Source organism: Coregonus clupeaformis, unplaced genomic scaffold, assembly GCF_020615455.1.
Source record: "Coregonus clupeaformis isolate EN_2021a unplaced genomic scaffold, ASM2061545v1 scaf0274, whole genome shotgun sequence".
Taxonomy (NCBI): Eukaryota; Metazoa; Chordata; class Actinopteri; order Salmoniformes; family Salmonidae; genus Coregonus; species Coregonus clupeaformis.
Genome location: NW_025533729.1, coordinates 388,361 through 460,449, shown reverse-complemented (window position 1 = coordinate 460,449; position 72,089 = coordinate 388,361). Strand labels below are relative to the sequence as shown.

General features: G+C 41.1%; 1 long non-coding RNA gene across 1 annotated transcript; it reads left to right on the top strand.

The window, feature by feature from the left end:
- The first annotated feature begins 13,023 nt into the window (after nucleotides 1-13,023).
- On the top strand, nucleotides 13,024-17,300 carry LOC123484326. Its single transcript, XR_006658492.1, has 3 exons — nucleotides 13,024-13,060; nucleotides 16,337-16,421; nucleotides 17,260-17,300. It is a non-coding gene; the product is annotated as an uncharacterized LOC123484326 (long non-coding RNA).
- The last annotated feature ends 54,789 nt before the right edge of the window (nucleotides 17,301-72,089 follow it).

Below are 72,089 nucleotides of genomic sequence, written 5' to 3'. Positions count from 1 at the left end.
ATTTGACTTCGTCAAATGGGGGGACTAGATACATAAAGTAATTTCATTTCTAAATGTTGAAACAGATATGTATGAAAATACCCTCAAATAAAAGGTGACATTATATACTGTCACCTCATATGAAACATTTGATCTCAAATCCAAAATGCTGGAGTACAGAGCCACATATAAAATGTTAGCTTCACTGTCAAACTAGATATGGTGTGGACTGTATACTCAATATAATATAAATCTGATACCTCACTGTCTGTCTTTTGACTGATACTGCTTGTTAAACTGCTCTGGTCAGTCTACTCAAATATTTGTACTATACATGTTTCTCTCTACAAGCAATATTGTGATAATTTCTAATAATGATACATTAATATATGAATAGATATGGCAGGTTTCAGGACACTGATATATCTGAATATGTTGAAAAAAATGTAATGCCACTATTTTCACCACCAAAGAATAGCAGTGTGGTTTTAATATGATTTGACTCTTTGCAGGCTGTCAGGCTGTCTATTCACAGAGGAAGGCTGTGCTTCTCTGGTCTCAGCTCTGAAGTCAAACCCCTCACACCTGAGAGAGTTGAACCTGAGCTACAATGAACTGAAGGATTCAGGAGTGAAGCTGCTCTCTGCTGGACTGGGGAATCCCCACTGTAAACTGGAGACTCTGAGGTCAGTATTCCTGTAGATGGTCAACAAGTGATAACTGTTCACCAGATCCACATGTGTTTACCAGGCACACAGTCCACACCATATGTGTTTGGACAGTGAAGCTTACAGTTTTACATTTGGTGCTATGCTCCAGCATTTTGGATTTGAGATAGAATGTTTCATATTAGGCAACAGTATATAATGTCACCTTTTATTTGAGGATATTTCCATACATATCTGTGTTACTGTTTAGAAATGAAAGCACTTCATGTGTCTAGTTCTCCCATTTGAAAAAGTCGTAATAATTTGGACATATTCACTTATATTGTATTAAATAAGTCTTAAGTTTAGTATTTGTTCCCATATTCCTTACCTGCAGTGATTACATCAAGCTTGTGATTCTACAAACTTGTTGAATGCATTTGCAGTTAGTCTTGGTTGTGTTTTGGATGATGTTTTTCCCAATAGAAACTGAATGGTGAATAATGTCCTGTCATTTTGGGAGTCACTTCACTTGTATTGTCAGTAAGAATAGAAGATGTTTCTGAACTCTTCTACATTCATATGGATGCTACTATGATTATGAATAATCATGGATGAATCGTGAATGATGATGAATGAGAAAGTTACAGAGGAACAAGGATCATACCCACTCTGTTATTGGTAATGGTGAGAGGTTAGCATGTTTTGTTGTAGCCTCTGTAACTTTCTCATTCATTATTATTCATGATTCATTCATGATTTTTTAAATGTTATCTACTCACTTAGACAGAGGATTACTCCAGTCATCATCCACCATTCAGTTACTATTGGACAAAACATAACCCAAAAACACAACCAAAACAAACTGCAAATGCAACCAACGAGTTTACAACCAAATACTCAACTTTTGACTACTTTAATACACTATAAGTGAAATGGTCAGAATACGTTTGACTTCTTCAAATGGGGGGACTAGATACATAAAGTTGTTTCATTTCTAAACGGTGAAACAGATATGTATTAAAATACCCTCAAATAAAAGGTTACATTATATACTGTCACCTCATATGAAACATTTGATCTCAAATCCAAAATGCTGGAGTACAGAGCCACATTGAAAATGTTATCTTTGTCAAAATAGATATGGTGTGGACTGTACACTCAATACGATCTAAATCTGATACCACACTGTCTGTCTTTTTGACTGATACTGCTTTTTAAACTGCTCTGGTCAGTCTACTCAAATATTTGTACTATACATGTTTCTCTCTACAAGCAATATTATGATAATTTATAATAATGAAAAATTAATTTATGAATAGATATGGCAGATTTCAGGACACTGATGTATCTGAACATTTTGAAAAAAATATACTGCCACTATTTTGACCACCAAAGAATAGCAGTGTGGTTTTAATATGATTTGACTCTTTGCAGGCTGTCAGGCTGTCTAGTCACAGAGGAAGGCTGTGCTTCTCTGGTCTCAGCTCTGAAGTCAAACCCCTCACACCTGAGAGGCTGGATCTGAGCTACAATCACCCAGGAGACTCAGGAGTCAGACTGCTCTCTGCTGGACTGGAGGATCCACAATGCAGACTGGAGAAACTCCAAGTATGTGGAGGGTTTATGTCAATGTTCATATCAGACATGTTGGAGTTATCAGGCTAGTTAAGACAAACATTCTGACCACCACTTGGACTATGTTATATAAAGACTGTGTGTGTGTGTGTGTGTGTGTGTGTGTGTGTGTGTGTGTGTGTGTGTGTGTGTGTGTGTGTGTGTGTGTAGTGTGTGTGTGTGTGTGTGTGTGTGTGTGTGTGTGTGTGTGTGTGTGTGTGTGTGTGTGTGTGAGTTCAGGTGTATCCCTCAATGACTGTCTGTTCTTCTGCTTACCGCTACAGTGTGGAACATGGTGGAGAGAACACATTGAAACCTGGACTTAGAAAATGTGAGTGTTGACTGCTGTGATGAATATGATTAAGAATAAGTCTTAATTCAAGTGAAGTCAAAGTCAAAGACCACCATCATTACTTACTTGGTCATATTAAATATCAGCTGTAGTTCTACAGAAGCACAAATCAGGGACACCAAAGTTTACAAAGAGTTGCTTTGACAATGTGTGTGTGTGTGTGTGTACGTGTGTGTGTGTGTGTGTGTTTGTGTGTGTGTGTGTGACGTGTTCCTGTTACATTAGAAATGTGTGTGTGTGTGTGTATTCAGTGTGTGTGTGTGTGTGTGTGTGTGTGTGTGTTCAGGATGTGTGTGTGTGTTCAGGATATGTGTGTGTTCAGGATGTGTGTGTGTGTGTGTTCAGGATGTGTGTGTGTGTGTGTAATTAATGTGAATAAGTGTGTTTTATATTACCATACAGTATAACATATGATCATTGAACAAATCTCAAGTTACCTTAACTTCTCATTTTGATACCTAGTAACATCTACATTAAATGAATTAGTGAAAAGTGAGTTAACATTCTAATGTGAATGATGATGATTTCTAATATTGTGTCTGGTTTCATCCATCAGATGTCTGTGATCTCACACTGGACCTAAACACAGTAAACAGACGTCTCTCTCTGTCTGAGGAGAACAGAAAGGTGACGTGTAGGAGAGAGGAGCAGCCGTATCCTGATCACCCAGAGAGATTTGAGGACTGTAGTCAGGTGCTGTGTAGAGAGGGTCTGACTGGGCGCTGTTACTGGGAGGTAGAGTGGAGTGGGGGAGGGGCTGGTATAGGAGTGGCATATCATGGAATCAGCAGGAGAGGAGGGGTTGATGACTGTTGGATTGGATGTAATGACAAGTCCTGGAGTCTGATCTGCTCTAACAACCGTTACTCTGCCAGGCACAATAATAAGTCCACTACCATAGACGTCCCCTCCTCCAGATCCCACAGAGTAGGAGTGTATCTGGACTGGCCAGCCGGCGCTCTGTCCTTCTACAAAGTCTCCTCTGACACACTGACCCACCTGAACACATTCCACTCCACATTCACTGAGCCCCTCTATCCAGGGTTTTGGGTTTGTGGTGTTGACTCCTCAGTGTCCCTGTAAATAATAACCATGGTAACACTGACACACACACAATCACACAAACTGGACAAACACAGGACACAAACACACACACTGGACACACACACACACACACACACTGGACACATACACACACACACACTAGACACACACACACACACACACTAGATTCACACACACACACACACACTGGACACACACACTGGACACACACACACACTGGACACACACACACACTGGACACACACAAACACTGGACACACACACACAAACACACGCACACACTGGACACACACACACACATACTGAACACACACACACACTGGACACACAATGACACACACTGGACACACAAACACACTTGATACACACACACACACACACACACACACACACACACACACACTGAACAAACACACTGAACACACACACACACCGGAAAAAGACACACTGGACACACACACACACACACACACACAAGGACACACACACACTGATCACACACACACTGGACAAACACACCCACACACTGGACAAACACACACAATGGAAACACACACACTCTGGACACACACACACACTGGACACACACACACAAACTGAACACACACACACAGGACACACACACACACACACTGGACACACAAACACACAGAGGACACACACACACTGGAAACAAACACACAGGACACACACTCATACACACTGGACACACACACATACACACTGGAAGCAAACACACAGGACACACACATATACACTGGACACACACACATCTGACACACACACACACAGGACACACACACTGAACACACACACACACTGGACACACACACACACACACACACACAAACACACTGGACACACACACACACAGAGATGACACACACACAATGGACACACACACACACACATTGGACAAACACACACACACACACAAACAGGACACGAACTCATACACACTGGACACACACACATACACACTGGAAACACACACACAGAACACACACATACACACAGGACACACACACAGGACACACACACTCACACACTGGACACACACACACACACACACCTGACACACACACACACAAACAGGACACACACATGACACACACACACACACCCTGACACACACACACAAACACAGGACACACACACAGGACACACACACACACACTGGACACACACACTCACACTCACTGGACACAAATACTGGACACACACACTGGACACACACACATACGCTGGGCACACACACACTGGACACACACACACACACACTCACACTGGACCCACACACACACACCTGACACACACACACACAGGACACAAACACACACTGGACACACACTCACACACACACACTGGACACACACACTCACACACACTGGACACACACACATACACACTTACACACACACTCACACACACTGGACACACACACAAATATTGGACACACACACTGGACACACACACACTGGACACACACACACACACACAATGGACACACACACATACGCTGGACACACACACACTGGACACACACACACACTCACACTGGACCCACACACATACACACTGGACACACACACACACGACACACACACATACACACTGGACACACACACCTGACACACACACACACACACACAGGACACACACACACCTGGACACACACAAACACACACACTGGACACACACACTCACACACACTGGACACACACACACACACACACACTGGACACATTTCCATGTGTTGGATTTTGATGAAAGGAAATCCCATATAGCCTACTGGACAGGACTTTGCTATGGCATCTTCTGTTTGTGTGTCTCAGGTCAGGTCTGAGCCATGATCAGAATGTGTCTTTGTGTCTATTTCCAGCCCTGCCATTTCAATCAATCAATCAATTTTATTTTTATATAGCCCTTCTTACATCAGCTAATATCTCGAAGTGCTGTACAGAAACCCAGCCTAAAACCCCAAACAGCTAATAATGCAGGTGTAGAAGCACGGTGCTAGGAAAAACTCCTAGAAAGGCAAAACCTAGGAAGAAACCTAGAGAGGAACCAGGCTATGAGGGGTGGCCAGTCCTCTTCTGGCTGTGCCGGTGGAGATTATAACAGAACCATGCCAAGATGTTCAAAAATGTTCATAAGTGACAAGCATGGTCAAATAATAATCAGGAATAAATCTCAGTTGGCTTTTCATAGCCGATCATTAGAGTTTAAAACAGCAGGTCTGGGACAGGTAGGGGGTTCCATAACCGCAGGCAGAACAGTTTAAACTGGAATAGCAGCAAGGCCAGGCGGACTGGGGACAGCAAGGGAGTCACCACGGCCGGTAGTCCCGACGTATGGTCCTAGGGCTCAGGTCTCTCAGTTGGCTTTTCATAGCCGATCATTTAGAGTTGAAAACAGCAGGTCTGGGACAGGTAGGGGGTTTCGTGCCGCAGGCAGAACAGTTGAAACTGGAATAGCAGCAAGGCCAGGCGGACTGGGGACAGCAAGGTGTCATCATGCAAGGTGTCACCATTTCTACCTGTCCTGATCTAGTGTTTCACCCTGACCTCCTCACACCGTCTCACTGTCCATGTCTGCTTTTAGCTCCCAGCAAGGTGTCACCATTTCTACCTGTCCTGATCTAGTGTTTCACCCCTGACCTCCTCACACCGTCTCACTGTCCATGTCTGCTTTTAGCTCCCACCTCTACTTCACTGTGTTATAATGGACCTTATGCTTGTTATGTCACCTCTGTAACCAGTTATCAAACATACTGACCTTTCTGACCCTATCCCATGGCCCTACTTTCTACAACTGAACATTTAAATTCATCTATGAGTTTTGTTTAGTGTCCATTTACTTATCTATGTATTTATTGTATATTGGTATTGTGCTGCAAAGCATCATGGGGGTTTGTATGTGTTGAGATGATCACATTCCAGATAAATGGTTGAACTGATTCCTGTCTCCCGTCTCATCATTATTGAATTGTTATACAGACGTGGTTATGAATATAACGAGACATAACAAAAGATTGGCGATGAGTAAGTCTGAATCTACAGGAACTATTCTGTCTGGAAAGAGTGGGTTTTTACAACTGTTTAAAGCTGTTATTTTCTGTGGTCCAGAATAGGCTAATGTTAGCACAGTGTATTGCTAGCAGAGGCAAGTGCATAGTCTAGCTAGCTAAGAAAGAGCGTTAAACAGTGGTGTAAAGTACTTAAGTAAAAATACTTTAAAGTACTACTTAAGTAGTTTTTTGGGGTATCTTTACTTGACTTTACTATTTATATTTTTGACTACTTTTACTTTTACTTCACTACATTCCTAAATAAAATAATGTACTTTTTACTCCATACATTTTCCCTGACACCCAAAAGTACTCGTTACATTTCGAATGCTTAGCAGGACAGAAAATGGTCAAATTCACACCCTTATCAAGAGAACATCCCTACTACCTCTGATCTGGGGGACTCACTAAACACAAATGCTTTGTTTGTAAATTGTCTGAGTGTTGGAGTGTGCCTCTGGCTGAACGTACATTTTAAAAACAATAAAATCGTCTGGTTTGCTTTATGTAAGGAATATGAAATTATTTATACTTGTACTTTTACTTTTCATACTTAAGTATATTTTAGCAATTACATTTACGTTTGATACTTAAGTATATTTAAAACCAAATACTTTTAGACTTTTACTCAAGTAGTATTTTACTGTGTGACTTTCACTTTTAGTTGAGTCATTTTCTATTAAGGGATTTTTACTTTTACTCAAGTATGACAATCGGGTACTTTTTCCACCACTGGAGTTAACATCGTCATGGACATGTTAACACCAGACAAACCTTTTATTTAAAACTGCTAAATTAGCGAACTTAGGAGGAAACGTCAGTGAGTGAAGTGAATGAAGATCACGTCACAGAGGAAAATATTGCTTTAGTTGAGGACAATATTGAAGTGAGTGACAATCAGGTGCTTATTGAGAAACGAAAAATTATTGGAATTGTTGGAAACATTGGACAGTTTGATGAAAGTATTGAGCAGTGGAGCTCATATACAGAACGGATTGAATATTTTGTTCTTGTAAATTACATGGATGAGGACAACATTGTGCCTCCATGTTTTAGTGTAATGGGGCCAAAGACATTTAATTTACTAGGTAGCCTGCTACAGCCAGACAGAACAGGTAATAAGACGTATGGGGATTTTGTTGAGATACTTAAAGGACTTTTTTTTTACCAGAACCACTAGTTAATGCTGAAAGGTTCAGGTTCCACAGGAGACATCAGGAAGAGGGAGAATCAGTAACAATGTTAGCTGCTGCATTAAAGAAACTACCAGAACACTGTGAGTTTAATGCTGTTCTAAATGACATCATTAGAGACAGACTAGTATGTGGGCTACGGAGTGAAGCTACACAAAAGAGACTGTTGACTGAAAGTCATCTGACCTTGGCAAAGGACTTTGAAATCAGTGTGTCCATGGAACTAGCTGCTAAAGAGGCTCACCAGTTGAGTTCATCAGGAACTTTGTGGGTTCATCTAACAATCCTAATCATCAGCTGATACATTTTAATCTCATACACAGGGTATACCTTCCACCTAGAAAAAATCATTTAATAGAAATCACAACCGCTCCTCTGTGTGATCTATGTAATCAAGGTGCCTTGGGCTCCTTTAATCATATGTACTGGGAGTGACCAGGGGACATGTTTTGGAAAGAGGTATCCTCATACCTTGTTTCCCCAAACTGTTATTACTGAATTATAATTCACCACTGTCATTACAGCAAAGACGTATAATGTTGTCAAGTTGGACGGGTTGGGGTGGTCCCAGGAAGGGTTGGAGGGTGGGTTGGGGTGGTCCCAGGAAGGGTTGGAGGGTGGGTTGGGGTGGTCCCAGGAGGGGTTGGAGGGTGGGTTGGGGTGGTCCCAGGAGGAGTTGGAGGTGGGTTGGGGTGGTCCCAGGAGGGGTTGGAGGGTGGGTTGGGGTGGTCCCAGGAGGGTTGTAGGGTGGGTTGGGGTGGTCCCAGGAGGGGTTGGAGGGTGGGTTGGGGTGGTCCCAGGAGGGGTTGGAGGGTGGGTTGGGGTGGTCCCAGGAGGGGTTGGAGGGTGGGTTGGGGTGGTCCCAGGAGGGGTTGTAGGGTGGGTTGGGGTGGTCCCAGGAGGGGTTGGAGGGTGGGTTGGGGTGGTCCCAGGAGGGGTTGGAGGGTGGGCTGATGCAGCTGAGGTGGGTGATTGTATGTGGTTTATTATAATTGTATTTATCTGCAATAACTAGTTTCCATAATATACTGATATATATTTTAACAGTATTGTGTTTCTAGCTGTATAACCATTCCTGCTGCTATTTGTTCTGATATATATTTTAACAGTATTGTGTTTCTAGCTGTATAACCATTCCTGCTGCTATTTATTCTGATATATATTTTAACAGTATTGTGTCTCTAGTTGTATAACCATTCCTGATGCTATTTGTTCTGATATATATTTTTACTGTATTGTGTCTCCAGCTGTATAACCATTCCTGCTGCTATTTATTCGGATATATATTTTAACAGTATTGTGTTTCTAGCTGTATAACCATTCCTGCTGCTAATTGTTCTGATATATATTTTAACAGTATTGTGTCTCTAGCTGTATAACCATTCCTGCTACTATTTGTTCTGATATATATTTTAACAGCATTGTGTCTCTAGCTGTAGAACCATTCCTGCTGCTATTTGTTCTGATATATATTTTAACAGTATTGTGTTTCTAGCTGTAGAACCATTCCTGATGCTATTTGTTCTGATATATATTTAAACAGTATTGTGTCTCCAGCTGTATAACCATTCCTGCTGCTATTTGTTCTTGTCTGTGTTCCTTTCAAATAAATAAAAAGTTGATCACAGAGTTTCAACTGAAAATCAGAGACCGGGAAATCAAGTCACATGCTTCCACTGTGGCAATGTCATGGTTTCAGCCGAGGCTCCTCCTCCTCCTTGCTCGGGCAGGCTTTGGCGTTCATCTGCTACCGATCTAAGTTTCTGTGTTCTACTTGTTTTGTCTTTATTGTTCACACCTGGTTCCCATTATGTATTGATTTCTTCCCTATTTAACCCTCTGCCTCCCACTGGGTTTTGTGCATGTTTGTTCATGTTTGGTTGTCGTCTGGTGAGCGGGTTTGTTTCCTCCCTGCGTGGAGGTTATGTTATGTACGTTACCTACGAGTAAAGTACGTTTTTTCGATTAGCTATGTGTCCTGCGCCTGACTTCGTCCTACCGCATCACACTGACCTCCTGACAGGCAAGGTGGGACATGCTGGTGGAAGGACATGGATTGTCCAGCCTGTGGTAAAAAGGGACATCAGGCTTCTACATGCTGGTGGAAGGACATGGATTGTCCAGCCTGTGGTAAAAAGGGACATCAGGCTTCTACATGCTGGTGGAAGGACATGGATTGTCCAGCCTGTGGTAAAAAGGGACATCAGGCTTCTACATGCTGGTGGAAGGACATGGATTGTCCAGCCTGTGGTAAAAAGGGACATCAGGCTTCTACATGCTGGTGGAAGGACATGGATTGTCCAGTCTGTGGTAAAAAAGGGACATCAGGCTTCTACATGCTGGTGGAAGGACATGGATTGTCCAGCCTGTGGTAAAAAGGGACATCAGGCTTCTACATGCTGGTGGAAGGACATGGATTGTCCAGCCTGTGGTAAAAAGGGACATCAGGCTTCTACATGCTGGTGGAAGGACATGGATTGTCCAGCCTGTGGTAAAAAGGGACATCAGGCTTCTACATGCTGGTGTAAGGACATGGATTGTCCAGCCTGTGGTAAAAAGGGACATCAGGCTTCTACATGCTGGTGTAAGGACATGGATTGTCCAGCCTGTGGTAAAAGGGACATCAGGCTTCTACATGCTGGTGGAAGGACATGGATTGTCCAGCCTGTGGTAAAAGGGCAACATCGGACAAGTCTCCAGAAACAAAAAGAGAGCAGAGAAATCCCAAAAACGGGAAACAAGAAACAGGCATTCCAACGAAAGACACATAGACATGTTCACACTGTTGAGTAAGAGAACACTGAGGTGAGTGACTCATCAGACCAGGAAGTCACACTGAAAATCCTGACTTTTTCCTGGCGGGCAGCACGGCTACTATGTCTCCCCTTGCTAGAGGGACAGCCGGTGGGTATGGAGATTGACACAGGGGCAGCTGTATCTCTTGTGTCAGAAAAAAGACACTGAAACACCTTCCACTTCAAACAGCGCACCTCGTGTTAAAGACTTACAAAGGTGAATCTGTCGCTGTGAGAGGCATCACTGATGTCACAGTTCAGGTAAACAGACAAACTGAAAAGCTGCCACTCTATGTTGTGAAAGGAGACTATGCATCACTACTGGGATGTTCATAGATGGAGAAAATCACACTGGACTGGCCATCAGTGCATACAATGACACATGGAGACACAGACCTACCTGCCATCTTAAAGAAACATGGAGAAGTCTTTAATGGACAGCTGGGTAGTATGAACGACATTACAGGGAAGCTTAGCATTAAGCCAGACAGCAAACCAACGTTTCTGAAAGCAGGACCTGTACCTTATGCTATCAGACCAAAAGTCAAGTCTGCCTTGGAGGCTTTAGTCAAGAACAAAGTACTGGATCCGGTCAGCATGAGTGAATGCATGAGCAACACCCATCTACCAGTCCTTAACACTAGAACCGTCTGGCCTTTCAGCTAGTAGGGATGGGTAACTCCAATCCTCGGGGTGTCACACTTTTCCCCCATCCCTAGCAAACACAGCTGATTAAACTAATCACATTCTAAATTTAAGATTATGATTAGTTAATTATTGGAGTCAAGTGTGTTAGCTGCGGCTAGGGCAAAAGTGTGACACCAATCAGGCCCCGAGGACTGGAGTTGCCCATCCCTGCACTATAGCAAGGTGTAACACCAATCAGGCCCAGAGGACTGGAGTTGCCCATCCCTGCACTAGAGCAAGGTGTGACACCAATCAGGCCCAGAGGACTGGAGTTGCCCATCCCTGCACTAGAGCAAGGTGTGACACCAATCAGGCCCCGAGGACTGGAGTTGCCCATCCCTGCACTAGAGCAAGGTGTGACACCAATCAGGCCCCGAGGACTGGAGTTGCCCATCCCTGCGCTAGAGCAAGGTGTGCAAACATGGTTGATAAATAAACGCTTGATACATAGTGCATAAACTATTGTAAAGGATTAATTGCGTGAAGAAATATTAATGGAAATATATATATTTTGTAACTTAAAAAAAAGTTTATTCTACAAAGTAATATAAAAAAAGGCCTATAGCCTATTTCTGTTTCCCTTACAATAAAAACTTTACAGTGTAATCCATCTGATCAACTTTATTTGTAGATTCAATTAGTAATAGAGTTATATTACTTAATAAAGTCCATTTACAGTTGATTTTGACAAAGTAGAATGAAAAATATAATAATAATAATAATAATAATAATAATAATAATAATAATAATAATAATAATATAACCAGCCAGGTGCTCAGGTGAAATTATTTGCTGTATTCCTAAACAAAAGCACCAGTGCATGAACATTTATAAAGGATTAATTCCATGAATAAATATTTGTGTTAATATATTAATGACAAGATATACAAACAATAATGTGTTGATTGTATCAGACACTGTACCGAGCCTTTACACATGAACCAATCAAGTCTTCTCTTTATGCTTCAGGTCCACAGTCAGCACACAGCTTCAGGGCTTTGTGTGAGCAAGCCCCACAAACAAATCGGTTGCCCTGCACACAGTTTTTATGGGACTTGTTCCGTCCGCTCTTACTTACTTGACATTGTGTCTTTTCCTGAATTCTTGACATTGTGTCTCTTTTTCCCCAGTGGGAGCTGTGGTTCTTGGGGAAGAGGAGCCTTTATTGTGATTTTTCCCCAGTGGGAGCTGTGGTTCTTGGGGAAGAGGGAGAACAGGACCTGCTGTCTTGACATTGTGTATTTTTCCCCAGTGGGAGCTGTGGTGCTTGGGGAAGAGGGAGAGCAGGACCTGCTGATTTGACATTGTGTCTTTTCTTTTGGCTCCACGTGTCTCAAAACCACAGTCTCAGACAGTCGCTCACTCGGCTGATCTGGTTTCATCTTTCCCCAGATATGAAAAGACACTGAGTAAATTGGTTTCAACATCGGCTGCTAACCAAAACTGAAGTCACATGCACCATTATCAGTTTCTATCTGGTTTCTATTGGCCATTCATCCATTGACGACAGAATATTATGTTACTCGTTGTTGCTTAGTAGCCAGAGCAATGCTCTGGTCATGTGCTAAATGAATGAACAGCAGGGATGTTGGTGAAAATAGTGATATTTGGAAATAGAGCTTCACCTCTTGAATGTTGAGAGTTATTTGATAAAGGTAAGTGTCATAGAAACTGCAGAATATGCTCTTTCAGATACAGCACTATATAGAAATCACAATGTTTTACCTGCATGGGACTCTGAAGGAGGATTTGATAAAGAGATGCTCCTTTCCCTGCATCTGTCAATTACAAGATGCGCCCATCTCTTCATGTACAATTTGACAACTGATAATATTGTCACTCATCAGATTATTGTCAATGTAATCTGGTCTATAGGCTAACTCTTATCATGTGTGAAATGAGTTGAGGTATAGTTCAGGTGTAGTTTTGATGGGCCGGCTGTGAGGCTGACTGGCATCAGTTTGTTTCCCGCTCATCAACTTGGATAGATTCAAGGATATTATTCTAAAGGCCTTCTGCAACATGTAACATGTTTTCATTTCCCACAATACATTTCATTAGTAACAGAGTTATAGTAAATAAAACAGTCCCATAACAGTTTATTTTTACAAAGTAAAACATAAAAGAGAAATGTATCAACCCACAAGGCATGTGGTCAAGTGATTTGCTGCTGATAAACAGGCATAACACAAACTCATCATTACACTATTGTTCTAAATGAATTCAACATCTGCACCCTCCTTATCATTCAGTTAAGCCTCATTTAAAATCAGTTGTGAAGTAAGGTGCACAACTATCGCCCATTCATCCATTTGTCATTTATTCAGTGAGGAAAGAGAGACTCATTAGTGGCACATTGTCTTGGCAGGTTAAGTTGGGAATAGGTGTGAAAACAACGGGTAACAAGGCATAGAATACTTTTCTGTTCGTGATGTAAAAATTCGAACAAATGAGCAGTGTAAAATACAAACATTTAGGAAGAGTCAGGGAGCAGGACATAGGTTTTTTTAGGGTCTGATTCTAGTGTTAAAAGGCAATTCCTCCACTTTTCAACCTCATATTCATCCTCTCCAGCACCACAACAGTGTCTATATTTGTGAAAACAGCACGTTTCTATGATCTGTAGTTAAAAAGACAAGAAGAAAAGTCTTTACAAAATGTGACATAAAAGTAAACCCAGTGATTTTCACCTGCAGTGAGTTTCTAGTTTCCAGCCCAATGGAGTAAACCCAGTGATTTCCACCTGCAGTGAGTTTCTAGTTTCCAGTCCAATGGAGTAAACCCAGTGATTTCCACCTGCAGTGAGTTTCTAGTTTCCAGTCCAGTGGAGTAAACCCAGTGATTTCCAACTGCAGTGAGTTTCTAGTTTCCAGCCCAATGGAGTAAACCCAGTGATTTCCACCTGCAGTGAGTTTCTAGTTTCCAGTCCAATGGAGTAAACCCAGTGATTTCCACCTGCAGTGAGTTTCTAGTTTCTAGCCCAATGGAGTAAACCCAGTGATTTCCACCTGCAGTGAGTTTCTAGTTTCCAGTCCAATGGAGTAAACCCAGTGATTTCCACCTGCAGTGAGTTTCTAGTTTCCAGCCCAATGGAGTAAACCCAGTGATTTCCACCTGCAGTGAGTTTCTAGTTTCCAGTCCAATGGAGTAAACCCAGTGATTTCCACCTGCAGTGAGTTTCTAGTTTCCAGTCCAATGGAGTAAACCCAGTGATTTCCACCTGCAGTGAGTTTCTAGTTTCCAGCCCAATGGAGTAAACCCAGTGATTTCCACCTGCAGTGAGTTTCTAGTTTCCAGCCCAATGGAGTAAACCCAGTGATTTCCACCTGCAGTGAGTTTCTAGTTTCCAGCCCAATGGAGTAAACCCAGTGATTTCCACCTGCAGTGAGTTTCTAGTTTCCAGCCCAATGGAGTAAACCCAGTGATTTCCACCTGCAGTGAGTTTCTAGTTTCCAGCCCAATGGAGTAAACCCAGTGATTTCCACCTGCAGTGAGTTTCTAGTTTCCAGCCCAATGGAGTAAACCCAGTGATTTCCACCTGCAGTGAGTTTCTAGTTTCCAGTCCAATGGAGTAAACCCAGTGATTTCCACCTGCAGTGAGTTTCTAGTTTCCAGCCCAATGGAGTAAACCCAGTGATTTCCACCTGCAGTGAGTTTCTAGTTTCCAGCCCAATGGAGTAAACCCAGTGATTTCCACCTGCAGTGAGTTTCTAGTTTCCAGTCCAGTGGAGGGGATTTTATTGCTCCCCACACCACTGTTAATCTAATTGGGTTTGAAAATCACTGGTTTTAAAATGTTTAAACTTTTAAATTAGGTCTTTTTAACTTTATATATTTTTCTACAAAACACAATTTTCACATATGATCTTCTTTTATTTTTACGGCTGCATTGGACATTTAAAGGTAGTTGTTTTATATATATATAGTTTGCCTCCACAGCAACATGGACACCTGCATACTATAGGAGGACAGGCTCATTGTAAAGACTGGAATGGAATTAATGGAGCGGTATCAAACACTTCATTTATTTATTTAATTTCAGCCATAAAAATGAACCCGTCCTCCTATAGCTCTTCCCACCAGCCTCCTCTCTGTTCTGGTAAAAGAGAAGTTGATAGTATCACATCTTGTTTCTGTTGTATCTACATGTATCTTCATTAAACCACAGGTTTTGTTCTTGAGACGGATGGGGAAGAGTGGGGTGCAAAGGCTTTTGCAACAGTACTTCAGTTAGCACACCCTTGTGACTAATTTTACTTCCTGTTTGAGATACTTGGGAGAAATTCAATGTTATCTTACTACCTTCCCAATACCTTCCCAATGTCTCATATTCACAGTTATCTTTCAACCTTCCCAATACCTTCCCCCATGTCTTATATTCACTGCTATCTTTCGACCTTCCCAATACTTTCCCATAGAGTGCATTGTCCTTTAGTCTCTATGGGCCAGATGGCCAGTTGGTGAGGGCCACAGCATGGGGAAAGAAACTGTTCAGATGGGGGTCTATAACATCCAATCACATAGGTTTACAGCAGCTGACAGTTGCAACATCATTGCTAATAATGCAAACTGCCTTGGTTTAGATAAAGACAAGCTCTGTACAGATGTAGGATCTTAATTTAATCAGCCTGTTGCAGGAGAACTAAAACTTGTTGTGTATTTGAGGGTTAAAAAGGCTTCTGAAGTTTGTAGTTTCCACTTTTCCACCTTTCCCTTTTGAAAAATGTCAATTCATTATAATCCACATGATAATTCAAAAAGTCGTGTTGCTTCAGGATTATTTTCCTGCTGTAGCAAACGGGCTCAAATTAAGATCCTACATCTGTAGCAATATACCTGTCTTTAATGTACATGGCTATATCAGGAGGACAGGATTCTCTTTAGACCATTGTTTTTTGACCATTTTACATATTTTATTTACTGTTGTTTAGGCTGGTTGAATGAGTTCCCTATGAGAGGCTACTTCATCTGCAAGAAAACAGGCGGCCGCACCAGTTTCCTCATATGAAATTAAAAGTAAGTGTGTAGCCTACGCACTTACAAAATGGCTGTTGAAACTGTGGGACACATTTCTAGGCAACATTAAAATTAGGATAAATGTGTTGATTTGAAGGAAAGACGAGCAGACTCTGGTAAGTCTAGGCTACATACAATTACTATATTAGAAAGTTAGGTCGTTTACGGACATTCAATAGTGAGAGTAGGTTTGATATATGATCACTTATCATGCTGACCAACCTGATGGTCTCTGTTGGAAATGTGAAACATATCAGTCCTAGGCTACATGCTCTGTCCTGCTACTGGTAGGCCTGTAACGTTATGGGAACTGATCTGAACAGGTTTAGGCTGGTCATCTAGGATATGTAGGCTATAGCTGAGGTATAGACCTCCATCTGCATATCACTAACAAACCTCTGTTATATATTATAACCTAGCCTACTTTACATAATATACATCTCCTACTTGTTGCAAAAATACTTTCTGAAAGGATCAATGATTTTCCCTCAGATCAATCATGCCCGTTTTAGCCCTTCTGTCTACATTCTCAGATTGAAAGACAACAAATAGCCGACTTTTAATGAATACAAATACGTGTGAGACATGGCCTTGTGTTGCTGCACTGTCTATAACTACCTTAACAAACAGTGACTTATTATTATTATTGACAGTTAACATTGAGAAGAGATGTCACAACCAGATGTTCATCTGATTGCATTAAATAGCCTGACTGTTTCGATATGTCTGTTAGTAAATGTTTTATTTCTAAAAGATCATGAGTAAAAGAGAACAATGGACATTCTAGAATTAGTTGTCACTGTGTTCACCACAACCAACATGCTGCATCTCTGTTTAGGGGTCAGTGGTCTAAAATGAGTCTCTCTGGGGAGAGAGAGGAGGGGGGCCCTGCCTCTAAAACGCGTCTCTCTGGGGAACATGACACCAAAGCTAAGAGGTGAGATAACAATTTTATGAAGAATTTGTTAAGTTTATTTCTAAAATAAATAGCTATCTTAAGAGCTATCATAAATCGCTCTGGATAAGACCATCTGCTAAATCAGGAGTTCTCAATCCGGGGTCAGTGGAGGTACTGCAGGGGTTCTGCAGCACCCTGACTGGACTCGTTGCAATGTAAGACATATGATAGAATTTTCACACGACACGAACACTTTGCCTACTCTTCATTATTGCTTAATATAATGGAATGCATTTTTTTTAACCAATTCTGATAGTTGTTACAAGCGGAATGTTGACAATATTACCGTTATACCAACACACTCTTCACACCCGTTTAACAACTCTAAATAGCTTTGACATCGTAGGCATCAAGTCCCTTGCCAATAATGTTGCCTACTACGTTGCATACAATGTTCATTTTCATCGAAAACATATTTCGCCCTAGATGCCTTCAATTGCCCAATTTATAGCCATGGCCAATTTAGGATTCTTTTTTAACAACGAGATGTTGCGCTCCAAAGGGATAACTTGAAATAACATGATGTAGGTAATTAAATAATCAAAAGAAAAGCGTGTTTATTATACACTTAGAAAAGAAGGTTCCTTATAGAACCAAAAATGCTTCTATCACTTCCTTAATATATGGAATGTTGAGACGCCGAAGTTTATTGTTCAATTAGCTTTTTTGCGTAATGGTCAGGGACAGTATGAGTGTAGCCAGATCCTTTTCACTCGCTATCCTTAATTCATCTTGTGGTTCACCGGATTCATCATCATCGTCGAGGGACAGACGAACGACCTGCTAGCTAAGCTAGCTACTAACCAGCAGCATCCTAGTTATCCTAGCTACCACTACATCAACACCGGATGCCTGTGTCGTATATGATGAATGGTGGCAATTACTGCTGCCAACAAAGAGTCCGTTATGCTGCATCATGTTAGAAGTTTTATTCATACCACGAGGTTACAGCATAAATTACAGACACGCGTTGTCCGGAGAACGACTCGCCAGATTGTTATGCTCGTTCTAACGTCTCATCGTTTAACCCCTATTTATAAACCCTGATGACCCCTCTTCTGGCCAATCACCAGTCTCCCCTGTCTACAACCCACCCCCTGTCTGTGATATGTGGTATTACACCTAAAACATTCCCCCTTGATACTACCATAAACAACATTCCTTCAGTTCCATTTAAAACATTTAACACCATCGTATTGTCAATACACTACATTCCCCCCTTTCGAGACAACCCAAACGTCTCGAAACCAAACAGAATAGGATTATGACTAGTAACAACTTATCTTATTGAATATCTTTAACCTTAAACCAAACCATTCTCCTCTAGAGTGTAAATACCTTTCTTATAAAATATGAATAACTGTTGATGAAATGTTAACACATTACTATGAATCATGAATAAATCTCTATGGAGTGTGAACACATTACTATGAATTATGAATTATGAATAAATCTTTATGGAGTGTGAGAGCGAAAAACCTGTCAGGCAACCTTTGTTCCAAATCCATCCATCCATCAATCAAGACAGTAAAATTCTCTCACGGTTCCTCTGCCCCAGGCAACCACCGCGGTACTCCAGATAAACTCATAAATCATGTAAAGACATTTGAAACTATGATGCCCTTAAATACACCTGTTTCCCCTGTAAACAAAATCCTATCCAGAAATATCCATTGTACGGCTGGTCAACCCATCGAATCGTACAATGAATCTCTCCCTTCCTAGACCTTCTGTCCCTAAACCCCATCGAAATAAACAAAAGCATCTAAAATCCTCATCTGCATTCAATAACATCAAACATCATTCTACTAAAATCAATACCTAAGAATATGACACAATTATGTATTACACATCAAATATGTCTATATTTCATTGCTGACACTGGAATATAGTCCACTACACTTCATCTCCTCCGTAGTTTCCTCCTCCAATGGACTTGTTGATGATGGAATCAGCCACACCCTCCTTGTTTCATCTCCTCCAGTCATATTGTCCCTTCATATTGTCTTTGTTTGAGTATTCCAATCTCCACATGTTCTCCCAAATGCTTCTGGAATGACAAGAAAATAAACGACCAAACAGTATCTTTTGCAAAACCACATTTTCAAATTAAACCTCAACATCAATTTAAGACCTATAAATGATGTATGAATCACATTAACCTATCCCCCCCTTTGATTCATAAATCATACCAAAAATCATACTAATATTGAAAAAAAAAAAAAAACAACTTGAAAAATCATCAAATAATCCAAAATGATATTTATCCATCAGTAGGCCACTTGTCCCTCTTCGTCCAGATCCGGAACAGTCAACAATGGCATCTGAGTGTTGCCTCCAGGCACCACTCCTCCAACCTATCTCAATATCATAACTTTCTCAACGGTCAGTAACATATTACACAGTGCCTTAAAATGTACCCCATCACTGCCCCCTACTGGCCTAACTGATTTTGCATCCAAATGCATCCCTGATATTTTCCAAATGTAACACCATACCATGAATGAAGTACCCCTTCTCCCTTAAACCTACCCTTCAATGATAGGCTTGAAGACTATAACATGTAGCCGTGTCACCCTTTTAACCCTAGATTTAGCTGTGTCCGGTGCTAGCTCTCTTTTAATAGTAAAAGCCTCATATGGAAGCTTAAACGTTGACCTGTAACAACATCCTATCCCCCATAGGGTAAGAATATACTCTATCATCACAAACCCACCAAATATCTCTAAAATTCCCATAGTCACATTGTCAGTCAAAAGCTAATCTTTTAACCATCAAAGTCCTGCTCTTCTTACTACCTGATATATAAAAAATAACCTATTATTTCCATAAACATACCCCTACCTCATATGTTTTATTAGACCAAAAACAACTTTTATCCTCACTGGTTCACCTGAATACTTCAGGTTTCCACTGTTACCTGACTTTACTTTCCATCTAACAATTCCCATAGGGTAATCCATTTACCCAAGGACACTTAAACCCTACTGTTCTGACAACTACATTATTTTATCGGTCAATGACTGTTGCCGACACCACAGTCATGACAAAGCATAACCCTGACCCAGACCCGCTAGAGGCTGCGCAACCGTCCAACACGTCTTGGGCTGGCATCCCCAACAGACATCAACCCTCAAGATTCCTCACTGATTCTTACAGAATGAGTTAATCTATCTCTAATTTCCACAACAGAGGAACAAGCGGCACTGCAGATACCTCTCCCCGTCTGTCATCAAAATCAAAGACCTCATCCTATAACTCCATGATGAATCTATCTTCTCCATTTCAGATTAATCTATATTGTTTCTATCTGCCCTCCTATTTTCCATAACCTCCTGAGTCCCTCTTGCTACCTCTAATTTCAGAAAAGTTGTCATCATCCTTCCTACATTTGCTATTACCATCGTATCATTAATCCCTTCCCAAAGTTACCATTAACGTTGTTGATTTAGTTGATTAATTAAAACCCTTAATTCCCTCTAGTGGGAAACTACCAACATCCTATTCGATTATTCCCTGTTGGAGTGACTACTGTAATAAACTTATCCTTAACTCCCTCTGTGACTGTGGACAGTTTTACAAACTTCAAATCTTCCATTATAAGCATTACTTTATGAATTACATAGCCCTTTAACCAATAATTCCTAACCGGAACAGATTCTAATGCTTGCCCTAAATAAGTACACATATATTCTCCCTGACCTTTCTCTGTAACATTACGCAACATAAGTGAACAGTCCCTCCTAACCCTCTTCTCAACTATACCTCCTTTTACTCCTGGTCCTGATAACAATACTTATTCTCCATAATGATCTCTCCATATGGGAGGAACGTCCCCATCCTAAACCCTAATAAGTGTTTTCCCCCTAAAATTGGTGCTGTATTGGTTCCCTTATAATCAAATGCAATATATTTATGACTTTAATACCTATCAATGTTGAAAGAGTTAAATTACTTCTCACTGTTGTTTTAATAGACTCACGTGGTGATGTCATTATTGTTACTACTTCATCCCAAAGCTCTGAACTCTTTACTTGTACTTCCATCCATCACCACTAGTGTCACTTTTTCCCCCTTTCAGTTCTACCTCTAAACTTTAAACCTTTTGATTATAACAAAAAGTACCCACAATTACCTTGATCTTCCTATTCTAAAGTGTCATTCATTACTGTTCTCTCTCTCCCTTACTACTAACTTTGAACTTAGCTCACTGTCTCAGAGTTCCTTCACCCCTAGTTCTCCTAACTTATTTTAATCTAATCTTTTCTCTCATAACATTTAAAACCTTTTCCCACTGATGTATTGACAAAATTCCTTCCCCACCAATTTTAGAATACGTGATTGGGAATTCCCCACCTGCTCCTGACTCATTACACACAGACTTGGCAAAACCGACTAAACACCTTTTAGCATAACCTCAAATCTCTTGGTGTAAGGATGTAACCCAGAATAACAGTCACCCCTATTAAGTTTATTTTCCCAGACAGATTGTCTAACAGGCAATCTAATACATTATCATCCTTCCTATGATATTATCTTTTAAGCAAATGATTCCCAAAAACCCCACTTCTTAAAATATTCCACCAGACAGTCAGTCGTCCAGTGTGCCTCTGATCGAACACTTCAATTTAAACCATGCATCTCTTCCCACAATATCCTTGATATATTGTCCTAATATTAGTATGTCTATTGTAATTCCTATTTGACTTCTATAGCAGAGCTCAATTGATTCCCGAAGAGTAAACTGTTTTACTACTTCAAATCCCTATCCTAACCTAATTAGTTTATTTTACAGAGTGATATGTTTAACCTCTTTAGGCTGAACCCAGATACGTTTTTCCCCTATTCACTATCACTTCTAATAGTCGGTTGTTTTTACTTTTAGCTATTTTCTCTTCTTCTCTAATCGATGCTATCAGCTGATACCCCCCTTCTGGATATTCTAAACACTCTAGAATATTTAATGTTCACCTGGAGAACAGGTGATCTTGAATTGCCCCTGTATCTTCCTTAAAAATGTTCTCTTGTTTCCTCCTGACTTGTTGCTGTGGATAGGGAACATCTGGTACCCCCTTTGACTGATACAATTGCATTTGATATTGTTCAGTTGAAGCTGTGACAGTGATTGTTGATTTGATTCACTCTGATTCTTCATACTTTTCTTCTTCTCCACCACCAGTTATAAGTTGTATTTGATTGAGTTTTCTTCGTCCAGTTCTTCTCGTTGTGGACCTATCAGTATTCTTCAAAAGGTTATCTTCTAAGTTCTGTTCTTGAAATATCATCTTCCATCATCTTATTACTTTTCTTCAGCATCTTTGCCTCAATGTATTCTTCTTCTCCTCCAATTCTTGGGATTAAAAATGTTCTCCGCAGGTTTTCTCCTTGTCTCTTCTGTATCTTCAGCGTCTCGAGCTGTTCCTCTAGCTCCCTTTACCTCTCCCAAAGTCGTCTCTTCCTCCAGGCCTGATACGCCTCGGTCTATATCTCCTATTTCTTCTTTGCCAGTCGTTGTAGGATAAAATCCTCTTGAACATAGAACACCTTTAATCTCCAAATCTTCATCACTTTCTTCATCAGAACTCAAATCTCTTGTCTCCTTCTTCGTTCAACTTTCATCAGAGATCAAGTCTCCAGTATCCTTCTTCGTTTCTCCTCTTGCCAACTTCCTTCTGATCACAGAGTCATATCCACCCATGCATAACCTCTTCATCATCACTCATCTTCTTTAACTTCCCCTTCTCCTTCACGTTCCAGACATCTCCTATTATTGGGATCCTTTTCTTCATCAGTTTCTCTTCATCTTCATCTTTCTGAACCTCCTTCTCTTCGTTTCCAAACATGTCAGTTCTTCTTACTTCTGGAGTTTTGAATTCATCTTCATCGTTGTTTCTGCTGGTACCCTATCTATTATTAATCTATATTTCTGATGCAATAATCACTCCTGGATAATTATTGTAAGCTGAGAATAAACCTCCCTAAGCTCTACTTTTTAAACCTATCCTATCGCTGACATATTTTATCAATTTCTGTTTGAGAATGAAGGGCAACTTTTGTTTCACTTGCCGGATACCCTAGCAACACTTTAGTTAAAGGATTACCACTATGCACTATATCAACCAATGTACTGACTTTCATAGTCCTGATATTTTTTACCCACTTGTAACAAGCCTTTCTATTCCTTTATTGTGAACTATCCTATTTTAAACCATATAGATTATGTAGCCTTCTTCCCTGTAATTCTTAATAGACCTAACAACTCCAAATAAATCCCAATAAGTCCATTAAACATCATGAATAATTAAAACCAATTTTTATTCCTATATCCTATGTCCCCAATTTATCCATTAGTGTTGACTATATTACCACAACCCATCAAATGCAAGTAAATTAGTCAACTCCAAAGCAATCCCAAAAACAAAACCTCTAACCCTTCAATAAATGATACAATTCCCATCAAATGCCAGTGATACAAGAGCATCCAAAATGCAATTTTTAATGAAATAGTATTTGCCAAGCCCATGCAAAATCGTCATAAGCTCACATATCGTGTAACAATAACCTGTTTGATGACTTGATCCCCTCCACCGCGTCACGTGATCACTTCCTGTATCTCCCTCGCCCCCTCTCTCCTGTCTCTCATGACAAGGGACAAAGACACAGAAACAGCTTTTAATAGTTAATGCCATCACTGAGTATTTCCAACCATTCAATATTCATTCGTTCTACCTTATTCACTCTAAGACTAAACTCAAAACTAACTAAAACGCTCAAAAACATTTATTTTTATGCGTTATTTAATTATTTAATTCACTCTATTATAATCCGTTACCATATATTTAATTTATAAATTCAATAGGTCCCAAAACAAGTTTCATCTTAACCCCCCACCGTTTAAACTAGAATCATCGTGTTAAAATCTCCTTGTGCCTATTTGTTCCATCGTCTGTGTTCCTCTGTCTCCCCCTGCAGTTTAACCAATGTGTTGTTTTGCAGAATCCCACACATGCGCAAATATCATTTTACCCTCATAGATCGCTCCAAAACATTTCATTTAATTTTAATCGTCTTTTAATTTAATTAATTATACCCCGTCACAACATATATTTGATTTATAACTTTACTACATCTTGCCAAATAGTTTAACGTTCCAATAACAGTTACTGTAACGATTTTAAAAGATTCATGTCCAACGTTCCTTCCCGATAGCTATTAAACCCCTGCAAGAAACCCCTATTAAACCCCTGCCAAGAAACCCCAAAGATAGGACCTTACGCCCCCATTTTGTTTCTTCGCCTCAGCACGACCTCATGTCGTAGTTTTTAGTGCCGTAAACCAAACCGTGTCCTAATCTCGTGTCATAAACTCCAACTCCCACGTTTGGTACTGTAGTGTCGCAAAATTAAACGCATGCGCAAATATCATTCCTCAATACAATTTCACCGTGGAAGGAAGATTCTCTACTCTCTCTCCCCAAACAGAATACCAGTCCAGCTGTAATTCCCCATTTCCCCTTTATAGTCAAACAACATTTAACAGCGCTCACAAAACATATAACCTGACTTACAAACACATAAACAAGTTTAAGAGACTTTCACCCGTCGCAACGGAATCTCTAAGGATACGTTAACATGTAGCACACAACACAATTAGCCTGTAGCATTAGCATTTAGCTTAGCCTAAAGTACCTGGTGACACAACACACATTTAGCCGTTAGCATTAGCCGTTAGCATTAGCCACGATGTACCACGTGACCTGAAACAATGAAGAATGAGCTGTAGTCTCTAGCCAACTGCGATATACTACACAAATCAATATCCTGCACCGTTGCCAAATAAATAATCGTCCAATTCTCCCCGTCTAACTTTATGCTGCCTTGAAAGATGAATCTCATATCAAGCGGTTATCCCCAACCAATTTCCCGTCGGCCAGAGGAGGAGTATAACGTAGTTACAACCATTCACTTCATAATTCCCGCTTAAGAAATCAACCTGACTCAGTCTAACTAAGACCTGGATTTCTGGCCCACTCCTGTGAGTCGCCCCATTTTGAGGTCTTTCCAGATTAACGGTGCCCTAAAAATGCATACGTATTCCAACATTAATTGCCAATCCATTGTCACCCGTTACCAATGAAATATAAAGTTCTACCGTTCATCATTGTCCATAGTTACCAATGATCATTGTCCATAGTTACCAATGAAATATAAAGTTCTACCGTTCCTTTTGCTCTAAATTGGTCATTGTCACCCGTTACCAATGAAATATAAAGTTAGCAGACTCTAGTCGACCAGCAGCAACGCCACCTGAGGCTAGGTTATAATGGAGCAGCTCCTCAGTGCACACAAGTCATATCCAATCTAACAAACTCCGAAGCGGCAAGAACACTCACCCTTTCCATGCCTCAAAGAGAGTTAGCTCGGCGCTTGACTGAAACACAGAAGAGACGCAAACCAAAGCCCCACGTTGGGCGCCATTATGTCGTATATGATGAATGGTGGCAATTACTGCTGCCAACAAAGAGTCCGTTATGCTGCATCATGTTAGAAGTTTTATTCATACCACGAGGTTACAGCATAAATTACAGACACGCGTTGTCCGGAGAACGACTCGCCAGATTGTTATGCTCGTTCTAACGTCTCATCGTTTAACCCCTATTTATAAACCCTGATGACCCCTCTTCTGGCCAATCACCAGTCTCCCCTGTCTACAACCCACCCCCTGTCTGTGATATGTGGTATTACACCTAAAACATTCCCCCTTGATACTACCATAAACAACATTCCTTCAGTTCCATTTAAAACATTTAACACCATCGTATTGTCAATACACTACACCTGCATTTCTTGTGGACCGATGGAGCTCCCGGGTTGTTTCTTCCACCTGTTAAATACAGTGGAGGGCTTCTCCCTCTCTCGTTGACGGATGCTGGCTACCTACCATCCCTCTGTCCGGTTCTCCTCTTCACTAGATGGACGGTAACTTTAGTGTTTAACCCCTCTGTGTCCAAGGACTGAACTTTTTGAATATTATTTTCGGGGCGCCTCAAGTTACATTTTTTACAACATTTATTTCTGATTAAATTAGTTCATTGCATCCGCCATGGAGCCCAGTTTCATAATATTACCTTCTGTCCCTGGTTATGAAGTAATCACGAAAAAACAGGCCTTATGTTTGGGCATTTTTCACCCTACCACCTCCTATTAGTTCTATTGAGCTCCGTGACACCGACTCGCCTTCAGAACGTTCTATTCCCAGCCCATTGTTCTGCGTCACAATGCCAGCTTCACTATTGTTATCAATGAGACCTGCCTGCGTTAACCCTGTAGGTTTACCTCAGTTAACTTATTATTACCAAGGTTACTGCTACTTGGTGAGCGTTAACCCTGTAGGTTTACCTCAGGTAACTTATTATTAACAAGGTTATGGCTACTTGGTGAGCATTAACCGTGTAGGTTTACCTCAGGTAACTGATTATTAACAAGGTTACAGTTACTTGGTGAGGGCGCAGAATGTTCACCTGAGGACATGTTGTGGTCACCAATAGTGAGGTGAGACAGTTTAAGAGGCGATGGCTGGCGGATAGCCATTAAACATTTTCTGGTCATGGTTAACCATATTTGTTTTAAGAAAAATGTGTACTATCTAAATAAAACGCATGTCTCTGTCCTCTTTTTCAAGATGTGGGCGATTTAAACAGCCAGAAAATGTTTTTTTAATGAAGAAATAATAAATACATTTCTTTGAGGACTTGCTGTTTCTAAAAGGCTGCTGGGTAATTTGATATGCATCGAAATATTCGTTCCTAGGCATCAAATTGAGCGAATGCTGCGCAGGTTCACTGAGTTGCAAACCAAATGGGTATAATGGGGTGATTGTTGTCTAATCGGGTGGTCTAGCTAATGGATTTGTAGATCTGACGCAGTTGCTACCTCAGATTATGAGCCAATTAAGTATCATAATTAGTTATGTAGTACCCATATTCGGCCACAAGGAGGAGCAAGAGTGCTATAAACCATACTGTTTTTTGCCATAAAAACCCTAAACCTAACAATCAATCAAATGTATTGATAAAGCTCTTTTTACACCAGCAGATGTCACAAAGTGCTATACAGAAACTCTTACCCTACTTATAACCTATTTTAGCCGTAACCCTAACGACTAATTCTAGGGTATGGTAGCCTAGAACACTTATAGAAACTAATTTAGTAATAATATTATCTTAGTAAATACAATTATAGTATTAAATAGCGTTTTGATTATTTATTTTTATTTTTATTATATGTATAATTGCAAGACAGAACACTTGATAAATAAGACACATTTGTTTTATTTTTCAAATGTGGTTTGAATTGGGTGACCTAGTAACCTCTGTGTGAAAGTCCAGCAATTGGCGTGGGGCAGGTTTGAGACTGATCTAATACACTTTATTTCTCAGCTGCCTTACCAATGTCTGTACTTGAATTAATAACTTTTAATTGCTAAATGTTCCCAATAGATGGCAGCATAAGACCACGAAGCATCAGTTATAGGCTACAAGCTGCAATATGATTGACATAAATTAGCATGCAACCAAATACTATGTGTCCCATGATTTTCTAAAATGGTCACTCATTACTTTAGTGAGCTATATATCTCGTATTAGGCCTGTGATGCTTTTGGAAGAGCAATTAAATAGTGACTATAGCAGGTGTTGAACCCCGGGTAAATAATCACTAGTCAGATGATCCAACCTCAACCCTACTATACATGCATTTTTAAATATCTAATATTGCGATTAAACAACCTCGGAATAGACAAGACAAGAGTTTGTCTTCCAGCTCGCCAATAAATTACATCATGCAACCCTCCCGGTTAGCAAATGTACCTAAACATGCCCCTCGCTTGTGCTAGAAGGCAGAGTGCTCGCTCCTGGTTGATGAATCTGACAATTAATGTACTAGGAATATACGTTTTTCTCGACCAGAGGTGACTAAATTAATGTTCAGGCTTATTGATAATCGTTATAGTAATGAAGTATAATTTCAAAACATGAGCATAAAAACAGCTAATAATAAACATGAATCATCATTATATTATTTCACAGTAATCTGTTAAATGCTTTTTCAGTCGTTCATCTTGCTTCAGCAGTGTGGAAAGGGACAGTAAAAAGCATGTGCAGGAGTTTTCCTGTGAGGGGGAGTGGTGGTGTATCCAGGGAGAAAACTAAACTAACCTTCTGAAATGTCATTCATGGTCTTACGCTGCCATCTATTGGAATTATTTAGCAACTGCAGTAGTACTGAATAAAATATATCCTTACTAAAATAGTAATTACTCAGAATTACAAAATATGACATTTTCTAGTTCATTTTATCACTTACAACCATAAAATAACCATTTATAGCATAACAAACAATGAAACTGACAAAAACCAAAAACACCATACATTTAGTTAACTATATATATATACTATTTATTTAGATGGGTGACATTATCTGCCAAAGTAATACCACTGTAGATAAAGAAGAGCTCTCCAGTAGGTGAACCAAAACATTCAAAGACCATTTTCTCAAAAATGAGGTTACAAGTTTATCATCTTTAAAAGCAGAATTACTTTCCCATTGTTCCTCAACTGTAGTGTATGATATACCTTTTTCTAGCTGAGTCCCTACTTTTATCCAATGTAAAAAACACAATTTCAAATTTTGCTACATTATATCTAATCGAGCCGGTCGGTCACATTTGACTGTGTAAAATCTAGCAGTACTATTTATTTCTCTGAGAGTGAGACAGATATATATTATTACTGTGTAAAACCTAGCAGTACTACTTATTTCTCTGAGTGAGGCAGATATATATTATTACTGTGTAAAACCTAGCAGTACTACTTGTTTCTCTGAGAGTGAGGCAGATATATAGCATTTTGCAAAAAAACATGATTATTTGTCTCTCTAAAATGAAACCATCAAGTGATAGATTTTAAACAAATACATGTCTGTCATTGAACAACCCCATGCCATGATTAGCTACTGAAAAAACACACCAATCTCTTTCATAATTTCTTTAAACAATAAAAGCTCATTTACGAACATTTCTGAAAATGGATATATAGCGTTTTGGCATAAAACTTGTTTCCCCATCTGAGCTCAGAGTAGATGAGAGACGTAATGTTTGTCTCTGTTGTGTTGAAGTCCAATCAAGCAGGAGAGACCAGCCTCCCCTGTACCCAGCTGTGTGTCCATGAAGAGTGACCAGTCTATGCATCAACCTCTATCCTTTAGAGAGGGAGACTTTTCTAGTGAACAAAGGTAAGAAGAACTCATGGGTCATGGTCAGTGAGTTAAACAACACTGTCTCTAGTCATTTCTCCTCTCCCATTTTCCCATTTATTTTTGTTGTTTTCATAATCCATAGGCTAATCCTTTTTTCCATTTTCATAGTCCTGAAATAATATTACACAAACACAACATTCCCTCCCTGTGTGTGTGTGTGTGTGTGTGTGTGTGTGTGTGTGTGTGTGTGTGTGTGTGTGTGTGTGTGTGTGTGTGCACTCCCTGGATGAGGAGATGTAATCTGATGTTTTGTCCACAGAAACCAACAGGAAAGATCAGAGTCAGAGATTCTCAGTGGTCAGTCATCCCAGAGTCATCAAACAGACCTGGCCTCCATATTCAGTGTATGTGGTCCTGTTATGTACATTTGTTTTTGTTTACCTCAAGTAAAGTTGATCTGTCAATCATTCATTAATGTGTTAATGAGAAAGCATTTAGTCTCTTGCTTAACTTATTTACTTGATTTATTTCAGTTGCTTGAAGAGAATATTATGACATTTGTGAAGAATGAGCTGAAGATGTTTCAGAGGATTCTTAGTCCAGAACTCCCAGAAGGCTTTGAGAGTCAGAAGCAGGATAAGGAAGTGGTGGATGCTGAAGATGAGAAGCAGGAGAGCAGTGCCAGAGAGGGGGCTCTGAAGATCACACTGCACCTCCTGAGGAAAATGAACCAGAAGGAGCTTGCTGACACACTGGAGAAAAGTAAGAGCTGTCTGCCTCATGTTGAATGCTGTTTTATAACAAACATTTAAAAACTGTAGCTAAAGTACAGCTAAAGTAGCTGTGCAACTCAATGATATTGTAGCAGCCTTAACACAACACCCAGTGACCTCATTAAGTAGCAGCAGGGATGTGTTGTGTTGATTAATTTAGACAGAGAGAAGAGGAGAGAGAGAGAGAGAGAGAGAGAGAGAGAGAGAGAGAGAACATTATTAATGCCATATAATGATATAAATCAGTCACACCAGTATGTAATGCATTATGAAAACATTTACAGATTTATACAGACAGTTAGGAGAATAAATGATTATAATTTAAACTTTATAAGACAGTCTTACAATACTGTAGGCATTAAAACAGATGTAATATTAATATCCTCTGTGTTATTTCTAGATTCAGATGAGCGTGCTGTGATTTTCCAACGTGAACTCAAATCTAATATAAAGAAGAAGTTTCAATGTGTATTTGAGGGGATCGCTAAACAAGGAAACCCAACACTTCTCAATAAGATCTACACAGAGCTCTACATCACAGAGGGTGGAACAGGAGAGGTCAATAATGAACATGAGCTGAGACAGATTGAGACAACAACCAGGAAACAAGCAAGACCAGAGACTGCAATCAAATGTAACGACATCTTCAAACCCTTAACTGGACAAGACAAACTTATCAGAACTGTGCTGACAAAGGAGTCGCTGGCATTGGAAAAACAGTCTCTGTGCAGAAGTTCATTCTGGACTGGGCTGAAGGAAAAGCAAATCATGATGTCCAATTTGTATTTTCATTCCCTTTTCGGGAGCTGAATTTGATGAAAGGGGAAAAACACACTTTCATTGAACTTCTCAATCACTTCTCAATGGAAACCAAAGAATCAAGAATCTCCAACTACGACAAGTACAAAGTTCTGTTCATCTTTGATGGTCTGGATGAGTGCCGACTGCCCCTAGACTTCCAGAAGAACAAGATCTGTTGTGACGTCACAAAGTCAACCTCAGTGGATGTTCTGCTGACAAATCTCATCAAGGGAAATCTGCTTCCCTCTGCTCTCCTCTGGATAACTACCCGACCTGCAGCAGCCAATAAGATCCCTTCAGTGTGTGTTGACCAGGTGACAGAGGTACGAGGGTTCAATGACCCACAGAAGGAGGAGTACTTCAGGAAGAGATTCAGTGAGGAGGACCTGGCCAGCAGAATCATCTCACACATAAAGACATCAAGGAGCCTCCACATCATGTGCCACATTCCAGTCTTCTGTTGGATTTCTGCAATAGTCCTTGAACAAATGCTGAAACATAAGAGAGAAGAGATGCCCAAGACTCTGACTGAGATGTTCATACACCTTGTGGAGTTTCATACCAAACAGAAGAATGAAAAGTATCTTGGGAAAGAAGAGACAGGTCCACACTGGAATAAAGAGAGCAATCTGTCACTGGGAAAACTGGCTTTTCAACAGCTTGTGAATGGCAATCTGATTTTCTATGAAAAAGACCTGAAAGAGGCTGGCATTGATGTCAATGAAGCCTCAGTGTACTCAGGATTGTGCACACAGCTCTTTAAAGAGGAATGTATGCTGTACCAAGACAAGGTGTACTGCTTCGTGCATCTGAGCATTCAGGAGTTTCTGGCTGCTGTATATGTGCTCCTCTCATTCATCAACAACAATGAGAATCTAATGGCCAAACGTCAATCAACGTCCAGCAACTTTTTTGCACTGTTCAGAGACAAGCCTGAAGTTACTTTCTACAAGAGTGCTGTGGATAAAGCCTTACAAAGTGAGACAGGAAACCTGGACCTGTTCCTCCGCTTCCTTCTGGGCCTCTCTCTGGAGTCCAATCAGAAGCACTTACGAGGTCTACTGACAAAGACAAGAAGCAGCTCACAGAGCCATGAAGAAACAGTCAAGTACATCAAGGAGAAGATCAGGGAGAATCCCTCTCCAGAGAGGTGCATCAATCTGTTCCACTGTCTGAATGAACTGAATGACCATTCTCTAGTGGAGGAGATCCAAAGCTACCTGAGATCAGGAAGTCTCTCAGAAGAAGAACCGTCACCTGCACAGTGGTCAGCTCTGGTCTTTGTGTTGCTGACTTCAGAAAAGGAGCTGGATGTGTTTGACCTGAAGAAATTCTCCAGATCAGAGGAAGGTCTTCTGAGGCTGCTGCCAGTGGTCAAAGCCTCCAGAGCTGCTCTGTGAGTACATAACATAACATTTAAGTACTAATCATCAGGAAGAAATATTCAATTTAGAGAAAAATATGTATTAGAATATGTATATAATATATCATATTAAATTGAAAAACTTACTGAATCAGTGCATTGGTGTTCACATTAGTATAACATTATAACCATACAATTCTAGGAGACGGAAGATGAATCTATATGTTGTTTGAGAGAATAAACCAAATGCATCTGCCATTGTCCTTCTACACTACTGGTGTTAAATTAACAGTGTGTTTCTGAAATCATGATGATCTCTTTGCAGGCTGTCAGGCTGTGGAGTCACAGAGGAAGGCTGTGCTTCTCTGGTCTCAGCTCTGAGTTCAAACCCCTCACACCTGAGAGAGCTGGATCTGAGTAACAATGACCTGAAGGATTCAGGAGTGAAGCTGCTCTCTGCTGGACTGGGGAGTCCCCACTGTAAACTGGAGACTCTGAGGTCAGTATTCCTGTAGTTGGTCAACAAGTGATAACTGTTCACCAGATCCACATGTGTTTACCAGGCACACATAGTCCACACCATATGTATTTGGACAGTGAAGCTTACAGTTTTACATTTGGTGCTATACTCCATCATTTTGGATTTGAGATATAATGTTTCATATTTGGTGACAGTATATAATATCACCGTTTATTTGAGGTTAATGGTGAGAGGTTAGCATGTTTTGTTGTAGCCTCTGTAACTTTCTCACTCATTATTATTCATGATTCATTCATGACTTTTCTTAATCATGGCATCATCAGGATTAATTTAGTAGTGTTTATAAACCTGTTATCTACTCACTTAGACAGAAAATTACTCCAGTCATCATCCACCATTCAGTTACTATTGAACAAAACATAACCCAAAACACAACCAAAACAAACTGCAAATGCAACCAACAAGTTTGGGACCAAATACTAAACTTTTGACAACTTTAATACACTATAAGTGAATTGGTCAGAATACTTATGACTTGTTCAAATGGGGGGACTAGATACATAAAGTGCTTTCATTTCTAAATGGTGAAACAGATATGTATGAAAATACCCTCAATAAAAGGTGACATTATATACTGTCACCTCATATGAAACATTTGATCTCAAATCCAAAATGCTGGAGTACAGAGCCACATTTAAAATGTTAGCGTCACTGTCAAAATATATATGGTGTGGACTGTATACTCAATACAATCTAAATCTGATACCTCACTGTCTGTCTTTTGACTGATTCTGCTTTTTAAACTGCTCTGGTCAGTCTACTCAAATATTTGTACTATACATTTTTCTATCTACAAGCAATTCTTTGATAATTTGTCATTTCTAATAATGATACATTAATTTATGAATAGATATGTCAGGTTTCAGGATGCTGATATATCTGAATATGTTGAAAAAAATATACTGCCACTATTTTCACCACCAAAGAATAGCAGTGTGGTTTTAATATGATTTGACTCTTTGCAGGCTGTCAGGCTGTCTAGTCACAGAGAAAGGCTGTGCTTCTCTGGTCTCAGCTCTGAAATCAAACCCCTCACACCTGAGAGAGCTGGATCTGAGTAACAATGACCTGAAGGATTCAGGAGTGACGCTGCTCTCTGCTGGACTGGGGAATCCCCACTGTAAACTGGAGACTCTGAGGTCAGTATTCCTGTAGTTGGTCAACAAGTGATAACTGTTCACCAGATCCACATGTGTTTACCAGACACACATAGTCCACACCATATGTGTTTGGACAGTGAAGCTTATAGTTTTACATTTGGTGCTATGCTCCAGCATTTTGGATTTGAGATATAATGTTTCATATCAGGCAACAGTACAGAATGTCACCTTTTATTTGATGTTAATGGTGAGAGGTTAGCATGTTTTGTTGTAGCCTCTGTAACTTTCTCATTCATTATTATTCAAGATTCATTCATGATTTTTCTTAATCATGGCATCATCAGGATTAATTTAGTAGTGTTTAGAAACATGTTATCTACTCACTTAGACAGAAAATTACTCCAGTCATCATCCACCATTCAGTTACTATCGGGCAAAACATAACCCGCAACACAACCAAAACAAACTGCAAATGCAACCAACGAGTTTGGATCAAAATACTAAACTTTTAACTACTTTAATACACTATAAGTGAATTGGTCAGAGTACTTATGACTTCTTCAAATAGGGGGACTAGATACATAAAGTGCTTTCATTTCTAAACGGTGAAACACATATGTATTAAAATATCCAAAAATAAAAGGTTACATTATATACTGTCACCTCATATGAAACATTTGATCTCAAATCCAAAATGCTGGAGTATAGAGCCACATTTAAAATGTTAGCTTCACTGTCAAAATAGATATGGTGTATACTCAATACAATCTAAATCTGATACCTCACTGTCTGTCTTTTGACTGATAGTGCTTTTTAAACTGCTCTGGTCAGTCTACTCAAATATTTGAACGTTATATTTGTCTCTCTACAAGCATTACTTTGATAATTTGTCATTTCTAATAATGATACATTAATTTATGAATAGATATGGTAGGTTTCAGGACTCTGATATATCTGAATATGTTGAAAAAATATACTGCCACTATTTTCACCGCCAAAGAATAGAGCAGTGTGATTTTAATATGATTTGACTCTTTGCAGGCTGTCAGGCTGTCTAGTCACAGAGGAAGGCTGTGCTTCTCTGGTCTCAGCTCTGAAGTCAAACCCCTCACACCTGAGAGAGCTGGATCTGAGTAACAATGACCTGAAGGATTCAGGAGTGAAGCTGCTCTCTGCTGGACTGGGGAATCCCCACTGTAAACTGGAGACTCTGAGGTCAGTATTCCTGTAGTTGGTCAACAAGTGATAACTGTTCACCAGATCCACATGTGTTTACCAGACACACATAGTCCACACCATATGTGTTTGGACAGTGAAGCTTATAGTTTTACATTTGGTGCTATGCTCCAGCATTTTGGATTTGAGATATAATGTTTTATATGAGGTGACAGTATATAATGTCACCTTTTATTTCAGGATATTTTCATACATATCTGTTTTACCGTTTAGAAATGAAAGCATTTTATGTGTCTAGTTCTCCCATTTGAAGAAGTCGTAATTATTTGGACAAATTCATTTAGTCAGAAGTTTAGTATTTGGTCCCATATTCCTTACCTGCAGTGATTATATCAAGCTTGTGATTCTAAAAACTTGTTGAATGCATTTGCAGTTTGTTTTGGTTGTGTTTTGGATGATGTTTCTCCCAATAGAAACTGAATGGTGAAAAATGTCCTGTCATTTTGGAGTCACTTCACTTGTATTGTCAGTAAGAATAGAAGATGTTTCTGAACACTTCTACATTAATGTGGATGCTACTATGATTATGAATAATCATGAATAAATCGTGAATAATGATGAATGAGAAAGTTACAGAGGAACAAGTATCATACCCCCTCTGTTATTGGTAATGGTGAGAGGTTAGCATGTTTTGTTGTAGCCTCTGTAACTTTCTCACTCATTATTATTCATGATTCATTCATGATTTTTCTTAATAATGTCATCATCAGGATTAATTTAGTAGTGTTTAGAAACATGTTATCTACTCACTTAGACAGAAAATTACTCCAGTCATCATCCACCATTCAGTTACTATCGGGCAAAACATAACCCAAAACACAACCAAAACAAACTGCAAATGCAACCAACGAGTTTGGGACCAAATACTCAACTTTTGACTACTTTAATACACTATGATTGAATTGGTCAGAATATGTTTGACTTCATCAAATGGGGGACTAGATACATAAAGTGCTTTCATTTCTAAATGTTGAAACAGATATGTATTAAAATACCCTCAAATAAAAGGTGACATTATATACTGTCACCTCATCTGAAACATTTGATCTCAAATCCAAAATGCTGGAGTATAGAGCCACATTTAAAATGTTAGCTTCACTGTGAAAATATATATGGTGTGGACTGTATACTCAATACAATCTAAATCTGATACCTCACTGTCTGTCTTTTGACTGATACTGCTTTTTAAACTGCTCTGGTCAGTCTACTCAAATATTTGTCATATGCATTTTTCTATCTACAAGCAATACTTTAATAATTTATCATTTCTAATAATGATACATTCATTTATGAATAGATATGTCAGGTTTCAGGACACTGATATATCTGAAAATGTTGAAAAAATAAACTGCCACTATTTTCACCACCAAAGAATAGCAGTGTGATTTTAATATGATTTGACTCTTTGCAGGCTGTCAGGCTGTCTAGTCACAGAGGAAGGCTGTGCTTCTCTGGTCTCAGCTCTGAAGTCAAACCCCTCACACCTGAGAGAGCTGGACCTGAGCTACAATCACCCAGGAGACTCAGGAGTCAGACTGCTCTCTGCTGGACTGGAGGATCCACACTGCAGACTGGAGAAACTCAAGTATGTAGAGGGTTTATGTCAATGTTCATATCAGACATGTTGGAGTTATCAGGCTAGTTAAGACAAACATTCTGACCACCACTTGGACTAAGTCATATAAAGACTGTGTGTGTGTGTGAGTGTGTGTGTGTGTGTGTGTGTGTGTGTGTGTGTGTGTGTGTGTGTGTGTGTTGTGTGTGTGTGTGTGTGTGAGTTCAGGTGTATTCCTCAATGACTGTCTGTTCTTCTGCTTACCGCTACAGTGTGGAACATGGTGGAGAGAACACAATGAAACCTGGACTTAGAAAATGTGAGTGTTGACTGCTGTGAAGAATATGACTAAGAATAAGTCTTAATTCAAGTGAAGTCAAAGTCAAAGACCACCATCATTACTTACTTGGTCATATTAAATATCAGCTGTAGTTCTACAGAAGCACAAATCAGGGACACCAAAGTTTACAAAGAGTTGCTTTGACAATGTGTGTGTCTGTGTGTGTGTGTGGCGTGTTCGTGTTACTTTAGAAATGTGTGTGTGTGTTCATGCATGCATGAAGGTGTGTGTGTGTTCAGGGTGTTTGTGTGCGTGTGTGTTCAGGATGTGTGTGTGTGTTGTGTGTGTGTGTGTGTGTGTTCAGGATGTGTGTGTTTGTGTGTGTGTGTGTGTGTGTGTTCAGGATGTGTGTGTGTGTGTGTGTTCAGGATTTGTGTGTGTGTGTGTGTTCAGGATGTGTGTGTGTGTGTGTGTGTGTTCAGGATGTGTTTGTGTGTGTGTGTGTGTGTGTGTGTTTAGGATGTGTGTGTTTGTGTGTGTCCAGCTTGTGTGTCCAGTGTGTGTGTGTGTGTGTGTTCAGGATGTGTGTGTGTGTGGCGTGTTCATGTTACGTTTGAAATGTGTGTGTGTGTGTATGTGTACAGTGTGTGTATGTGTACAGTGTGTGTGTGTGTTCAGGATGTGTGTGTGTGTGTGTTCAGGATTTGTATCTTTGTGTGTGTGTGTGTTCAGGATTTGTGTGTGTCCAGTGTGTGTGTGTAATTAATGGGAATAAGTGTGTTTTATATTACCATACAGTATAACATATGATCATTCAACAAGTCTCAAGTTACCTTAACTTCTCCTTTTGATACCTAGAAACATCTACATTAAATGAATTAGTGAAAAGTGAGTTAACATTCTAATGTGAATGATGATGATTTCTAATATTGTGTCTGGTTTCATCCATCAGATGTCTGTGATCTCACACTGGACCCAAACACAGTAAACAGATTCCTCTCTCTGTCTGAGGAGAACAGAAAGGTGACACGTAGGAGAGAGGAGCAGCCGTATCCTGATCACCCAGAGAGATTTGAGGTCTGGCCACAGGTGCTGTGTAGAGAGGGTCTGACTGGGCGCTGTTACTGGGAGGTAGAGTGGAGTGGGAGAAGGGCTGGTATAGGAGTGGCATATAAAGGAATCAGCAGGAGAGGATGGGGTGACTGTAGGATTGGATACAATGACAAGTCCTGGAGTCTGATCTGCTCTGACAACAGTTACTCTGCCTGGCACAATAATAAGTCCACTACCATAGACGTCCCCTCCTCCAGCTCCCACAGAGTAGGAGTGTATCTGGACTGGCCAGCCGGCACTCTGTCCTTCTACAGTGTCTCCTCTGACACACTGACCCACCTGAACACATTCCACTCCACATTCACTGAGCCCCTCTATCCAGGGTTTAGGGTTTATGGTGATGACTCCTCAGTGTCCCTGTAAATAATAACCATGGTAACACTGACACACACACAGGACACACACACACTGGACACACACACACACTGGACACACACACACACACACACACCTGACACACACACACTGGACACACACACACACACACACCTGACACACACACACAGGAAACACACACAGGACACACACACACACTGGACACACACACACACACACACTGGACACACACACACACTGGACACACACACACACACACACACACACTGGACACACACACACACACTGGACACACACAAACACACACACACACACTGGACACACACACTGGACACACACACATACGCTGGACACACACACACACACACACTCACACTGGACCCACACACATACACACTGGACACACACACACTGAAACACACAAACACACACACACAGTGGACGCACACACTGGACACACACACATACGCTGGACACACACACACTGGACACACACACACACACACACTCACACTGGACACACACACACATACACACAGGACACACACACCTGACACACACACAGGACACACACACTGGACAGACACACACACTGGACACACACACACACACACACTAGACACACACACACACTGGACACACACACCTGACACACACACACACACAGGACACACACACTGGACACACACACACACAGGACACACACACTGGACACACACACACACACACTGAACACACACACACACACACACACTGGACACACACACTGGATACACAAACACAATGGACACACACACACTGATCACACACACACACTGAACACACACACGCTGAACACATACACACACTGGACACACACACACACACACACACACACACACACACACTGGACACACACACACTGGACACACACACACACTGGAAACACACACACTGGACACACACACACACACTGGACACGCATCCACACACACACACTGGACACACACACACACACACTCTGAAACACACACACACTGGACACACACACACACACTGAACAAACACACTGGACAAACACACACTCTGGACACACACACACACTGGACACACACACTGAACACACACACACTGGACACACACACACTGGACACACACACACTGGATACACACACAAACACACACACAGAGGACACACACACACTGGGGACACACACACACTGGACAAACACACACACACACACACAAACACACACACACACACACACTGGACACACACACTCACACACACTGGACACACACACACACACACACAGGAAACACACACAGGACACACACACACACTGGACACACACACACACCTGACACACACACACAGAACACACACACACTGGACACACACAAACACACACACACAGTGGACGCACACACTGGACACACACACACACACTGGACACACACACATACGCTGGACACACACACACACACACACACACTCACACTGGACCCACACACACCTGACACACACACACACAGGACACACACACACACACACTCACACACACTCACACACACTGGACACACAAACACACTGGACACACACACTCACACACAATGGACACACACACACACACACACTGGACACACACAAACACACACACACAGTGGACGCACACACTGGACACACACACATACGCTGGACACACACACACTGGACACACACACTCACACTGGACACACACACACACACAGGACACACACACTGGACACACACTAACACTGGACACACACACACACTGGACACACACACACACACACACTGGACACACACACACACACACACAGAACACACACACTGGACACACACACACACACACTGGACACACACACACTGGACACACACACACTGGACACACACACACACACACACACACACTGGATACACACACTGGATACACACACGCTGAACACACACACGCTGAAGACACACACGCTGAACACACACACAAACACACACACACTGGACACACACACACACTAAACATACACGCTGGATACACACACACACTGAACACACACACACTGGACACACACAAACACACACACACAGTGGACGCACACACTGGACACACACACATACGCTGGACACACACACACACACACACACTCACACTAGACACACACACACACACAGGACACACACACTGGACACACACACACTGGACACACACACACACTGGACACACACACACACTGGACACACACACACATACGCACTGGACACACACACCTGACACACACACACACACAGGACACACACACTGGACACACACACACACACAGGACACACACACTGGACACACACACTGGACACACACACACACACACACACACTGGACACACACACTGGATACACAAACACAATGGACACACACACACTGAACACACACACGCTGAACACACACACACACTGGACACACACACACACACACACACACACTGAACACACACACACTGGACACACACACACTGGACACGCATCCAAACTCACACACTGAACACATACACACACACATACTGGACACACACACCTTGAACACACACACACACACAGGACACACACACACACACACACTGGACAAACACACACTGGACACACACACACACTTACACACACTGGACACACATACATACACTGGACACACACACACACACACTGGACACACACACTGAACACAACCAGCCCTGCCATTTCTACCTGTCCTGATCTAGTGTTTCACCCCTGACCTCCTCACACCGTCTCACTGTCCATGTCTGCTTTTAGCTCCCACCTCTACTTCACTGTGTTATAATGGACCTTATGCTTGTTATGTCACCTCTGTAACCAGTTATCAAAAATACTGACCTTTCTGACCCTATCCCATGGCTCTACTTTCTACAACTGAACATTTAAATTCCTCTATGAGTTTTGTTTTGTGTCCATTTACTTATCTATGTATTTGTTGTATATTGGGGTTGTGCTGCAGAGCATCATGGGTGTTTGTATGTATTGAGATGATCATGTTCCAGATAAATGGTTGAACTGATTCCTGTCTCCTGTCTCATCATTATTGAATTGTTATACAGACGTGGTTATAAAACCCACAAGACATAACAAAAGATTGGTGATGAGTAAGTCTGAATCTACAGGAACTATTCTGTCTGGAAGAAGTGGGTTTTTACAACTGTTTAAAACTGTTATTTTCTGTGGTCCAGTCTAGGCTAATGTTAGCACAGTGTATTGATAGCAGAGGCAAGTGCATAGTCTAGCTAGCTAAGAAAGAGAGTTAACCAGTGGTGTAAAGTACTTAAGTAAAACTACTTTAAAGTACTACTTAAGTAGTTTTTTGGGGTATCTGTACTTGACTTTACTATTTATATTTTTTACAACTTTTACTTTTACTTCACTACATTCCTAAAGAAAATAATATACTTTTTACTCCATACATTTTCCCTGACACCCAAAAGTACTTGTTACATTTTGAAAGCTCAGCAGGACAGAAAATGTTCCAATTCACACCCTTATCAAGAGAACATCCCTACTGCCTCTGATCTGGTAGACTCACTAAACACAAATGCTTTGTTTGTAAATTGTCTGAGTGTTGGAGTGTGCCTCTGGCTGAACGTACATTTTAAAAACAAGAAAATTGTCTGGTTTGCTTTATGTAAGGAATTTGAAATGATTTATACTTGTACTTTTTACTTTTGATACTTTTGTATATTTTAGCAATTACATTTACTTTTGATACTTAAGTATATTTAAAACCAAATACTTTTAGACTTTTACTCAAGTAGTATTTTACTGGGTGACTTTCACTTTTAGTTGAGTCATTTTCTATTAAGGTATCTTTACTTTTACTCAAGTATGACACTTGGGTACTTTTTCCACCACTGGAGTTAACATCGTCATGGACGGCAGAAAAGGACTGGAGACGGACATCGGAGTGGGAAAACAACGTGATTAAAAAGGAGGAATATACAGTGATTAAAGGAAAGGACATTTATTCAACTGTGAAGACAAACCTTTTAATTAAATCTGCTAAATGAGCGAATTTAGGAGGAAACATCAGTGAGTGAAGTGAATGAAGATCACGTGACTGAGGAAAATATTGCTTTGGTTGAGGACAATATTGAAGTGAGTGACAATCAGGAGCTTATTGAGAAATGAACAATTATTGGAATTGATGGAAACATTGGACAGTTTGATAAGAGTATTGAGCAGTGGAGCTCATATACAGAATGGTTTGAATATTTTGTTCCTGTAAATGACATAGATGAGGACAACATTGTGCCTACATGTTTTAGTGTAATGGGGCCAAAGACATTTAATTTACTAGGCAGCCTGCTACAGCAAGACAGAACAGGTAATAAGACGAATTGGGATATTGTGGAGATACTTAAAGGACATTTTTCACCAGAACCACTAGTTACTAAGACTTTTCCTAGCTCGTTTGTGAGAACCAGTTATAGCCTTCAGTCCTAGTTTTGTTTCACCTGCCTGTTTGCCTACCTGTGTATGACCATTGCCTGCCTGTGACCACGATTCCTGTCTTCTGTAAAGGCGTAATACACACCTGCTGCGCTCTGCGCGTGAATCTACACCTTTTTCTCCCTGAGTATTCATTACAGTACCCTAATGTTAAGTGTCATAAATGTATAGTTATTAGGTGCTGACATCTTTAAAGATAATAAGAAAGAGGGAAAAAGATATAAACTAAATGAAATGATGAAAGTATAAAATAGTAACCATCTGGTGAGCTAATACCCTGACCCTACCCCAAACCCACCAACCCCCTCCCCAACTGAGGGAGTTAATAAACCAGACCCTTAGACGCTAGTCTTTAAGCTAGATGTACCTGCTATGCATAGCATCGCCCCAAAGAGGTTCATTCTAAATTATATGTATATGGCATTAGAAGTGCATTGACTGTTCCCTGTAACATGAATATATTGTTAGTCGAGTCACAAAATACAATTTGAATCAAAGCGACAAACATCGGCAACAATAATGACTGGACTATTTATCCCCACTTGAGCATGTCTCAACAACAACAACAACAACAACAACAACAACAACAACAACAACAACAACAGAGGATGTGTTCATAGTCACCAACAGCGCCTACCCGCACACACAAACGTCAACCAATCGGCATTTTATTTATTTTATTTTTATTTCCCCTTTATTTAACCAGGTAAGAAGCCAGTTGAGAACAAGTTCTCATTTACAACTGTGACCTGGACAAGATAAAGCACCAAGGCCCCCTGAAACCTGCGCTGTGAAACAAACGCACCCAAGCAGCACAGGAAAAAAGACATCAAGCTATGATGAATAAATGAAAACCTTTACCAGACGATAACTATTATCCCTCAAATATAAAATAGAGACAATTAGTTACACAATCACCATCCTCCTGAGTTCACCCTCCCAACCCCCCATTATATATATTTATATACACATGTACGCACACACACACACAACTGTCCAGCTATCAGCTAGCTGGCAATTAGGTGTCCAGCCAGTGAGTAGCTTCTCCCTGCCTCGGTATCACTAACGCTAGCATACATCTCTAACAATAAACAAGCCAGCAAACGCAATAGTAGCTACAATTCCCTGAAGTAATATAAACTACATAGTTAGGCTTGAAACCCAGTCAAAAGCCACATCACTATTTAACCAAACCCCACTGGACCTCTATGGGTAAAATAAAAGTATCCAGAAAGAAAATGTAACTACCTGGCATAGTGTGGCTGTAGCTATAGTAACACCCTGGTAAACTTAGCGAGCTGGCTAAATAGCGCAGTCAACATTAGCTATGATCCAACTTTACCTGGCCTGTCATTATGGTGCTAGCCATCTAGCCAGCCAGCCAGCCGATCCTATGAGTCATTTGGTTGTATCCTCATGTTCTAACAGTTCACTATCCACTGTATCCAAGATCAAAAGACAGTTCCTCCTGATGTAGTAGAAGTAGTAATAAATAATAGTCAGATGTACAACAATAGTAAAATCAGACTCTGTGTTTTGTTACGCCTGTCTCAGAGACTGGATTGGATTCAAAATGGGGTTTTAACAACTGGAAGAAGGCAATTTACAAAGACGGGGGGATTTGCAATTCATGCAAGGGCTGAGCGGCACAAACAAGCAATGATTACATGGAGAGTCAATCAGAAAGCTGTAAAAAGTAATGCAACACTGGTAAATGCCCTAAACAAGGAACACAACAAACAGGTTCAAGAAAATGGGGACTATATTAAAACAATAGGAGAAGTACTACTACTTACAGCCACACAAAACATTGCACAAAGAGGACACGATGAGTCTGCAGAGTCTGATAATAAAGGGAACTTCATGGCAATCCTAGAAACAATAGCTAAGCATGACACAACTGTGGAAAAAAAAGGTTGACTTCCATTCATAATGCAAAATACACAAGGAAAGGGATTCAGAATGAGGTTCTGAGTTGTTTGGCAGACATGGTTCCAACAGAGATGATAGAAGAAGTGAAAGACAGAGAGGTCTTCAGCATAATGGCAGACGGAAAACAAACGATGTTAAAACAAAAGGATCAGATATCTCCAGTACTCAGGTACTATTTCAGTGGAGCTGTCCATGAGAGCTGTCTCCACTTTGAATCGGCTGATCCACTAGATGCAGCAGGGCTTACTGACTAAATCATACACATATTAGAAAGTCATGGTCTTGAATACAAAAACAACCTAGTAGGCCAAGCATATGACGGTGCTTCAGTTATGAGTGGCAAGCATTCAGGCGTCCAGGCAACGCATTAAAGAACAAGCAAAGCCTTTTACCTCCACTGCAGTGCACACTGTCTACACTTAGTTTTAGTGGATACAGTCAAAGCTGTCCCTGAGGTAGGACAGTTCTTCTCCTTACTAGAAAGACTGTGTCTTCACATCTGGGTCATATGCGCATCCAAAATGGCTTAGCGTACAAAGAGAGATGTACCCAGGTGCACCTAGAGAGCTTCAGAGACTAAGTGACACTCGCTGGGCTTGTCGATATATGGCTCTACATACTATTATGGATAGATTGCCTGCCGTTAAGCGAGTCCTGCAAGACATAGTCCAAGAACACAACGGTGACAGATCTGTTGAGGCACGAGGTCTGCTTGCACAGAGAGATTTACAATTCATTGTGTGCCTTGTTCCACTCCATAAAGTTTTTGGAGAAGCAACATTTCTATCAGAGATGCTACAGTCTTCATCACTTGACCTGTCAAAGGCTGTTGATTTAGTTGAAGCCTTAGTTCAAACTTTGAATGACTACAGGGATGAGTCATTTTCTGATGACCTATGGAATGAAGTGTTGAACACAGCTGAGCAATGTGATACTGCAATACACCCCCCTGCAAAACCACCAAAAAAGCTAAGCTCTCAATTTAATGGAGACTGTGTACTCAGTACAGTAGGTCAGAGGTCAGATCCAGAAATAGATTAAAGACAGTTGTCGTACAACCTTTTTCTACCCTGTCTTAGATCAGATGCTCAATGAGCTTAACAGACGGTTCTCTAGCAGAAACTGTGACATAATGAATGGCGTCCAAACTCTAAACCCCAAAAGTGATGCATTTCTCAAAGAGAAGTCCCTGTTTCCATTTGCTAGAATGTATGAATCAAATATTGAGGACTTGGGGCATGAACTACATCAGTTCAAAAGAATTTGACAAAGGAAAATCCAGAGTGGCATGCAGAGACCTTCCAGTGTAGTAGAGATAGCATTATTCATTCAGCCTTATAAAGAAGTTTTCTTTCAGCTCTTTAAACTGTGCAGAATAGCTGTTTCAATCCCTGTTAGTACCGCTTCTTGTGAACAGAGTTTTTCTGTACTAAAGCTGGTGAAAACGTATCTTAGGTCCACAATGTCAGATGAGAGATTAAGCAATTTAGGTGTATTAAGTATTGAGTCAAGGAGGGCAAAGGCCTTGAATCCAGATTAATTTGTGGATCTTTTTGCAAGAAACCACAAAAACCGTAGAATACAGTTATTCTAACTGATACTGAATATGTAATGCAAATGTTAAAAATGTAATGTACATGCAAATAATAAATAGTTGAATGATTATAAACATGGTCATTTGTCTATTGATGCCTGCAATGCAGTGAAGAAAACGACATGACAACAATGATGTGTGATGTAACTGGCCCCTCTAACAGTACAACTGGCCCCAGCCTGGCCCCTCCCACTGGGAATGTTCTAGAACCACCACTGCTGCTACGGCGACATTGGCCCAGTTATTGTTGAATAATAATGAAGCTAGGTCAATTCAATTCCAATAATATAGCTAGTAACTTCAAAATACTTACAGCTGAAATACACTGCCGTTTTCTTTGTGAACATGGTGAGATGGAGGAAGCCGCATCCACATGTAGAGTTGTGGGGGAGGGGACAAGTTTCCCAAATAGACACTGGCTTTGGATCAGTTTTAAATTCCCCCACTAATGATCCTTGTTAGGTTTGGGGAGGGAAGTTGATCCTAGATCTGTTTACTATCTATTTCACTTGCTTTGGCAACGTTAACATACGTTTCCCATGCCAATAAAGACCTTACATTGATTTGAATTGAAATTGAATTGAATTGAGAGAGAGAGAGAGAGAGAGAGAGAGAGAGAGAGAGAGAGAGAGAGAGAGAGAGAGAGAGAGAGAGAGAGAGAGAGAGAGGTGAGAGAGAGAGAGAGAGGGGGGGGGGGGGAGAGAGAGAGAGAGAGAGAGAGAGAGAGAGAGGAGAGAGAGAGAGAGAGAGAGAGGAGAGAGAGAGAGAGAGAGGGAGAGAGAGAGAGAGGGATTCAGTGCTATTCTATTGTTGTCTGAGGGACACTCTGAGATTAAAAGCAGAAAAGAAAGAGAAGGCGGAGTCACAGTTACGGAGTGTCCCTCAGACAACAATGTGACAGCCAATAGGGCTTTTAGGAGGAGGGATATATGCTTCTATTGGGCTATTGTCGGAGGAAATGAGTTTGTGACACCAGGTTATATTGAAATTCTACTTGATTAGCACCTACTAGGCGTAAGGCGATGTTAGCGTTTAGGCTCACATGTCAACAAGAGCAGGAAAGGACAGGGGACAGCAGAGAAGGATAATACCAGATGGAGAAAGTGCCGTGTCAGTGACACAAATTACCATCCAATAAAAACATCTGCTTTTCTCCATACCGTCATGACTGTAGCAGATATTTCAAAACGTTAAAAACAAGTCATTTAAATGACTCTTAATACACATTTCCATCAGAACCATCAGAACTCATAGCTATAAAGCAGTTGGATACAAAGCTAACCTCATGCTTCAGATCGATAGTGAAGTCAGTCTTGAGTGGGTCCTCTTTCCCTTTGTTTGAGAGCCTGGAACATCAAATCACTGTCTATTGGAATTCATAGTTAGAACTGAATACAATGATTATTACTTTCCCTCGACCACTAGGAATGTTGATGATAGACTGAAACAAACAGTGTAACAAAAGGTTTTGTCCAGCAGAACACATTACTGCTGAGATGTGGTTGCTATGCAGGTTTCTAAAGACCACTAGGGAAAAAACAAGGTCTATGTTAGAAGGGATAGAATAGGCTTAAAGGGACGACAGATGGAGACCAGGGTTACAGGAGGGTAGAAGGAGACTAGTTTTAACGGAAGGTAGATGGAGACCAGGGTTAAAGGAGGGTTGAAGGAGACTAGTTTTAACGGAAGGTAGATGGAGACCAGGGTTAAAGGAGGGTAGAAGGAGATTAGTTTTAACAGAAGGTAGATGGAGACCAGGGTTAAAGGAGGGTTGAAGGAGACTAGTTTTAACGGAAGGTAGATGGAGAGTAGGGGGTTAAAGGAGGGTAGAAGGAGACTAGTTTTAACAGAAGGTAGATGGAGACCAGGGTTAAAGGAGGGTTGAAGGAGACTAGTTTTAACAGAAGGTAGATGGAGACCAGGGTTAAAGGAGGGTTGAAGGAGACTAGTTTTAACGGAAGGTAGATGAAGAGTAGGGTTAGAGGAGGGTAGAAGGAGACTAGTTTTAACGGAAGGTAGATGAAGAGTAGGGTTAAAGGAGGGTAGAAGGGAGACTAGTTTTAACAGAAGGTAGATGGAGACCAGGGTTACAGGAGGGTAGAAAGGAGACTAGTTTTAACGGAAGGTAGATGGAGAGTAGGGTTAAAGGAGGGTAGAAGGAGACTAGTTTTAACTGAAGGTAGATGGAGACCAGGGTTACAGGACGGTAGAAGGAGACTAGTTTTAACGGAAGGTAGATGGAGACCAGGGTTAAAGGAGGGTAGAAGGAGACTAGTTTTAACAGAAGGTAGATGGAGAGTAGGGTTAAAGGAGGGTAGAAGGAGACTAGTTTTAACGGAAGGTAGATGGAGAGTAGGGTTAAAGGAGGGTTGAAGGAGACTAGTTTTAACGGAAGGTAGATGGAGACCAGGGTTACAGGAGGGTAGAAGGAGACTAGTTTTAACGGAAGGTAGATGGAGACCAGGGTTAAAGGAGGGTAGAAGGAGACTAGTTTTAACAGAAGGTAGATGGAGAGTAGGGTTAAAGGAGGGTAGAAGGAGACTAGTTTTAACGGAAGGTAGATGGAGAGTAGGGTTAAAGGAGGGTTGAAGGAGACTAGTTTTAACGGAAGGTAGATGGAGACCAGGGTTACAGGACGGTAGAAGGAGACTAGTTTTAACGGAAGGTAGATGGAGAGTAGGGGTTAAAGGAGGGTAGAAGGAGACTAGTTTTAACAGAAGGTGATGGAGACCAGGGTTAAAGGAGGGTTGAAGGAGACTAGTTTTAACGGAAGGTAGATGGAGAGTAGGGGTTAAAGGAGGGTAGAAGGAGACTAGTTTTAACGGAAGGTAGATGGAGACCAGGGTTAAAGGAGGGTTGAATGAGACTAGTTTTAACGGAAGGTAGATGGAGAGTAGGGTTAAAGGAGGGTAGAAGGAGACTAGTTTTAACAGAAGGTAGATGGAGAGTAGGGTTAAAGGAGGGTAGAAGGAGTCTAGTTTTAACAGAAGGTAGATGGAGAGTAGGGTTAAAGGAGGGTAGAAGGAGACTAGTTTTAACGGAAGGTAGATGGAGAGTAGGGTTAAAGGAGGGTAGAAGGAGACTAGTTTTAACGGAAGGTAGATGGAGAGTAGGGTTAAAGGAGGGTAGAAGGAGACTAGTTTTAACAGAAGGTTGATGGAGACCAGGGTTACCGGAGGGGTTGAAGGGGAGACTAGTTTTAACGGAAGGTAGATGGAGACCAGGGTTACAGGAGGGTTGAATGAGACTAGTTTTAACAGAAGGTAGATGGAGACCAGGGTTACAGGAGGGTAGAAGGAGACTAGTTTTAACAGAAGGTAGATGGAGAGTAGGGTTAAAGGAGGGTAGAAGGAGACTAGTTTTAACAGAAGGTAGATGGAGAGTAGGGTTACAGGAGGGTAGAAGGAGACTAGTTTTAACAGAAGGTAGATGGAGACCAGGGTTAAAGGAGGGTAGAAGGAGACTAGTTTTAACGGAAGGTAGATGGAGACCAGGGTTACAGGAGGGTAGAAGGAGACTAGTTTTAACGGAAGGTAGATGGAGACCAGGGTTAAAGGAGGGTAGAAGGAGACTAGTTTTAACGGAAGGTAGATGGAGACCAGGGTTACAGGAGGGTAGAAGGAGACTAGTTTTAACAGGAGGTAGATGGAGACCAGGGTTAAAGGAGGGTTGAAGGAGACTAGTTTTAACGGAAGGTAGATGGAGACCAGGGTTACAGGAGGGTAGAAGGAGACTAGTTTTAACGGAAGGTAGATTGAGACCAGGGTTAAAGGAGGGTTGAAGGAGACTAGTTTTAACGGAAGGTAGATGGAGACCAGGGTTACAGGAGGGTAGAAGGAGACTAGTTTTAACGGAAGGTCGATGGAGACTAGGGTTTTGAGGGCGTGAACTGGTATGGTAAGATTACCTAGTGGGGACAGTAACTGAAAGGTTGCTGGTTCGAATACCTGAGCCATCAATGTAAAAATCTGTCTGTGCCCTTAAGCAAGGCACTTACACCTGATTTGCTCCAGGGGGCGCCGTACTACTATGACCCTGTAAAACAACACATTTCAATGCATCTATCCGGTGTCTGTGACAATACATTTACAAATATTTTTATTTATTTATTACAACAGTTAATTTAACAATGCTGGTTATAAATCTTGTTGACATTCATCCAAGGACACCTTGACTTGCATTACACTCTCACTCCAGAAAAATATTCTCATGAAATCATATGATCTATAGTTAGAGAAAATGATTCCTGTAAACGCGGCCTGCTACAAGCAGGAAACAAGTTATGGATGTGTGATCTATCTTGGCATCTTTTTGGGGTAACCACATTGGAACATTCCAACATTCATCTTTAAGGACATGAACTGGCAGAACAGGTTTCAGCAAAGTATGGAGTCATTGTTTTCAGGATGGTGTCTCCATGGCGATAGGAGGGACAGGAGGCAGACTAAGGGCAAGGGAAGCCACCTGAACTACTGCCCTACAAAGGCAAAGAGCAGTCTACGCAAACAGTGAATCTGAGAAAAATGGCTTTAAAGTTGGGTTTTTTGTCCAATCATATCAACCATGACCACTGATCTGACCTATGACCCCTTAAATGCTGATACTGCACTCTGCCTTTGTATGACCTTAAACAGCTGTATGGGTCATGTAAAAGCAAAGTGCAGTATCTAAAAAATCTAAATGAGTTTATCCAGCTTTCTTGTTGTTTTTCTGTTTGATGGAAACATTTGGAGTGTTGTAACTATATTCCAACTGTATTTAATGGTATTATGTAGTCGTGTTTTCATGTTTCCTGAGTGGCGCAGTGGTCTAAGGCGCTGCATCGCAGTGCTAACTGTGCCACTAGAGATCCTGGTTCGAATTCAGGCTCTGTCGCAGCTGGCCGTGACCGGGAGACTCATGGGCGGCGCACAATTCGTCCAGGGTAGGGGAGGGAATGGCCTGCAGGGATGTAGCTCAGTTGATAGAGCATGGCGCTTGCAATGCCAGGGTTGTGGGTTCAATTCCCACGGGGGCCAGTATAAAGAAAATATGTATTCAGTAACTGTAAGTTGCTCTGGATAAGAGTGTCTGCTAAATGACTAAAAATGTAAATGTTGTGTTGGAGTAGGCCTAACCCTCACTAATATTTCTGTTGATGGAGAGAGAAACCAGACAAGATGAGAGACATAGAGAGAGAGAGAGTGAGTGTGTTTAGGTACTGTGGGATTCTTTAATCAGTTTGGCTCATTGGACAGGTCAGAGTCTATGTTTGAAGTTCTTGAGTGGTTTTTGGCAATACACTGGTGATGTATTCATGGATTTAGCTGTTGAAATTCCTTCCCGAACCCTCCTACTGGCTATGGGCCAAGCCACTAATGTCTTCAAATCCTAGGGTAGAGAGGAGCTGTTACCCCTGGGGAGAGAGGAGCTGCTACTCCTGGGGAGAGAGGAGCTGTTACCCCTGGGGATAGAGGAGCTGTTACCCCTGGGGAGAGAGGAGCTGCTACCCCTGGGGATAGAGGAGCTGTTACCCCTGGGGAGAGAGGAGCTGCACCCCTGGGGAGAGAGGAGCTGCTACTCCTGGGGAGAGAGGAGCTGCTACCCCTGGGGAGAGAGGGCTGCTACCCCTGGGGAGAGAGGAGCTGATACCCCTGGGGAGAGAGAAGCTGTTACCCTGGGGAGAGAGGAGCTGCTACCCTGGGGAGAGGAGTTGCTACCCCTGGGGAGAGAGGAGCTGATACCCCTGGGGAGAGAGGAGCTGTTACCCCTGGGGAGAGAGGAGCTGCTACCCCCTGGGGAGAGAGGAGCTGTTACCCCTGGGAGAGAGAGGAGCTGCTACCCCTGGGGAGAGAGGAGTTGCTACCCCTGGGGAGAGAGAGGAGCTGTTACCCTGGGGAGAGAGGAGCTGCAACGAAGAGAGACTTGCGACCCTGCTCGGGAAGAGCTTACCGATTGGTGATTGTTGGGGCACGTTTGGCAGGAGCTTCAGTGATGAAGACTGCTGAACTTGCTGATGTTTCACAATATGCCATGGCCGTCTCAGTCACCAGGTCTCAACCCAATTGAAGACAACCATCAACAAAACACTAAATTATGGAATTTCTTGTGGAAGAATGATGTCACATCCCTCCAATAGAGTTCCAGACACTTTTTGTATTTTTTATTTATTTTTTTACCTTGACAATAAACATTTTAATGAACCACAAACACTTGATGTTTAGGGATGGCACACATAGGGGAGACAGTTTGCGTTCCTTCTCACTAACTAGCAAAGGATATGCACAAATGATCTATAACTGGGATAATAACTCACTAACTATCAAAGGATATGAACAAATTATCTATAACTGGGATAATAACTCACTAACTAGCAGAGGATATGAACACATGATCTATAACTGGGATAATAACTCACTAACTATCAAAGGATATGAACACATGATCTATAACTGGGATAATAACTCACTAACTAGCAAAGGATATGAACAAATGTCCACACGTCGCTACATGTAGCTCTCGCTTTGATCTCAAAACAAGCGCATCTACTCACGACCGCTGATGCTGTAAAAACAGTCCAGTTCAAAGTGAATGGAACAAATCCATATATAGCAATGGTCTATTTGCATATAAAGTACCAGTCAACAGTTTGGACACACCTACTCATTCAAGGGTTTTTCTTTATTTTTACTATTTTATACATATGGAATCATGTAGTAACCAAAAAAAGGGTTAAACAAATAAAAATATATTTTAGATTTTAGATTCTTCAAAGTAGCCACCCTTTGCCTTGATGACAGCTTTGCACACTCTTGGCATTCTCTCAACCAGCTTCACCTGGAATGCTTTTTCCAACAGTCTTGAAAGAGTTCCCACATATGCTGAGCACTTGTTGGCTGCTTTTCGTTCACTCTGCGTTCCAACTCATCCCAAACCATCTCAATTGCGTTGAGGTCGGGTGATTGTGGAGGCCAGGTCATCTGATGCAGCACTCCATCACTCTCCTTCTTGGTCAGATAGCCCTTACATAGCCTGGAGGTGTGTTATGTCATTGTCCTGTTGAAAACAAATTATAGTCCCACTAAGCGCAAAACCAAATGGGATGGCGTATCGCTGCAGAATGCTGTGGTAGCCATGCTGGTTAGGTGTGCCTTGAATTCTAAATAATTCACAGACAGTGTCACCAGCAAAGCACCCCCACAACATCACACCACCTCTTCCGTGCTTCATGGTGGGAACCACACATGCAGAGATAATCTGTTCACCTACCCTGCATCTCACAAAGACACAGAGGTTGGAACCAAAAATGTCACATTTGGACCCATCAGACCAAAGGACAGATTTCCACCGGTCTAATATTTATTGTCCATATATTTTGGCCCAAGCAAGTCTCTTCTTCTTCTTGGTGTCCTTTAGTACTGGTTTCTTTGCAGCAATTCGACCATGAAGGCCTGATTCACACAGTCCCCTCTGAACAGTTGATGTTGAGATGTGTCTGTGACTTGAACTCTGTGAAGCATTTATTTGGGCTGCAATTTCTGAGGCTGGTAACTTTAATGAACCTATCCTCTGCAGCAGAGGTAACTCTGGGTCTTCTTTTCCTGTGGCGGTCCTCATGAGAGCCAGTTTCATCATAGCGCTTGATGGTTTTTGCGACTGCACTTGAAGAAACTTTCAAATAAATTTTCCGGATTGACTGACCTTCATGTCTTAAAGTAATGGTGGACTGTTGTTTCTCTTTGCTTATTTGAGCTGTTCTTGGCATAATATGGACTTGGTCTTTTACCAAATAGGGCTAACTTCTGTATACCACCCATACCTTGTCAGAACACAACTGATTGGCTCAAACACATTAAGGAAAGAAATTCTACAAATTAACTTTAACAAGGCACACCTGTTAATAGAAATGCATTCCAGGTGACTACCCTCATGAAGCTGTTTGAGAGAAAGGCAAGAGTGTGCAAAGCTGTTATCAAGGCAAAGAGTGGCTACTTTGAAGAATCTCAAATATAAAATATATTTTGATTTGTTTAACACTTTTTGGTTACTACATAATTCCATATCTGTTATTTCATAGTTTTGATGTCTTCACTATTATTCTACAATGTAGAAAATAGTAAAAATCAAGAAAAACCCTTGAATGAGTATGTGTGTCCAAACTTTTGAGTGGCTAATATTGCATTGATACGATCACAATTCCCACAGTAAAGGGAAACGTTGATAGTGATAACTAACGGTGAAATCTCTAGAAATCTCGTGCTTCTCTGTGCACGCTGATATTTCTTCTGTGTGGCAGTTCAGGGGGAGCTGTGAGCCTGCACACGGGCGCAGCTTAGAGGGAACATTGGTCACAATTCCAACCAAGTAACCCTATTGGTGCCAATGGAGCGATGCGTAGGGTGACTGTAACCCTATTGGTGCCAATGGAGCGATGCGTAGGGTGACTGTAACCCTATTGGTGCCAATGGAGCGATGCGTAGGGTGACTGTAACCCTATTGGTGCCAATGGAGCGGATGCGTAGGGTGACTGTAACCCTATTGGTGCCAATGGAGCGGTGCGTAGGGTGATTGCCTTTCACAATAGCAACCATGGTTTGCTTCCCTGCCCTGCTGTTCGCTACATTGGTGTCAGAAGTGGAATGGCGGCTGTGAGGCCATCAGAACTCATGGCGCGGACGTGTGAGGGGGCTGAGTAGGCGACTTCCCGTTCAGAGGGGGCAGTGTGAGCCACATTCCAATTCCCACCATGTGGGTTAACCCTATTGGTGCGATGCGTAGGGTGTTTGCCTTTCTCAGCATCGACTGGGGGTCTCTTCCTGCCCTGTTTGATACACTACTGATGTCATAGACCACCTGTTGAACACAGAGACACAATAATAGAGCGAAAGGATTTGAGGATAATATCAGTAAGTGTTGATTTAGAGTTGTCTTCTGGGTTCAGCCTTGTAGCTTCCTTTATCAATTAGGTGAAATGTAACAAATGACATGGCCTCAGAGTTTGGAGATAACCAGTCCCAGTTTAAATCACTATGACAACCATTTCATTATTTCCCCAGCGCAGCAAGGAAATCTAGAGACTCAACTTTTGCTAAATCAATAAATGACCTTTATTCAGTACATTTAACGATACATATGTAGGATCTTAATTTGGAACATTTAGAACGAAAATACTTAACTAATGGTAACCGAACCGATAGAACGAACGACCAGCCGGCTCGGGACTATATCTTGTGGAAGGATGAAATAGTATGATAGAGTGTATAGTCCTTTAGTCTCTATGGACCAGATGGTAGTGTACAGTTCAGAGATGGCTTGATGTGGTGTGCAGCATAGAGTGTATAGTCCTTTAGTCTCTATGGGCCAGATGGTAGTGTACAGTTCAGAGATGGCTTGATGTGGTGAGCAGCATAGAGGGCATAGTCCTTTAGTCTCTATGGGCCAGATGGTAGTGTACAGTTCAGAGATGGCTTGATGTGGTGTGCAGCATAGAGTGTATAGTCCTTTAGTCTCTATGGACCAGATGGTAGTGTACAGTTCAGAGATGGCTTGATGTGGTGAGCAGCATAGAGTGTATAGTCCTTTAGTCTCTATGGACCAGATGGTAGTGTACAGTTCAGAGATGGCTTGATGTGGTGTGCAGCATAGAGTGTATAGTCCTTTAGTCTCAATGGACCAGATGGCCAGTTGGTGAGGGCCACAGCATGGGGGAAAGAAACTGTTCAGATGGGGGTCTATAACATCCAATCACATAGGTTTACAGCAGCTGACAGTTGCAACGTCATTGCTAATAATGCAAACTGCCTTGGTTTAGATAAAGACATGTTCTGTACAGATGTAGGATCCTAATTGAATCACCTTGTTGCAGTAGAACTAAAACTTGTTGTGTATTGGAGGGTTAAAAAGGCTTCGAAGTTTGTAATTTCCACTTTTCCACCTTTCCCTTTAGAAAAATGACCATTAACTATAATCCACATAATAATTCAAATGTCGTGGATTATCAGGATTATTTTCCTGCTGTAGCAAACGGGCTCAAATTAAGATCCTACATCTGTAGCAATATACCTGTCTTTAATGTACATGGCTATATTAGGAGGACATGTTTCTCTTTAGACCATTGTTTTTTGACCATTTGACATATTTTATTTACTGTTGTTTAGGCTGGTTGAATGAGTTCCCTATGAGAGGCTACTTCATCAGCAAGAAAACAGGCGGCCGCACCAGTTTCCTCATATGAAATTAAAAGTAAGTGTGTAGCCTACGCACTTACAAAATGGCTGTTGAAACTGTGGGACACATTTCTCGGCAACATTAAAATTAGGATAAATGTGTTGATTTGAAGGAAAGACGGGCAGACTCTGGTAAGTCTAGGCTACATAGAACTATTATATTAGAAAGTTAGGTCGTTTACAGACATTCAATAGTCAGAGTAGGTTAGATATATGATCACTTATCATGCTGACGAACCTGATGGTCTCTGTTGGAAATGTGAAACATGTCATGCCAAGGCTACAAGCTCTGTCCTGCTACTGGTAGGCCTGTAACGTAATGGGAACTGATCTGAACAGGTTTAGGCTGGTCATCTAATATATGTAGGCTATAGCTGAGGTATAAACCTCCATCTGCATATCACTAACAAACCGCTATTATATATTATAACCTAGCCTACTTTACATAATATAACATCTCTTATTTGATGCAAAAAGCCATTCTGAATGTATCAATGATTTCCCCTCAGATCAATCATGCCCGTTTTAGCCCTTCTGTCTACATTCTCAGATTGAAAGACAACAAATAGCCTACTTTTAATTAATACAAATAAGTGTGAGACATGGCCTTGTGTTGCTGCACTGTCTATAACTACCTTAACAAACAGTGACTTATTATTATTATTGACAGTTAACATGGAGAAGAGATGTCACAACCAGATGTTCATCTGATTGCATTAAATCACCTGAATGTTTCGATATGTCTGTTAGTAAATGTTTTATTTCTAAGAGATAATTATTAAATGAGAACAATGAACATTCTAGAATTAGTTGTCACTGTGTTAACCACAACCAACATGCTGCATCTCTGTTTAGGGGTCAGTGCTCTAAAATGAGTCTCTCTGGGGAGAGAGAGGAGGGGGGCCCTGCCTCTAAAATGAGTCTCTCTGGGGAGAGAGAGGAGGGGGGCCCTGACTCTAAAATGAGTCTCTCTAGGGAGAGAGAGGAGGGGGCCCTGTCTCTAAAATGAGTCTCTCTAGGGAGAGAGAGGAGGGGGCCCTGTCTCTAAAATGAGTCTCTCTGGGGAGAGAGAGGAGGGGGGCCCTGCCTCTAAAATGAGTCTCTCTGGGGAACATGACACCAAAGCTAAGAGGTGAGATGACAATTTTATTTACATTTATTTCCAAAATAAATAGCTATCTTAAGATGAATGCACTTACTGTAAATCGCTCTGGATAAGAGCATCTGCTAAATCAGGAGTTCTGCAGGGTTCTGCAGCACCCTGACTGGACTGTGTAATGGAAGACATTTGATAGAATTTTAACGACACGAACACTTTGCCTACTCTTCATTATTGCCTAATATAATGGAATGCATATTTCTTTAACCAATTCTGATGGTTGTTACAAGCAGAATTTTGACAATATTACCATTATACCAACACACTCTTCACACCTGTTTAACAACTCTAAATAGCTTTGGCATCGTAGGCATCAGGGTCCCTTGTCAATAATGTTGCATACAACTTTGCATACAATGTTCATTTTCATCGAACACATATTTCGCCCTAGATGCCTTCAATTGCCCAATTTATAGCCATGGCCAATTTATGATTCAATTTTTAACAACGTGATGTTGCGCTCCAAAGGGATAACTTGAAAAAACATGATGTATGTACTTAAATAATCAAAAGAAAAACGTGTTTATTATACACTTAGAAAAGAAGGTTCCTTATAGAACCAAAAAGCTTCTATCACTTCCTTAATATATGGAACTACTAAAAGTTAGATATATTTTTGGATTCAGTGAAGAAGAACCTCTAGAGTTCTGATCAACGAAAGGTGATTGTTTTGAGGATGTGAACCCAGCAGCCCTCCAGTGGTCAGATCAAGCCCGCCTGTTTTTCCAGCGCCCGGCCCGTGATTCGAACCAGCCACCTTTCTGCCATAGGTCCAACTTCTGCCACTGCTCCAACTCCTTAGCCGCTGGGCGAAAACCTGAGTTTATCTTCAGAAATAAGCATGAGTTAATCTGCCAAACCGAAGACAAAATGCTATGCATTCATTTATACCCATAAGAGTAAAATGTCTTAATTCTCAGCACTTATACGACCAATTTTCTACTCTGAGATACTTTGTGGATATGGGCCCAGATCTCAAAATATTGTTATAAAAAAACTTTGAATGTTTGTTTTACATATAAAAATAAATAAATGAATATTACTAATGTAAGCCACTGTAAAGACTTGGTTTAGTTTATTGTGTTGCTCTGCTCATGTCCGCGTTCTGGAACTGCCCGCGTCCCCGTACAGAACTGTCCGCGTCCACGTACGGTTTGGCGCCAAGCATATTGTCCAGTTACGCGCAGAGTGGGCTGAGGTGATCTTGGGGAACAACGACGGAGTTTGTTACAGTGTTGAGACGCCGAAGTTTATTGTTCAATTTCCTTTTTGGTCATAGACAGTATGAGTGTAGCCAGATCATTTTCAGTCGCTATTCTTGTTTAATTGTGTGGTTCACCGGATTCGTCATCATCCTCGAGGGACAGACGAATGACCTGCTAGCTAGCCAAGCTGTCGGTACAGCTAGCTAGCTTTAGCTACTCTACCAGCAGCATCCTAGTTATCCTAGCTACCACTACATCATAACCGACTGCATGCATTTATTGTGGACCGATGGAGCTCCCTGGTTATTTCTTCCACCTGTTAAATACTGTGAGGGCTTCTCCCTCTCTCGTTGACGGATGCTGGCTTCCTACGTTCCCTCTGTCCGGTTCTCCTCTCTTCACTAGATGGACGGTAACTTTAGTGTTTAACCCCTCTGTGTCCAAGGACTGAACTTTTGAATATTATTTTCGGGGAGCCTGAAGTGACATTTTTTTACAACGTTTATTTCTGATAAAATTAGTTCATTGCATCCGCCATGGAGCCCAGTTTCATAATATTACCTTCTGTCCCTAGTTATGAAGTAATCGCGAAAAAACAGGCCTTGTGTTTGGTCATTTTTCACCCTACCAGCTCCTATTAGTTCTATTGAGCTCCGTGACACCGACTCGCCTTCAGAACGTTCTATTCCCAGCCCATTGTTCTGCATCACAATGCCAGCTTCACTATTGTTATCAATGAGACCTGCCTGCGTTAACCCTGTAGGTTTACCTCAGGTAACTTATTATTAACACGGTTATGGCTACTTGGTGAGCGTTAACCCTGTAGGTTTACCTCAGGTAACTTATTATTAACAAGGTTACGGCTACTTGGTGAGCGCACTCACTGTTCACCTGTTTACACGTTGTGGTGAACCGTACTCCCAGCGATGGCTGGCGGATTGCCATCAAACGTTAAACATTTTCTGGTCATGGTTAACCATATTTGTTTTAAGAAAAAAGTGTACAATCTAAACAAAATGCATGTCCCTGTCCTCTTTTCCAAGATGTGGCTGATTTAAACAGCCAGAAGACATTTTTTAATTAAGAAATAACCATTTTTTCGACAACTTGTTGTTTCTAAATGGCTGCTGGGTAATTTGATATGCATCGACATCTTTGTTTGTAGGCATCAAATTGAGCGAATGCTGCGCAGGTTCACTGAGTTGCAAACCAAATGGGTATAATGGGGTGATTGTTGTCTAATCGGGTGGTCTAGCTAATGGATTTGTAGATCAGACGCAGTTGCTACCTCAGATTATGAGCCTAGCAAGTGTCATGAATGAGTTATGTAGTACCCACATACGGCCACAAGGAGGAGCAAGAGTGCCATAAACCCATACTGTTTTTTGCCATGTAAACCCTAAACCTAACAATCAATGAAAATGTATTTATAAAGCCCTTTTACACCAGCAGATGTCACAAAGTGCTATACAGAAACTCTAACCATATGTTTAACCTATTTTAGCCTTAACCATAACCCTAATTCTAGGGTAGGGGTAGCCTAGAACACTTTTAAAAACTATTTTAGTAATAATATTATCTTAGTAAATACAATTATAATGCTAAATAACGTTTTGATTATTTTGTCAAGCGTTTTGCTGTTTTTTTGTTGTTATTAGTTATTTTATGATATTTATAATTGCAAGGCAGAACGCTTGATAAATAATACACATTTGTTTTATTTTTCAAATGTGGTTTGAACTGGGTGACCTAGTAACCTCTATGTGAAAGTCCAGCAATTGGCGTGGGATAGGTGGGGCAGGTTTGAGACTAATCTAAGGAATTAACAAGAAAAATACACTTAATTCTTAATTCTCAGCTGCCTCACCAATGTCTCTACATTAATTAATAACTTTTAATTGCTAAATATTTCCAATAGATGGCAGCATAAGACCACGAAGCATCAGTTATAGGCTACAAGCAGCAATATGATTGACATAAAATAGGATGCAACCAAAGACTATATGTCCCATGATTATCTAAAATGGTCACTCATTACTTTAGACCTGTGTTGCTTTTGGAAGAGCAATTAAATAGTGACTATAGCAGGTGTTGAACCCCGGGTAAATAATCACTAGTCAGATGCTCCAAACTCAACCCTAGTATACATGCATTTTTTAATATCTAATATTGCGATTAAACAACCTCGGAATTGAAAAGACAATAGTGCGTCTTCCAGCCCGCAAATAAATTACATCATGCAACCCTCGCGGTTAGCAAATGTACATCAACATCCCCCTTGCTTGTGCTAGAAGGCAGAGTGCTCGCTGCTGGTTGATGAATCTGACAATGAATGTACTAGGAAAATACGTTTTTCTCGACCAGAGGTGACTAAATTTATGTTCAGGCTTATTGATAATTGTTATAGTAATGAAGTATAATTTCAAAACATGAGCATAAAAACAACTAATAATAAACATGAATCATCATTATATTATTTCACAGTAATCTGTTAAATGCTTTTTCAGTCGTTCCTCTTGCGTTAGCAGTGTGGAAAGGGACAGTAAAAAGCGTGTGCAGGAGTTTTCCTGTGAGGGGGAGTGGTGGTGTATCCAGGGAGAAAACTAAACTAACCTTCTGAAATGTCATTCGTGGTCTTATGCTGCCATCTATTGGAATTATTTAGTAACTGCAGTAGTACTGAATAAAGTGTATCCTTACTAAAGTAGTAATTACTCAGAATTTCAAAATATGACATTTTCTAGTTCATTTTACCACTTACAACCATAACATAACAATTTATAGCATAACAAACAATGAAACTGACATAAACCAAAAACACCATACATTTAGTTAAGTATATATATATATATATATATATATATATATATATATATATATATATATATATATATATATATATGTATATATACAGTGGGGAGAACAAGTATTAGATACACTGCCGATTTTGCAGGTTTTCCACATACAAAGCATTTAGAGGTCTGTAATTTTTATCATAGGTACAATTCAACTGTGAGAGACGGAATCTAAAACAAAAATCCAGAAAATCACATTGTATGATTTTTAAGTAAATAGTTTGCATTTTATTGCATGACATAAGTTTTGATACATCAGAAAAGCAGAACTTAATATTTGGTACAGAAACCTTTTTTGCAATTACAGATATCATACGTTTCCTGTAGGTCTTGACCAGGTTTGCACACACCTGCAGCAGGGATTTTGGCACACTCCTCTATACAGATCTTCTCCAGATCCTTCAGGTTTCTGGGGCTGTCGCTGGGCAATACGGACTTACAGCTCCTCCAAAGATTTTCTATTGGGTTCAGGTCTGGAGACTGGCTAGGCCACTCCAGGACCTTGAGATGCTTCTTACGGAGCCACTCCTTAGTTGCCCTGGCTGTGTGTTTCGGGTCGTTGTCATGCTGGAAGACCCAGCCACGACTCCATCTTCAATGCTCTTACTGAAGGAAGGAGGTTGTTGGCCAAGATCTCGCGATACATGGCCCCATCCATCCTCCCCTCATTACGGTGCAGTCGCCCTGTCCCCTTTGCAGAAAAGCATCCCCAAATAATGATGTTTCCACCTCCATGCTCGCGGTTGGGATGGTGTTTTTGGGGGTTGTACTCATCCTTCTTCTTCCTCCAAACACGGCGAGTGGAGTTAAGCCCAAAAGCTCAATTTTTATCTCATCAGACCACATGACCTTCTCCCATTCCTCCTCTGGATCATCCAGATGGTCATTGGCAACTTCAGACGGGCCTGGACATGCGCTGGCTTGAGCAGGGGGACCTTGTGTGCGCTGCAGGATTTTAATCCATGACGGCATAGTGTGTTACTAATGGTTTTCTTTGAGACTGTGGTCCCATCTCTCTTCAGGTCATTGACCAGGTCCTGCCGTGTAGTTCTGGGCTGATCCCTCACCTTCCTCATGATCATTGATGCCCCACGAGGTGAGATCTTGCATGGAGCCCCAGACCGAGGGTGATTGACCATCATCTTGATCTTCTTCCATTTTCTAATAATTGCGCCAAGAGTTGTTGCCTTCTCACCAAGCTGCTTGCCTATTGTCCTGTAGCCCATCCCAGCCTTGTGCAGGTCTACAATTGTATCCCTGATGTCCTTACACAGCTCTCTGGTCTTGGCCATTGTGGAGAGGTTGAGTCTGTTTGATTGAGTGTGTGGACAGATGTCTTTTATACAGGTAACGAGTTCTAACAGGTGCAGTTAATGCAGGTAATGAGTGGAGAACAGGAGGGCTTCTTAAAGAAAAACTAACAGGTCTGGTGAGAGCCGGAATTCTTACTGGTTGGTAGGTGATCAAATACTTATGTCATGCAATAAAATGCAAATGAATTACTTAAAAATCATACAATGTGATTTTCTGGATTTTTGTTTTAGATTCTGTCTCTCACAGTTGAAATGTACCTATGATAAAAATTACAGACCTCTACATGCTTTGTAAGTAGGAAAACCTGCTAAATCGGCAGTGTATCAAATACTTGTTCTCCCCACTGTATATATATGTATATATATATAGTTAACTAAATGTATGGTGTTTTTGGTTTATGTCAGTTTCATTGTTTGTTATGCTATAAATTGTTATGTTATTGTTACTATTTATTTAGATGGGTGACATTTTCTGCCAAAGTAACACCACTGTAGATAAAGAAGAGCTCTCCGGTAGGTGAACCAAAACATTCAAAGGCCATTTTCTCAAAAGTGAGGTTACAAGTTTATCATCTTTCAAAGCAGAATTACTTTCCCATTGTTCCTCAACTGTAGTGTATGATATACCTTTTTCTAGCTGAGTCTCTACTTTTATCCAATGTAAAAAACACCATTTCAAATGTTGCTACATTTGACTGTGTAAAACCTAGCAGTACTACTTATTTCTCTGAGAGTGAGGCAGCTATATATTATTACTGTGTAAAACCTAGCAGTACTACTTATTTCTCTAAGAGTGAGGCAGATATATATAATTACTGTGTAAAACCTAGCAGTACTACTTATTTCTCTGAGAGTGAGGCAGATATATATTATTACTGTGTAAAACCTAGCAGTACTACTTATTTCTCTGAGAGTGAGGCAGATATATAGCATTTGGCAAAGAAAACTACATTATTTGTCTCTCTGAAATAAACCATCAAGCGATTTTAAACAATGAGAGAAATAATGTTTGTCTCTGTTGTGTTGAAGTCCAATCAAGCAGGAGAGACCAGCCTCCCCTGTACCCAGCTGTGTGTCCATGAAGAGTGACCGGTCTATGGATCATCCTCTAAACTTCAGAGAGGGAGACTTTTCTACTGAACAAAGGTAAGAAGAACTCATGGGTCATGGTCAGTGAGTTAAACAACACTGTCTCTAGTCATTTCTCCTCTCCCATTTCCCATTTATTTTTGTTGTTTTCATAATCCATAGGCTAATCATTTTTTTCAATTTTCATAGTCCTGAAACAATATTAAACTAACACAACATTACCTCCCTGTGTGTGAGTGAGTGTGTGTGTGTGTGTGTGTGTGTGTGTGTGTGTGTGTGTGTGTGTGTGTGTGTGTGTGTGTGTGTGTGCACTCCCTGGATGAGGAAATGTAATCTCATGTTTTGTCCACAGAAACCAACAGGAGAGATCAGAGTCAGAGATTCTCAGTGGTCAGTCTTCCCAGAGTCATCAAACAGACCTGGCCTCCATATTCAGTGTATGTGGTCCTGTTATGTACATTTGTTTTTGTTTACCTCAAGTAAATTTGATCTGTCAATCATTCATTAATATGTTAATGAGAAAGCATTTAGTCTCTTGCTTAACTGATTTACTTGATTTATTTCAGTTGCTTGAAGAGAATATTTTGACATTTATGAAGAACGAGCTGAAGATGTTCAAGAGGATTCTTAGTCCAGAACTCCCAGAAGGCTTTGAGAGTCAGAAGCAGGATAAGGAAGTGGTGGATGCTGAAGATGAGAAGCAGGAGAGCAGTGCCAGAGAGGGGGCTCTGAAGATCACACTGCACGTCCTGAGGAAAATGAACCAGAAGGAGCTTGCTGACACACTGGAGAAAAGTAAGAGCTGTCTGCCTCATGTTGAATCCTGTTTTAGAACAAACATTTAAAAGCTGTAGCTAAAGTACAGCTAAAGTAGCTGTGTAACTAAATGATATTGTAGCAGCCTTAACACAACACCTAGTGACCTCATCAAGTAGCAGCAGGGATGTGTTGTGCTGATAATTTAGACAGAGAGAAGAGGAGAGACAACATTAATAATACCATCAATAAGAGAGAGAGAGAGAGAATATCAATAATTATATAATCAGTCACACCAGTGTGTAATGCATTATGAAAAAATTTACAGATTTATACAGACAGTTAAGAGAATAAATTATTATAATTTAAACTTTATAACACAGTTTTACAAAACTGTAGGCATTAAATCAGACGTAATATTAATATCCTCTGTGTTATTTCTTCATTCAGATGAGCTTGCTGTGATTTGCCAACGTGAACTCAAATCTAATCTAAAGAAGAAGTTTCAATGTGTATTTGAGGGGATCGCTAAACAAGGAAACCCAACACTTCTCAATAAGATCTACACAGAGCTCTACATCACAGAGGGTGGAACAGGAGAGATCAATAATGAACATGAGCTGAGACAGATTGAGACAACAACCAGGAAACAAGCCAGACCAGAGACTGCAATCAAATGTAACGACATCTTCAAACCCTTAACTGGACAAGACAAACTTATCAGAACTGTGCTGACAAAGGGCGTCGCTGGCATTGGAAAAACAGTCTCTGTGCAGAAGTTCATTCTGGACTGGGCTGAAGGAAAAGCAAATCAGGATGTCCAATTTGTATTTTCATTCCCCTTTTCGGGAGCTGAATTTGATGAACGGGGATGAACACACTTTGATTAAACTTCTCAATCACTTCTCAAAGGAAACCAAAGAATCAAGAATCTCCAACTACGAAAAGTACAAAGTTCTGTTCATCTTTGATGGTCTGGATGAGTGCCGACTGCCCCTAGACTTCAAGAAGAACAAGATATGTTGTGACGTCACAGAGTCAACCTCAGTGGATGTTCTGCTGACAAATCTCATCAAGGGAAATCTGCTTCCCTCTGCTCTCCTCTGGATAACTACCCGACCTGCAGCAGCCAATAAGATCCCTTTCAGGTGTGTTGACCAGGTGACAGAGGTACGAGGGTTCAATGACCCACAGAAGGAGGAGTACTTCAGGAAGAGATTCAGTGATGAGGACATGGCCAGCAGAATCATCTCACACATAAAGACATCAAGGAGCCTCCACATCATGTGCCACATTCCAGTCTTCTGTTGGATTTCTGCAACAGTCCTTGAACACATGTTGAGTACAGACAAGACAGAAGAGATGCCCAAGACTCTGACTGAGATGTACACACACCTTGTGGTGTTTCATACCGAACAGAAGAATGAAAAGTATCTTGGGAAAGAAGAGACAGGTTCACACTGGAATAAAGAGAGCATTCTGTCACTGGGAAAACTGGCTTTTCAACAGCTTGTGAATGGCAATCTGATTTTCTATGAAGAAGACCTGAAAGAGGCTGGCATTGATGTCAATGAAGCCTCTGTGTACTCAGGATTGTGCACACAGCTCTTTAAAGAGGAATGTGTGCTGTACCAGGAAAAGGTGTACTGCTTGGTGCATCTGAGCATTCAGGAGTTTCTGGCTGCTGTATTTGTGTTCCTCTCATTCTTCAACAACAATGAGAATCTAATGGCCGAACCCTCAAGTTACTGAAGTTACTGTCTACAAGAGTGCTGTGGATAAAGCCTTACAAAGTGAGACAGGAAACCTGGACCTGTTCCTCCGCTTCCTTCTGGGCCTCTCACTGGAGTCCAATCCGAAGCACTTACGAGGTCTCCTGACAAAGACAAGAAGCAGCTCACAGAGCCATGAAAAAACAGTAAAGTACATCAAGAAGAAGATCAGGGAGAATCCCTCTCCAGAGAGGTGCATCAATCTGTTCCACTGTCTGAATGAACTGAATGACCATTCTCTAGTGGAGGAGATCCAAAGCTACCTGAGTTCAGGAAGTCTCTCAGATGCCAAACTGTCACCTGCACAGTGGTCAGCTCTGGTCTTTGTGTTGCTGACTTCAGAAAAGGAGCTGGATGTGTTTGACCTGAAGAAATACTCCAGATCAGAGGAAGGTCTTCTGAGGCTGCTGCCAGTGGTCAAAGCCTCCAGAGCTGCTCTGTGAGTATATAAAATGACATTTAAGTACTAATCTTGAGGAATACATATTCAGTTTAGAGAAATATATGTATTATAATATGTATATAATGTATAATATTAAATTGAAAAACATATTGAATCAATGCATTGATTTTCACATTAGTATAACAATATGACCATACAATTCTAGGAGACGGACGATGAATCTATATGTTGTTTAAGAGAATAAACCAAATGCATCTGCCATTGTCCTTCTACACTACTGGTGTTAAATTAACAGTGTGTTTGTGAAATCTTGATGATCTCTTTGTCAGGCTGTCAGGCTGTGGAGTCACAGAGGAAGGCTGTGCTTCTCTGGTCTCAGCTCTGTCAAACCCCTCACACCTGAGAGAGCTGGATCTGAGTAACAATGACCTGAAGGATTCAGAGGTGAAGCTGCTCTGTGCTGGACTGGAGAATCCCCACTGTAAACTGGAGACTCTGAGGTCAGTATTCCTGTAGTTGGTCAACAAGTGATAACTGTTCACCAGAACCACATGTGTTTACCAGGCACACATAGTCCACACCATATGTGTTTGGACAGTGAAGCTTACAGTTTTAAATTTGGTGCTATGCTCCAGCATTTTGGATTTGAGATAAAATGTTTCATATTAGGTGACAGTACAGAATGTCACCTTTTATTTGAAGGTAATGGTGAGAGGTTAGCATATTTTGTTGTAGCCTCTGTAACTTTCTCACTCATTATTATTCATGATTCATTCATGATCCTTCTCAATCATGGCATCATCAGGATTACTTTAGTAGTGTTTAGAAACATGTTATCTACTCACTTAGAAAGAAAATGACTCAACACCAACGAATAGCAGTGTGGTTTTAATATGATTTGACTCTTTGCAGGCTGTCAGGCTGTCTAGTCACAGAGGAAGGCTGTGCTTCTCTGGTCTCATCTCTGAAGTCAAACCCCTCACACCTGAGAGAGCTGGACCTGAGTAACAATGACCTGAAGGATTCAGGAGTGAAGCTGCTCTCTGTTGGACTGGGGAATCCCCACTGTAAACTGGAGACTCTGAGGTCAGTATTCCTGTATCACTCAATGAACACACACACTGGACACACACACACAGGACACAAACACACAGGACACACACACACACACACACACACACACACACACACACGCTGGACATACACACATACACACACACTCTGGACAGACACACACACACTGGACACACACACACAAGGATTAATGTAGTAGTGTTTAGAAACTGTTAATAATGATACATTAATTAATTTATATACAGTACCAGTCAAAAGTTTGGACACATCTACTCATTCAAGGGTTTTTCTTTATTTTTACAATTTTTACATTGTAAAATAATAGTGAAGACATTAAAACTATGAAATAACACAAATGAAATCATGTAGAAACCAAAAAAGTGTTAAACAAATGAAATATATTTTATATTTGAAATTCTTCAAATAGCCACCCTTTGTCTTGATGACAGCTTTGCACACTCTTGGCATTCTCTCAACCAGCTTCAACTGGAATGCTTTTCCAACAGTCTTGAAGGAGTTCCCACATATGCTGAGCACTTGTTGGCTGCTTTTCCTTCACTCTGCCGTCCGACTCATCCCAAACCATCTCAATTGGGTTGAGGTCGGGTGATTATGGAGGCCAGGTCATCTGATGCAGCACTCCATCACTCTCCTTCTTGGTAAAATAGCCCTTACACAGCCTGGAGGTGTGTTGGGTCATTGTCCTGTTGAAAAACAAATGATAGTTCCACGATGCCCAAACCAGATGGGATGGCGTATCGCTGCAGAATGCTGTGGTAGCCATGCTGGTTAAGTATGCCTTGAATTCTAAATAAATCACAGACAGTGTCACCAGCAAAGCACCCCCACACCATAACACCTCCTCCTCCATGCTTTACGGTGGGAACTACACATGCCGAGATCATCCGTTCACCCACACCGCTTCTCACAAAGACACGGCGGTTGGAACCAAAAATCTCCAATTTGGACTCCAGACCAAAGGACAAATGTCCACCGGTGTAATGTCCATTGCTCGTGTTTCTTGGCCCAAGCAAGTCTCTTCTTATCATTGGTGTCCTTTAGTAGTGGTTTCTTTGCAGCAATTCAACTATGAAGGCCTGATTCACACAGTCAACTCTTAACAGTTGATGTTGAGATGTGTCTGTTACTTGAACTCTGTGAAGAATTTATTTGGGCTGCAATTTCTGAGGCTGGTAACTCTAATGAACGTATCCTCTGCAGCAGAGGTAACTCTGGGTCTTTCATTCCTGTGGCGGTCCTCATGAGAGCCAGTTTCATCATAGCGCTTGATGTTTTTTGCGACTGCACTTGAAGAAACTTTCAAAGTTGTTGAAATGTTCCGTATTGAATGACCTTCATGTCTTAAAGTAATGATGTTTTTGACCCTATTTGAGCTGTTCTTGCCATAATATGGACTTGGTCTTTTACCAAATAGGGCTATCTTCTGTATACCCCCTACCTTGTCACAACACAACTGATTGGCTCAAACACATTAAGAAGGAAAGAAATTCCACAAATTAACTTTTAAGAAGGCATACCTGTTAATTGAAATGCATTCCAGGAGACTACCTCATGAAGCTGGTTGAGAGAATGCCAAGAGTGTGCAAAGCTGTCATCAAGGCAAAGGGTTGCTATTTGAAGAATCTCAAATATAAAATCTATTTTGATTTGTTTAACACTTTTGGGTTACTACATGATTCCATATGTGTTATTTCATAGTTTTTATGTCTTCACTATTATTCTACAATGTAAAAAATAGTAAAAATAAAGAAAAACCCTTGAATGTGTAGGTGTGTCCAAACTTTTGACTGGTACTGTATATATACATATATGAATAGATATGGCAGGTTTCAGGACTCTGATGTATCTGAAATTGTTGAAATAATATATTTTCACACCAAAGAATAGCAGTGTGGTTTTAATATGATTTGACTCTTTGCAGGCTGTCACGCTGTCTAGTCACAGAGGAAGGCTGTGCTTCTCTGGTCTCAGCTCTGAAGTCAAACCCCTCACACCTGAGAGAGCTGGACCTGAGTAACAATGACCTGAAGGATTCAGGAGTGAAGCTGCTCTCTGCTGGACTGGGGAATCCCCACTGTAAACTGGAGACTCTGAGGTCAGTATTCCTGTAGTTGGTCAACAAGTGATAACTGTTCACCAGATCCACATGTGTTTACCAGGCACACATAGTCCACACCATATGTGTTTGGACAGTGAAGCTTACAGTTTTGAATTTGGTGCTATGCTCCAGCATTTTGGATTTGAGATAGAATGTTTCATATTAGGCAACAGTACAGAATGTCACCTTTTATTTGAGGTTTTTCATACATTCTGTTTTACCGTTTAGATATGAAAGCACTTCATGTATCTAGTTCTCCCATTTGAAGAAGTCTTATTTATTTGGCCAAATTCATTTACAGTGGGGAAAAAAAGTATTTAGTCAGCCACCAATTGTGCAAGTTCTCCCACTTAAAAAGATGAGAGGCCTGTAATTTTCATCACAGGTACATGTCAACTATGACAGACAAAATGAGCATTTTTTTCTCCAGAAAATCACAATGTAGGATTTTTAATGAATTCATTTGCAAATTATGGTGGAAAATAAGTATTTGGTCAATAACAAAAAGTTTCTCAATACTTTGTTATATACCCTTTGTTGGCAATGACACAGGTCAAACGTTTTCTGTAAGTCTTCACAAGGTTTTCACACACTGTTGCTGGTATTTTGGCCCATTCCTCCATGCAGATCTCCTCTAGAGCAGTGCTGTTTTGGGGCTGTCGCTGGGCAACACGGACTTTCAACTCCCCTCCAAAGATTTTCTATGGGGTTGAAATCTGGAGACTGGCTGAGGCCACTCCAGTACCTTGAAATGCTTCTTACGAAGCCACTCCTTCGTTGCCCGGGCGGTGTGTTTGGGATAATTGTCATGCTGAAAGACCCAGCCACGTTTCATCTTCAATGCCCTTGCTGACGGAAGGAGGTTTTCACTCAAAATCTCACGATACATGGCCCCATTCATTCTTTCCTTTACACGGATCAGTCGTCCTGGTCCCTTTGCAGAAAAACAGCCCCAAAGCATGATGTTTCCACCCCCATGCTTCACAGTAGGTATGGTGTTCTTTGGATGCAACTCAGCATTCTTTGTCCTCCAAACACGACGAGTTGAGTTTTTACCAAAAAGTTCTATTTTGGTTTCATCTGACCATATGACATTCTCCCAATCCTCTTCTGGATCATCCAAATGCACCCTAGCAAACTTCAGACGGGCTTGGACATGTACTGGCTTAAGCAGGGGGACACGTCTGGCACTGCAGGATTTGAGTCCCTGGCGGCGTAGTGTGTTACTGATGGTAGGCTTTGTTACTTTGGTCCCAGCTCTCTGCAGGTCATTCACTAGGTCCCCCGTGTGGTTCTGGGATTTTTGCACACAGTTCTTGTGATCATTTTGACCCCACGGGGTGAGATCTTGCGTGGAGCCCCAGATCGAGGGAGA